This window comes from Panicum virgatum, chromosome 2K (genome assembly GCF_016808335.1).
Source record: "Panicum virgatum strain AP13 chromosome 2K, P.virgatum_v5, whole genome shotgun sequence".
Taxonomy (NCBI): domain Eukaryota; kingdom Viridiplantae; phylum Streptophyta; class Magnoliopsida; order Poales; family Poaceae; genus Panicum; species Panicum virgatum.
Genome location: NC_053137.1, coordinates 47705367 through 47774598, shown reverse-complemented (window position 1 = coordinate 47774598; position 69232 = coordinate 47705367). Strand labels below are relative to the sequence as shown.

The following is a 69232-nucleotide window of genomic DNA, read 5'->3' as shown; positions in this document are numbered from 1 at the left end:
GGTTGCCCACTTCATTCCAGTGAACACTACTTACTCCGGTGCTAGACTTGCAGAGTTGTACATCTCTCGGATTGTCTGCTTGCATGGTGTGCCCAAGAAGATCATATCTGACAGAGGGTCTCAGTTCACTTCTCGATTCTGGGAGCAGCTTCATGATTCGCTGGATACGAAGCTGCGTTTCAGTACGGCTTATCACCCTCAGACAGATGGGCAGACAGAGAGAACCAACCAAGTGTTGGAGGATATGCTGAGAGCATGTGCCATTCAGTACGGTACTAGTTGGGATAAGTGCCTGTCTTATGCTGAGTTCTCATATAACAACAGCTATCAGGCCAGTCTGAAGAAGTCCCCCTTCGAGGCATTGTATGGCAGAAAATGCAGGACTCCTCTCTATTGGGATCAGATTGGTGAGAAGCAGCTCTTTGGCCCTGAGATCATAGATGATGCAGAGCAGATGGTTCAGGCTGTGCGAGAAAATCTGAGGATTGCACAGAGCAGGCAAAAGAGCTATGCAGATGGCAAACGGAGAGACCCGACTTTCAGTGTTGGTGATCATGTATACCTGAAGGTGTCTCCGATGAGGGGAATCCGCAGATTTAATGTCAAGGGGAAGTTAGCACCTCGGTATGTTGGTCCATTCAAGGTGCTAGAGAGGAAAGGCGAAGTTGCTTATCGCCTGGAGTTGCCCACCAGCCTCTCAGGAGTTCATGATGTCTTCCATATATCTCAGCTGAAAAGGTGTTTGCGAGTACCCTAGGAGCAGGCACCACTGGATGGAGTGGTTGTGCAGGAAGATCTGACTTATACTGAGCATCCGGTGAGGATTCTGGAGGCATCAGAAAGGGTTACTCGGAACAAGCGCATCAAGATGTGCAGGGTTCAGTGGAGTCATCACAGTGAAGCTGAGGCTACATGGGAGCGAGAAGATGAGCTAAAGAAGACATATCCAGATCTCTTTGCTAGCCAGCCCAGCTAAATCTCGGGGACGAGATTTCTTTAAGGGGGTAGGGTCTGTAACACCTTAATTTAAATTCCAGCATTTAATAATAAATTTAATTGGCTTTATTTAATTTTCTAAGGTTTATTGTGTTAGACTTGCATTTAATCTAAAATTTTGTTCCTTAAGTAATTAAAATTTTATCATAGGTTTAAATTTTGGTGTTGCATTCATGCTGGTGCATAGTTTTAATTATTTGAGTGTGGTTCGAATTCAAATTTGTATTTGAATTCAAACTTTGTTTGAATTAGAAATAGAAAAGAGGAAAGAAATAGAATAGAAAAGGAAGACCAGACCCAGCCCAAAACCAAACTCCACTAACCCAACCCAGTGACCAGCTGCACCCAGCGGCCCAGCCTTCGCTCGGCCCAGCAAACCCCGCGCCGGCCTAGTCCGCTCAGCCCGAGCGCCCGCGCAGCGCTCCCCTCCGCTCGGCCCGCTCACCCCTCCGCTCTCCTCAGCTCGCGCGCGCTTCCTGCCACCTGGGCCCAAGGCGTCAGCGCCCACCTGCCAGCCTGCCCAACGCCCGCGTCCCTCCCATCCCGCTGCCAGCACGGCCCGACGCGTCAGGGTTGTCCCCTTCCTCGCACAACGGCCGCGCCCGGCACGCCGAGATTCCCGGCGGGCTTTCCTTCCCGGGCACGCACGCCTAGGCCTTAGCCGCCCTATAAACGGGATCCCCGGCCTCTCCCGTACCCCATCCTCCACGCCCTAGCCACCCAAACCCTAGCACGCCGCGCGGCACCCTGCTCCGCCGCACCGGGCCTCTGCGCCTCCGTGAAGCCGCCGCCCTGCCGCTCCCTAGCCCCCGAGATCCACCGCACGAGCTCCGCCCGGAGGCCAGGAACACCTCCGAGCCCACCGTCGCCCGGCCCCGACTCTGTGCACAAGGATTTGCCCCGTGCAGCGCCGCCGAAATTCTCCCTCCTCAGTGAGCCCTGGACCTCCCTAATCTCTGGCTCACCTTCGCAGCACCTCCCGGAGTCAGCCCGTGGGTCCAGGATGCAGGAAACAACACGTTTTCGACCGCGCCACCACCTCCGACCGGCCGTCTCCGCTCGACCTCGCCGGCGATCCCCTTCCGCGACACGCCCCGCCCGTTCCAAGACTCGTTGAGGACATCCTCCGCCCGCGCTCCCTTTTTGGCGTGTTAGCGTAGTCCGTAGCCCACTCTCGCGGCCCGAACACCTTGCGCCGGCGAGTCTCCGGTGTCCCGAGCCGCCGCCGCCGTTGCATCCCCCATCCTGAGCCACCACGAGTCCAGCTAATGCCACCAGTGAACCACGCATGACGTGTGCGCCAGTCCGGGCCAAGATTCAAGTCGAATCAGGCCCCGGGACACCGTTAGCGGTGTTCTCCGGCCGAGCGCCGCCGCGGGAGCTCTGCTCCGGCGAGCCGCGCTGCCGCCCGCACGCCCCTTCGCCCGTGGCCGCCAGATCTAGAAATAGCGGCCCAGATTAGAACGTGGTCCGATCCAATCTAATCCGCCAGATCGTGATCCAATGGCCCACATCCGGAGATACCGGTTCGGCCTGGTCTTTTTGCTAAAGAGTCCTCAGTCTTTTGCTGAATCAACCCGCCGTCCAGTCACATTCAAAAATATTTCCAGATAGGTCCGGTTTTTAACGAATAGAACCCTGAGCTTTTCCCTATTGGAACCCGCAGTCCAGTTAAGGTTGTTTTGCGCGTTAGCCCCTGGATCTAACCTTTATTTACGTTTTAGTCCTCGGTTTTTGCAGAAAACCCCTGGAACCTTAGTTTTTATCGCAAATAAGCCCCTAGAACTTGTTTTTGGCCTAGAATATGCGTTTTAGCTCCGTTTTAGGTGTTCTTTATATCCACGCGATCGTTGTAACGCGTAGAATAGTTTTAGACTAGTTTAGTGTGCTGTTTTTATGTATTGGTGTTTTGTTTCTTAGTTTTTGTTAGTGTTTGCTTGTATGCTTATTATTGTGCATTGTTTTGGCCATGTGTTCGTGAGTAGACGTTGAGTTACCGGAGGAGCCCTAGTACCAGTACCCGGAGCAGCCGTCTTCCGAGCACTTTGAGCAGTAGCAGGAGCAGTACGAGGAAGGCAAGTATAACATGAACAACCTATCACTTTTAATTACAATTTCATACTGCATTTTAATACTGTATGCCTATAAGGACTTTTCTAGCCACTTTATAGTCTTTATATATATCCCTTGGGTTGCATTTTGGTTAGTTGTGCTAGGTGCCGCGCTATAACACATAATGGTCCTTGTTAATTAATTTGATTAATGGTATATGCAACTTAATTCTGAGAGTGACCCTCTGTGTGGCTTGAGTGGCTCACGTCTTGTTAAAATTGGTTTTTTGTTAGAAACATGGTTTAGGGGGCCAGCACGGTGCTTACTGCTGGGTTGGCCACTCTCCATAAGGACCGGTTCATAGAGCGACAACCTGGGACAACAGCGCTACCACAAGACTGGAATGGGACGGTCTTGGCGTAATAATTAGGTCTTTTTGGTTTGGAGTAACTTACCTGCGGGGCAAGGGTGGTAAGCTTCTATGTCCCTCGTACTGAGTGGCCTCGTCTGTGGTATTCTTGACGCCCACTAGACCTGCTCCATAGTCGCCGATCCAACCCTCGCGGTTATTCCTTACCAACGAGATTCTTTGTAAAGGCCTCGTAGTGAGTCGCTAGCCATCTCACCTAAGGAAGTGTGATGAACAACTGGCGTAGCTCACGACTTGTGGGTAAAGATGTGCAACCTCTGCAGAGTGTAAAACTGATATACTAGCCGTGCTCACGGTTATGAGCGGCCCAGATCCTCCTTTTGATTAGTGGGGTTGTCTCCTTCCGACGAGGGAGGTGCCTCTCGGGGTTACCTTGGTGGTTTCGGTTTGGTTCTCAGTAGTAACATGATTAATTTTGATTAATTACTATGTAACTGGGATAATGGTAATTCATCAACTTGTAGTAAATAGCTTTAATAAAATTTTGCCAAGACTTAAAAGCTAATGCAGTCAGTCAGCCAACCTAGAGCCTCATAGTTTGTGTTATACTTGTTGAGTACAAGTTGTGTACTCACTCTTGCCTCTTCTCTACTTTTTCCTCCTGGATACTCTACTGCTGCTCAGTTCCTGCCGACGCGAGGGAGTTCGCTCAGCGCTACCAGGACTACGAGGACTTCTAGGCGTTCGTCTCCCAGTCGACGTCCCTGTGGCGCCCTGCTCAGCTTCGGAGAGTTTTATCGTATTTGTACTTCGCTTCCGCTGTATCAGACATTTTTGTCATTAATGTAATAAATAACATTCGTATTCGCTTTATTATATCTTTTTATGTGATATGTGCTATGATATACTGTTCATTCTGTTGTATATACGTGTGACTTGATCCTGGAACGTATATGATTGCTCGGTTTATGACCTTTTGTAAACCGGGTGTTACACGTCACCACGCTTTTCTCCCTGGCCGACAAGTGTGACAGGGCCACTGAGGGCCGTGCATGGCACTCAGCCCCCAAGACGGAGACGCCAAAGCTGGTGGCTCCGGTGCTACCGCTCAGGGCGGTGGCAAGAAGAAGACGAACAAGAACCGGAGTCGCGAAGAGCCGCAACCCGGCGGTCCAGCCATTGCAGCAGTGGCACCAGCTGCTGCGGCAGCAACAGAGGGCCAGAACGCGCATGGCAAACGCCCACGCCTGCAAGGTGGCGGCGGAGGTTCATGCCCCGTGCATCCCACCGCTCGCCACAGCGCCGCTGTCTGCCGCGAGATCCAGAAGCTCGCGAAGCGGGTCAGTGGGTGACGCGAGCAGTCCTCCAAGGACGGTTCGCCCCCTCCTCGCATGCGACCTAGCAAGGAGAAAGCCTCCGACAGCAGGCCCGCTGCTGGGGAGAAGGAGCTGGGGTACCAATCCCCCGCTCGCGAGCTGAAGGGCGTGTACCATGACGACAACTCCGAATCCGACAACGACGACCGCCGCAAGAAGCTGTACGTAATGTACGGCAGAAGCTAGGAGCTTGTCTCCCGGCGGGACGTGAAGACCCTTCGCCAAGAGGTCCTTTCGGTGAAGCCGGGGGTCCCGAAGGCGGCGCCGCACCAAAGGTGGATGAACACCACCATCTCATTCGGGCCATCCGACTGCCCGGAGAACATGGCTGGGGCTGGTGTACTACCTTTAGTCACCGCCCCCGTCATATCCAACGTCAAGCTCTATCACGTACTGATAGATGGTGGGGCTGGCCTCAACGTCATCAGCTATGCAGCATTCAAGCAGCTGCAGATCCCGGAGTCCAAGCTAACTCCCTCTCGCCCATTCTCTGGAGTGGGCCCACATCCGGTGTTCCCTCTGGGGAGCATCACCCTGCCGGTCACGTTCGGGACCGAGGGGAACTTCCGCACAGAGAGCGTCCAGTTCGATGTTGCGGAAGTAAACCTCTCGTTCAATGCCATCATTGGCCGACCGGCTCTCTACCGCTTCATGGCCATTGCCCATTACGGGTATTTGGTCCTGAAGATGCCTTCCCCTGCCGGTGTCCTCACCGTGCAGGGAGACCGCACCGCTGCCGTCGCCGCAGTTGAGAGGCAGCATGCTCTGGCGGCAGAGGCTGCGCATTCCGAGGAGGACCCATCCACCTCGCAACCCAGGGCGCCTGCAAAGGCTCCCAGGGTTCAGCCGTCCGATCCAGATGATGTTCCCGTGAAGACGGTGCAGATCGGGGCGGACTCCTCCAGGACCACCCGCATCGCGGGGAACCTGGAGAGGAAATAGGAAGACGCGCTCATTACTTTCCTCCGGGCAAATGTGGATGTGTTCGCCTGGGAACCGTCACAAATGCCCGGGATCCCCAGGGAAGTGATCGAGCACAATCTGAGGATCTACCCTGACGCCACGCTGGTGCGCTAGAAGCCCCGGAAGCAGTCCGTGGAGCGGCAGAACTTCATTCGTGAAGAAGTCCGCAAGCTCCTACACGCTGGCTTCATCGAGGAGGTCCACCACCCCGAGTGGTTGGCCAATCCGGTCGTCGTCCCAAAGGCCAACGGGAAGCTTCGGATGTGTATCGACTACACCAGCCTCAACAAGGCATGTCCTAGAGACCCCTATCCTCTTCCACGTATCGATCAGATCGTGGACTCCACCTCCGGGTGTGACCTTTTGTCTTTCCTAGATGCATACTCTGGTTTCCACCAGATTCAGATGTCTAGAGAGGATAGGAAGCATACTGCTTTTGTAACAGTAGATGGGCTTTATTGCTACATTGTCATGCCGTATGGTCTGAGGAATGCCTTACCCACATTTGTACGAGCTATGAACAAAACTTTCTGTAATCTAATTAGAGATATTGTTGAGGTGGATGTCGATGACATTGTGGTCAAGACTAAGGTAGGGACAACACTAGTGGAGGACCTGTCCCTTGTCTTCGACCGTCTGCGCGCCACGCGCACGAAGCTGAATCCCGAGAAATGCATCTTCGGCGTCTCGGCAGGGAAGCTGCTGGGTTTCCTGGTCTCACATCGAGGCATTGAGGCAAACCCAGCCAAGATCAAGGCAATCCAAGCGATGAGGCCTCCTGTCCGCATCAAGGACGTCCAGAAGCTTACTGGATCTCTCGCCGCTCTCAGCCACTTCATATCGAGGCTGGCTGAGAGGGCCCTCCCCTTCTTCAAGCTATCGAGGAGGTCCTCTCCATTCTCTTGGACCAAAGAGGCTGAACAAGCCTTCCAGGAGCTGAAGCAGCATCTCACCTCATTGCCAGTATTGGAGGCTCCAGAGCCTGGTGAGACGTTGTTTCTGTATCTTGATGCGTCTGCAGAGGCGGTTAGCATGGTGCTGGTCGCCGAAAGGACGGAGCAAGCTCGCCAGGGGGACGCCGGGGTCTCCCCGGCCAAGGATGGTGAGCCGGACCCCGGACACGGGGGCCCGTCAGCCTCACCTCTACCTGAAGGTCTGGACCCCGGACAAGGGGGTCCGGAGGAGCCTCGTCCCAGTGGGAACTCAGAACCGCTGGGAGCCCAAGGACCTGACATGGAGGATAAGGGTGAGCCGGACCCGGTCACCAGGGCCCGGACCACCCAGAAGCCAGTCTACTACGTCAGTGAAGTCCTCCACGAGGCAAAGGCCAGGTATCTTGAGACGCATAAGCTTATCTATGCAATACTTATTGCGTCCAAGAAACTGCGCCACTACTTTCAGGCTCACCGAGTTGTCGTAGTGACCTCTTACCCACTAAGAGCGATCCTACACAACTAAAACGCCACGGGCAATATCGCCAAGTGGGCAGCAGAATTGGCTGAGTTCCAACTGGACTTCCAGCCTCGCCATGTAGTCAAGAGCCAGATCCTGGTTGATTTTATAGTGGAGTGGACTCCTACAAGCAATTCTGGGGGTCCGGACTTCAACGCCGGACCCCCGGGGCCGGAAATCAGGACACGAGTCTTCACCGAGATCCACTGGACACTCTTCTTCGATGGGTCCGTCCGCAAGAAGTGGGCTGGAGCTGGTGTGGTCCTCATCGACCCAAACGGAGATCAGCTGAAGTACATGGTGCACCTTGAGTTCAAGGCCACCAACAACATGGCGGAGTACGAAGCTCTGATCTTTGGCCTGACACAAGCCCTGTCCCTGGGGGTCCGGCAGCTTCTGGTGAAGGGGGACTCTCAGCTAATCATCAAGCAGGTCCGAGGAGATTGCAGCTGCAACAATCCCCAGCTCGCGGCATACCTCATCCACGTGAGGAAGCTCGAGAAGGACTTCGACGCCTTGGAACTGCAACATGTTCCCCGCGAACTCAACTCAGCAGCAGATGATCTCTCCACGAGAGCATCTACCTGGGCATCCGTGCCCGAGGGCATCTTCGAAAGACGGTTGCTGAGACCTACCGCCCAGCCTGCCGAACTGGGTGAAGGGGATCAAGTTAGCACCTCGAAGCTAGCGGTCCCGGCGGCATACCACCTGTGGTGCCCGCTCTGGGTTTTGAGCTCTGTCGAGGATCCTGGAGACCTCATGGAGTCACTCCCACCTGCTCAGGGAAGCCCCAATGCATGGATCTCCGAGATCCGAGGCTACCTGAAAGACAACATCCTCCCTGATGACGATGTGTCCGTTGAGCGCATAGTCCGATTGGCTAAACGCTACGCGGTGGTAGAAGGGGATCTCTACCGCCGCGGTGCCAATGGTATCCTCATGCGGTGCATTTCCCAGGGAGAGGGCCGCGAGTTGCTCGCGGAGATCCATGGAGGCGAGTGCGGAAGTCATTCCTCATCTCGCACGCTTGTTGGCAAGGCCTTTCGGCATGGCTTCTACTGGCCGACAGCACTCCAGGATGCGGCTGAGCTGGTGAAGTCCTGCAAAGCATGCCAGTTCCATGCAAAGCAAATACACACACCGGCTCAAGCTCTACAAATGATTCCGCCCTCATGGCCATTCGCTATGTGGGGCGTGGATATCCTGGGGCCATTCCCCCGGGCCGTCGGCGGGTACCGGTTCCTCTACGTCGCCATTGACAAGTTCACAAAATGGCCAGAAGTTACCCCTGTGGTGAATATCACTAAAAAGTCAGCAGTCGCATTCCTCAAGTCCATTGTGTGTAGATTTGGCGTCCCAAACAGTATCATTGCGGACAACGGGACCCAATTCAAAAGCAGACTCTTCCAAGAGTACTGCGAGGACATCGGCATCCAGCTATGCTTTGCGTCCGTGGCACATCCCCGCAGCAATGGACAGGTTGAGAGAGCGAATGCAGAGATCCTCAGGGGACTCAAGACCCGCACCTACAACTGCTTGAAGAAGCATGGTGCCAAATGGGTTGATGAGCTTCCGTGCGTGCTATGGGGCAACCGGACTACACCCAGCCGAGCCACCGGGGAGACTCCATTCTTCCTGGTCTATGGGGTTGAAGCATGCCTTCCCCCAGAAATTCACCTGGGCTCACCACGGGTCCAGGCTTTTGACGAGTCCATGCAGGAACAGCTGCGGCGTGACGATGTGGACTTCGTTGACGAACGAAGGTGACGAGCAGCTATCCGAAATGCACGCTACAACCAGGCGCTCCGGCGCTATCATCAACGGTTCGTGCACAGTAGGGAGCTCCAGGCTGGCGACCTCGTCTTGAGATGGATCCTGAACCGAGTAGAGCTCCACAAACTCTCCCCCAGCTGGGAGGGGCCCTTCAAGGTTACAGAGGTATGCCGGCCCGGATGCGTTCGCCTTGCCACAGAAGATGGAATGCCGCTACCCAACCCATGGAACATAGAGCATCTGCGTAAGTTTTACACTTAGGCAGAGCAGGGAAATGAATTTTTCCTTTGTAATAAGATAAAATCAGTGTGTGGCCCAGAGCGGTTGGGGTCCGTCCTCGTAAACCCGACCTCTGGCATCCATCGCACCTTCGGCTAGCATTAACGCGCGGCACAGAGCGGTAGAGGTCCGCCCTCGTAAACCCGGCCTCTAGCATTCATCGCGCAAGCCATGTGTATTGAGTTGCAAAGGAAAGATTTGTTCCCAGTTCTATCTTTGTGTCAAATTTTTATTTTGCATTTCGATCCTCGAGATTTTACTTTTCTAACCCCCGCGCGGACTTCCATTCTTGTCGCTACAACTAAGATCTGTATTGAGTTGCTGGACTGCTGTACAGATCCGGACCCTCTTGCTGCTGGGAGAGGGGTCCGGACCCCTAGGGACCTGCTCTGGAGAGGGGGTGCTTGTTTCCTGGGGCGGTCCGGAGTCCTGTGTAGCCGCTTAGCCGGTTCCGTACCCAAAGCCTACACACTCCACCACCCTGTAACGAGTGCTCTAGTACCCGGAGCCGGGTAATTAGGGGCCCGGACCTCGTTCTAGCTCAAGAGTTGGCTTCCTAAGTCCTACACGGCATGTCCAGCTCCATATCTCAAAGGATAGAGTACGACAAAATGACCTCACCTACTGCTAGGAAGGGTCTGGAGCGTCGGAGCCAGGTCCGGAAAAGTCGTGTTGTTTCCTGAAGTGGTCCGGAGCCCTGTGTGGAGCCTTAGCCTGGTTCCGCACCCTAAGCCTACACACTCCACCACTCTGTAACAAGCACTGAACTGCCTGGACCTATGCATCTGGAGCTCTGGATCTTGTACTAGCCTGGGAGCCAGTCCAGAATACGTCCCGCGGGCCTGCAACTAAGCTGTAACTTTGAAGTGGTACACAGGTTAAGCCTTGGCTGGTGGTACCTAGCCTCAAACCAATGAGCCTACCTAACAGGGGGTCTCGGCATCCGCTTCAAAGGTTTCATGCAGATCAAGGTCCAGTCTCGGTGGTAGACAGATTCAAAACAACTAAGTCTATCTCCCAGGGGGCCCGGAGCATGCGCTTTGACCCAGACATCATGGATCGATTCTGCATGCGTCAAGCAGCTAAGTTCCAGTATCATTACTACCACATAAGCGAGATTGATTCTCTTCTCTGTAGTTCTTTCCGCTACACAGGGAATAAGACTCTCGCTCGACTTGCAGTTTATGCTACACCTATGCCCAAGGATGCTTGCTCAACCTCATACGGGGGTCCGGAGTGTCTCCTGCGGCTCGGATGGCAGATAGGTCATAATAACTGAACCTATCCGCCAGGGGGCCAGGGCGCCGGGGTGCTGTGTACCGCAAACCAGAACAATTGACAAATAGCTAAGTTGAAATTTTCTTCTATTAAGTTTCAGCAAGTACAATGTTTTGTTACATAACACAAAAAACAAAGCAAAAGTACACTGTCCAGCTCAGGGATCGGCAGGCTCCCGCTTGAAGTAGGCGGCGACGAAGTCGACGACGTCCTGCACACCCTCTCGTGCAGAAGCCTCCGTCTCCACCACAGGACCATCGAGCACGGGGGCTAGCGAGATGGCCGGGTCGTGGCTCCGGAGGCAGGTCAGGATGTGCTCCGCCACCATCCGGATTAGCTCGCGGCCCTCGACTTCTAGCTGGCCAGCAAGGACCGGCTCCAGACGCCGGAGCCTATTCGAAGCAGAGCTCAGCACTGGAAGAGCATCAGCAATCGTAGCTGGCGGCTCCGCCACTTGGATTGGGCTCATTCCAAGTGGCACCAGTGCTAAGCTCGCTTCGCTCGCCCAGTCAGCGATTCGCTGGGCCCCCTGGCACTGGTCCTCCTACAGCTTCCGGACTGCCTCCTGGACCGCCTCCTGCACTCGAGAGTCCAGAGCTGCCTTGGCCGCTTCCACCTCGCGGAACCTCTCCTCGAGCTCAGCCTTCCTCTTCTCCACCGACTCCTTCCACTTCTTGAGGGAGTCGCGCTGGCGTTCGAGCTGTTTCTCCATATTGGCGGTGAGGGACTCCCGCCTATCAAGGGACTTCCTATCGTCCTCCAGCTCCGACTCAGCAATTGCCAGCTTGCTGGCCCTCTCCTCCAGCTGCTTCTGCCATCCAGCCAGGGTCCCAGAGAGCTCATCCAGCTCCTGCTTGCGGATCTCGAGACCCTGGCTGCGGGTCTCAAGCTCGGACCGCTGAGCCATGAGGCGAGTCTCAAGATCGGACCATTGAACTGCGAAGCTTACCACCTCCAGGGCAAGGGTCTCCTCCCGCTGCGCCAGGGCTTTCTCCCGGCTCGATACTGCGAACTCTCGGTCGAACACCTTCCGAAGATTGGCTCGGTAGGCCTCTTGGTCGGCTTTGAGTTTGGACCGAGCTTCCACAGTATGGGAGGCTTCAGCCTTCGTGTGCGCTTCCAGGCGGGTGTGCCAGTCGGAGAGGCACTGGCGTTCGCTCTCCAGGGCAGCCCACTCCCGCCGGAAGGCCGCCTCGGCGGCAGGGACGGCTTGGCCCTCCAGGAGATACAGTCGGTGGTGGGTCCCTCAGTCGGCAAGGCGAGGCGCTCGTTGCCTTCGGTGGTGGCGATTACCCAATCCTTGCGCCACTCCCACTTCTCGCCGGTAAGACCGGGAATGTAAGGCGTCGGCAGGTCGCTCCTTGTCTGGAAGTAATACGCCCCCACCTCATCCTTCGCCCTCCCGGACTTCACCAGTATGAAGAAGTGGCGGAAGAGGATGACGCAGGGCCGCACTCCCATGAACATCTCGCATAGATGGACGAAGATGGATGTCAGGAGGAGGGAGTGGGGCGTAAGGTGCTGAAGTTGGAGGCCGAAGTCTTCCAGCAGCAACATCAGGAACGAAGAGATCGGCAGTCCCACGCCGGTGGAAATGTGCGAGGTGAATAGCACAAATTCCCAGGCATGGAGGTTGCCGAGAGGAACCGAGCCAGCTCGGACCCCCCATCCAGTCTCCTGCGGGCTCCACCCTAGCAAGCGGCGCATCGTGCTCAGCTCCTCCTCGGTCTGGAAACGACGGGGGTGGCCGAGGGATGCCATCGCGCTATGGGGTGTAGAACAATCTATGCAGATGAGCAAGGTGGGAGAAGGCTCGAAGGCAAAGGGGCGCAAAGGTTGGAAGGAAGAAGGCGAATGCGGGAAAGAAACCGCGGTATGCGGTTCGCCCCCTTTATGAAGCCTGACCCAAACAGCGCGCCCCAGAACCGTCGCTCGAACCCAAGCGACGCGCGCACCTAGTGTTAACCATCCAGTCCATGACAAGGGGGCCCAGGCCCGCCTGTCAGGGAGAGCGGGTAACAAACAAAGGTGTGAAAAGGCGGGATCTGAACCGTCGCCCGCGCGCGAAGCGAGGCGGAAGCTGAGCTGACGTGCGTGTATTAGGCGCTGGCATGACCAAGCTTTTCGGGAACTGCGCCGGTAGTAAATATCCCGTTTACTCTGGCCGCAACAATGCCGAGCGTCGTGCGCGACTAGGTGAACCACTGTGCGTGGGGGCCATAAGTCAGTAAGCCGTTGCGATGTGATGAGGCAGCAAACAACCCGATGGATGGTCAAAGCCTGTGAAGAACCCTGCAGTAAGAGGCTTCAAGTTATACAGAGCCAAATCTCAGTAGTGGCCCCACCTGCGGGTTCGTACCTCCCCCAAGGTGGGCCCGGGGGCCACTGTCGGTACCCTGTAGCAGGGGTACCCACTTCTACTGCAACAAGGCAAGGCTTATGTTGTAATCCATAACTACGTGGTAAAGGGCGGAGCAGCCGGGCCCCACGGGTCAGGCCCTTACCTCAATGGGCCAACGGTCCCGGACCCGCTCCCCACTTAGGGAAGGGTCCGGAGACGCCACGTGTCCCTGAGGAAGGGAGGCTCCGAGCCAGCCACCGAGATCGCGGACCCCCCATAGGGGTCCGGGACCTCCCCGCACCCATCCGGACCTCCCTCGCGCTTGGATCTAACATACCACCGGGGGGGTCCGAAGCCGCCACGTGTTCTGTGGCGCAGGCGCGGGCGCGAGTCCTCCACTGGAAGACTCGCCCACCCACCGCATTCAATGCGGTGGATGAGGCGTGCTCTGCCGCCACGGCACGCGGGGCAGCCTTTGTCAGGCCTCACTGTAGACCGCATGTTACCAAGGTACACAGTGAGCCGCCTGCACCGCTCCCGCGCAGAGCCGTCTACTGCATTAATAGGATATGACGGCACGGCACTTTTCTATCATGCCGCCTACGCCGCAAGCTACACGGCCCGTTCAGCTACGTGGCAGGCGACGCCTCTAGCTACGCCTGGCGCCGTTTCGACAAGACAGCGCCTGGTCATGCTGAATGGGGGATTCAAGGAGCAGGCAAGGAAATCCAGGGCGAGATCTTCTCCGCCTGTAACGCCATAATGTATGAACAGTTCGTTACTTTATGCTACATCGTTGGGCCCACCTGTCGGGGACCCAACGGCCATGTACGCGCCCCCTTTGAGATATAAAAGGGAGGCGCTCGCTGTACACTGCAGATGGACTGGAGGCAATCCAGAGCTCACGCGGACGCTGGACTTGAGCTCCAACACTTCACACTCAAGCTATACAACACACAGTGGACGTAGGGTATTACTCTCCGGCAGCCCGAACCACTCTAAATCGCTGTGTTCATCGTGTTCTTGAGCGAGATCGAACTAGGACTAGCTAACCCCCGAGTACTCACCCTTTGGGCTTAGGCGGGTGCATTCCGCCACCCGGCTGTGGTCGGTCACACCACGACAAAAATTGTCATTGGTATGTTTAAAATGGACCTCACAAACGCTGATATAATAGCTACAAGAGTCTTTCCAAGTTCAGTTAAGTCTGAGGAGATGTCCGCAGCTGCATCAAAATGGTGACTGCATCAATCAATGCAAAGAAATTATAGCTTTTCCAAAACCATCAATATAACTAATATGCTTGATCGAGTCCATAGGTTGATGTAGTTGATAGTGCATTCTTCGTGATGTGCTTAGGAAATAAGAAAAGAAGAGTTTGTAACTTGCATTTTCATATTTTAAATACATAAATATACATATGAAAAGAAAAAAACCATCAACATCCTAAATGAACTAGAGCGGTTGAAAGATTAGATCATACATCCACATGTTCTATATCACTTCTAGTAGTCTTCTGAAATTGTCTTCCAGTGATAGCCAACTTCTTTAATTGTTCACCGCTAAGGCCTATTATCATATATGCAAACAGTGTCAAAGATAAATGTAAAACTAATTGCAATAGTATAGTAGGAGGGCTTTGAGTTAGAAATTTGGACAGTATGTAGATGGGTATTTTGTTACGAAGTCTAGGATAATAATATATTAATATGATGCAACTAAGTGCAAGCTTGTATGGTGTTGAGGAGTCCGGAAATAAATAAAGAGGACGCAAAGGCGAGAACTGACCGATGTGTGGTAGTCCATCTAAGATGGCTGTGGTGGCAGGGATAGCCCCATTGTCCCTGATGACGGCCTCCACCTCCAGGGCGGTCTGGAGATTCTTGAGGGCAGCATACTTGGAAAACATGGCATCGCCTACGCAAATCGAATCGAAAGCAAGCAGTGGCGGATGTAGAGAAAAATGGAAGGGGGCAAATCCCCCTTTCTCCATCTCTCTATATTTTTCTTCAATCTTGGAGCTCTTCATTGAAAAATCATATTGTCTAATTTTTTTTGGGAGGGGGGGCTTGAGCTCCCTAGCCCCCTGTAGATCCACCCCTGAAGGCAAGTGAGAAGCGGAGTGCGAGGGTGTCCACGACCTTGGGCGCTACTGCGATTGACATGTGCGGCAGCGGGTCTGTTGAGAACCAGGAATAGGAATGAGTGGAAGGAAGCTGACCATGGAAGATGATGGTTGACTCGAGGGCAACGACAGCACCGCCGAGAGCGAGGTTGTCCGCGACCTCGGGCGCCACCGCGATCGACATCTGTGGCAGCAGGTCTGTCTTATGCTGAGAGTTAGACTGCAGGAAGCCACCGCCGGAGTGGGGGAAGAGGAGGATGTGGGTCCCTCCCTCTCGGCTCAGCCACCCCCCACCACCAGGGGGACGCCTATTCTTAACACGCGCAATTGGATTTCATCCAATCGCAGAGGCCGAGCGCCCCCACCGTCGACCCCCTTCCCCGGCTCCGGCGGCCTCCGCCGCCGCCGCCGCTAACCGAGGTCGCATCCCCGCCCTCCCCGGCGCCACGCCCCCGCCCGGGACCTGGCCCGGCCGCCGGCGCCCACCGCCCCGGTCGGCGGCGCTCCGCCGCGCCGCCTCGCCGCCCGCCCACACACCCCCGCCCACCGCCGGTCGAGTCCCCCCCCACCTTCTCTTCTAGGTCCGGTGGCCATGGAGCCGCCCCAATCCCAGCAACCCCGGATCCTAAGGCCGCCGCCGCCCTCCACCACCCCCGCCGCCAGCGACCTCGCCGGCGGCCGTTCCCCCCCACCAACCACCCTTGACGGCCAACCCCTCCCCCTCCCCCCTCCCCTAGCTCGCCGGCGCGCGCTCCCCCCTCCCCGGCTGGAGGTAGAAGATGAACAGGGCGGCCACGCCCCCTTCTGCGATAGCTCCTCACGCAGTAGTGCGCGCAATGAATAGCTTTGCCCACCACCAGAGGGGGCCTGGGCTGGGCCTCTACACCACCCAAACTTGGATCGACTTGGGCTGGGCCTCCACACGAGACGAAAAAGGAGGCCCAACTTGTCTCTTTTTTTTACTAGCAAACATGCCCACATATTGCTATGGGCTTAGAAAAAAATAAATTGGCAACCCTTATAGATTAATTTGTTATATTTCTATTAAAAGCAAGATGACCTCATCTCTATGATGGCATTTGGGAAGTGGAAAATAGGGGTTGGGATAAGGTAAGGGAAATAATTAGATGGCTGAAATTTAATGATGAAGAGAAATGAATGGCTAAGATTTTCCCTGAACTACCACACCTTACTACCAAAATGGTGGACTTCTCCTAGTGTTTTTAAGTACTAATAAAACACTTACAATGCTAGAACACTAGGGGAATCCCGCTAGGAGTAATTTATTAGGGAACGTTTATATTAGGAGAAGTTTCAAATTCTGGTTGTACCTCTTTTCCCACCATCCAAACGTCCCGTAATTCTAAAATCTAATCTAGGTTTACATAGATTAAGTATCCGAAACATAGGGAGGCAAGGACGGATCTCTACGTATGTGATTCTTCCAAGATCATCAATTGAATCGGCTGGCTACATTTGAGAATTATTGTCATATTGCCTATGCATTGATCATGCGGGAGATTGGGAGAAGCGAGTGGGTCTAGGCTGCCGGGAACTTCAGATGTAGGAAGGACTGTTGAAATGAATCTTCTCGCATAGATGGACCGCTCAGCCAACAAATTTGATGAGATCTGCTTGAAAAAAAAACTCTGCAGAAACAGACCCAACCGGCACATCAGGTGGCTATGCTTTTCGGCCCTGAGCGAATCTCGTTCATCGCCGCATTTAGCTCATGAGCCAGTCCAATGACCTAATAAATAAGAAATACAATAAGAGAAATGTTACAATGATTGAAAAAAATAGAAGCCGTCCATCTGTCCATCTGATAAAATCATATGATGATGAAGGTAGGAAGTACCCCAAAGTACCTATGTTAAAGTTAGGGCTGGGCATTCGGTTCTAACCGAACCGATCAGTTCGGTTCTTCGGTTTTCAGAGAAGTTCGGTTCCTCAAAAATAGGGACCGATCGGTTCTTTCTAGGATCAAGAACCGAGCAATTTCGGTTTCGGTTAGTTCGGTTCGGTTCCGGTCCTAACCGAACTAACCGAAGCAATCTCAAAATAGTCAAGAACACACGATGAGAAGGAGAAGAAAGAGGAAAAAAATTCTAGATCTGCAGTGCCGGTGACCACCACCGCCGCGCGCCTAGCCTGGCAGTCCCGCCGCCGCCGCCGAGCCTGCAGAGGAGAGCCTCGCCGCCGCCGGACGCCGGGAGCTGGGCGCGGCCGCTGAGGGTGGAGAGGGGCAGCCATGGCCACCTCGTCTCCCATCCTCCCCTCGCCTGCGGCTGGCCATGGCGAACGACGGCTCGCCTCTCGGGCGCGGCGACAGGGGGCGCGTCGACCTCCTGGCCCTCCTCCTCACTGCGGCGCTCTGCTCCGCGTCCTATTGCCTGGGGTTAAGGCACAAAAGCCATGGCCGGCCGCGGTGGGGGTCGGGGGCAGCGATGGGGCCCCGGGGCGGCCGGAGCTGGCGAGCTAGCCGGCGGTGAGGGGGAGGGGCGCGCGCCGCGTGGGGTGGAGAGGGGCAGCCGGGCGGCGGGGTGGGTAGCCAGGGAGGGGGCCAGGCAGCGCGGTGGGGAATGGGAAGGGGGCGGCCGGGCGCTGAGACTGGGAGGGGAGAGAGGCAGAGAGCTGCGTGGGTGGGGTGGCTGGGTAGGGAGGGGAGATGGGCTAGGGTTACAATGGGCCGTCAATTTGGGCTTCGTGGATTAATTTGCATATGGGCTCGGTTCTTCGGTTAACCGAGTCTAAGAACCGAACCAAAAATTTTGGTTCCTGAGAATCAGGAACCGAACATGGAACCGAAATTCTCGGTTCCGGTTCTTTCGGTTTCGGTTCTCGATTAGTTCGGTTCGGTCCTCGGTTCTCGGTTATATTTGCCCAGCCCGAGTTAAAGTACCTAGTACTATCAAAATGTGGGACCAAGTACCAAAAAGTGGAACCAAATACTAATTTAATTTTTATAAATACTCCCTCCATTCACTTTTGATAGCTATATTTCAAAAATTTAAATGTTAAAAAATAATAGCTATATTTACTATTGGCATGGATTGTGGCAATAAATAGCACTGGCTATAAGGAGTTCCCAGTTAAAATATTAGGGCAGTCCCAATGCAGACTCCACTCGTAGAGTCTTAAGCCTCAAAGACTCCATCACAAGAAACTATAATTCCCAATGCAAAGTGTGTAATAGTAGTTTCTATACATAAAATAATTTATTGTTTTTCTTTCATCACAAGATCCATGGACTCCACGCCCCCTCCACAACCCAAGTCTCCCTAGTTTCTTGGGCATTGAAGGGCGCGTAGACTTGAGGTCTTATCTAGAAATCAAGTCTTGTTTTTTTTCCTTCTCTCTTCAATAATTAGGGGTGCCACATCAGGAAAAAAACTATAAATAGAGAACTATAAATATACTTAGACTCCATGATAGAGTTTGGTTTGGGACTGCCCTTAGAGGACAAAAAAAAAGTCTGGCCATTTATTAGATTAATAAGCACACTTGTGGTGCCCTTGGTCATTGTGCCATATAAAAATGTATCAATCAAAACTGAATGGAGGGAGTACTTTTCAAAGATCAACGGCTAAAAAAAATTTAAGGTAAAAGTACTTGAAAGTACTCTTTGTTACTTTTTTTTAAATAATACCCATTGATACTTTACATTCGTTGTAAATAGCTGGTAAAATAAAATAAAGCATGTGTCTAGTCAGTCCTATTTCACCGTGAGAATTAGAGCCTAACCTAACAAGCAACAAGCTCCAACCACTAAAACATATAAACTATTCTTCGTCATTTGGACCATTTTGGATGGTTTATAAAGGTAGATTTTTGCTGGCCTGCTGGGTCAAATTTTAGCCGGCTAAAAATCCATGCATAACACAACACACGCCATATGTCTCGGCCCTTCTCTTTCCGTTGTCTCTTCTCCAAATCAGCAGCAATGGCATCGCACGCAATCCCTTTGTTCTTTGATATTTTTCCTAGATCCTTCCTTTTCGGATGCGTAATATTCCCCTATTTTTTTTTCTTTTCCTGTTGATTTCGCCACCCTCTGCTCTCTGCATCCAGGCTACTTTGCTTTCCCTGCATGCCAATTGCCTACCGGGGTGATCCGATAGGCATGTTGACTGGCTATGAGCAAGCGTATCTGGGATTCCAACGGCGATATGGTACTATACCTGATATCTTGTACTGTGAACGCCATGTATTTGTTCATACTTTTGGCCATCCTGGACCTAAACCATTGGGATTATGTGGGCTGGTAAAGCTCGGACGGGATTTTCTTCTTGTTTAATCCGTGATGGATTGGCGGGTCTTGATTTCGAGCTGAATTAGAGTCATGCGCTGCCGTGTCCCCCTCGGCATCGGACTCCGCGCGAGGAGGCTTCTGCGAATTGCGCTGGCGCGAGGGTGGAGCAGGGTTAACCATTTCGTTTTCCGGTCAAATCTCGGTGTTTAGCGGAAACGGAATTCCGTTCCGAAATTTCGGTAAATTTCGGCGAATTTCGTTGAATTTCGGTCGAAATTTGTTGAATTTTGAATTTGAAAACGAAAAATACCGAAATTTCGAATCCCGGTAACTAGCGGAAACGAAAAATTTTCTGAAATTTCGGCGAAATTTCGCCGAAATTGTTAACCATGGGGTGGAGTCGGAGGCAGGGAGGGAGGGGCACGTCACAACGGGAAAGCGCATCTGACTGGTGGGCCCATAAAAGATAGGCACAAACTTTACCTGCTTTAGAAATATACCGGCATAGGCGCACGTGCGACACGTACATAATTTAAAATTTTAATTAGTTTTTAATTAAAAAATACATTAAATTATATATTAATTCAATTAATATTAAATTAAATCTTAAAAACATATACTATAATAGACGTCTCCGCTATCTCATAGCTTCTGTCGATACAAACCTAGAATGGAGCTAAAAAACTTAAACGTTCAAAGTTTAAAGATATAAGAATAGGAGTTCAAACGTTATTAACTCTATACTTCATAGGTTAGCAAGAGGTTTATCTTTGGACCCAAACATGGCAGGTTTGAGCAGCGACTGAAACTCTCAATTTCAGATTAATATGACATGTTCAAAGCGACTTTTGGTCAAGTTAGAAGCAGATTTTGAAGGTTTGCCTGAAACAAAAGTGGTAGACATTTGTCAGAGCTACGACTTTTCTTTTGGGAGATTTCATTGTTTGATAATGAAATCTGGAGAATCAAGGGCTGCAAGTTTCGGTTTTAGTGTAAATGCAGATTTAGTAAATTCAGAACGCTATAGTACATGGCATCTTTATCTTCTTCCTCGAGAAACCAGGTGAATTCGCGAGCAAATTCAAGGTACTCCACACGTGGATTTCGCAACTCGTCCACGTCCAAGCAAGCAGCCTCAAGGTGGCTCAGGGATGGCGCTAAGAATTTGAATAAGACCCCTTGGATCAATCCGTTCACTTTCCTGTCAGTTGATCCCCATGCGCAAGTTTATCTTGGCACCAAAAATTTTCATCCTCGCTTAATCCCTCTTCGATTCCTCGCGCACACAGCCTCACCACATCACCAACAATCCGTTTGAGCCCTTCTCGGAGCGAGCCGCCCACCACCACCGCCAGTCGCTGTCGCCCGCTACACCTTCTGTCCACCGCCGTGCCGCGCCATGCGCAGGAGGCTCTCCCAGCGTCGGATTGCTGCATTAGGCGTTCTGGGATTAGGGGTAGCGTGCGTGGATGGCTATATAACCCCGATACTTCAACATGACCCGTATCACGTATCCGATATGTATCCGCGTATCCGTATCCGATACTCCGATACATCTTTGTGCCTTTAACTTTTGCAGAAATTTGACGTATCCACATATCCGTATCCTTCCGATACCAATACACGTATCCATATCCGTGCTGCATAGGTGGATGGTGACCGGCCAGAGATCACAGCACCTGCATTGATGCAATGAGGCACATACGGGCAGCAGGAAGAGGCAGAGGTATGGGAGGGACCAGCCCGCCGAGGCTCAGAAGCACATCGGGCCCACGGCCGCTGGTAGAGTCAAACGGATTCCATGCTCGAAGACAACGTCGCCTACACGGGAGTTGGACATGCGGATGCCGAGGGGATAGATGCAGCTCACGATGAGGAGATGCAGCCTGCGAGGAGGTGAGCGGACATGGTGCGAAACGTGGAGAGTCTGATCTCTTCCATGAGCGCGAACGAGTAGAGTCTGAGAGAGAACGGGCGGGTAGGCGAGTATCAGGTGAGAAAAAAATTAAGTTTTTAGCAGAAACTTGCTCCAACTCGCAGTTTCTACGAGTCTTTCCTTCCTCCCACTCCTCTCGGTCCCGATCCGTGGGTCCAGCATGAGGGGTACGGTAGATCCAATGTGGGTGAAAAAAAAATTCAATTGTTTTCGATCTTTATAGTACAGACTAGCAAAAATATTTTTGCACTACCACAGCGAAGTCCATATGTGGCTAATTTGGACTCATGCATCTTGACCATCAATGGCCTTGTTTAGTTCCCAAAAAAATTTTTACAGTACACATCACATTGAATATTCGGACATATGCATGGAGCATTAAATGCAGTTAAAAAATTAACTAATTACACAGTCTAACTGATTAGCACGAGATAAATCTTTTAAGCCTAATTAGTCTATAATTGGATATTATTTGTCAATTAACAATAAAATGGGCTATAGTACCAAAACTAACAATTTTTCACCTACTAAACAGTACTATAGTAGCAGTCAAATTGTTGTTGTCAGAACTAAAATCCAAGTTCGTAGACATGCCGAACCGAGCTGCCTCCACCCACACCCAGGTGAATATAATAGTATATCCACCGGTGTAGTTTCCACCCGCGTGAGGATAAAAGTTGGAGAGAGTGTTTTATTTGCTGCCGGGACTCACGATTCGATGTTGACAATGGAGACACTGAACAAAACCTTTGTTCAACTTACGTACCAGTCGCGGTTAGAACCAGCACCGGAGCTGGCCTAAGATTGATGTACCAGCGGTGAAAGCAGACATCGTCATTCGGTCTATGATTTTTTTGATAGATAGTCTAGTGTGTGAGCTGAAGATTTTAGATCATATAAGCTTTAGAGGCATCGAAATCATGTAGTACTAGTTGAATTCCCTGCGTGTTGCTGCAGAAATTTGAAGCTATAGTTTAGATGACGGTTTGAGGTTATTGTTTAGGTAACATATTTGGAGATCAATAGGAAAAATATGAATAAGATATACCAATGGATATATGAAGGCAACAAATTAATTTATTAATGATGAATGGAGAAAAATGTGAATAAGATATTCTCAAGGATATATGGAGAAAAATGTGAATAGGGTCCCCGCGCGTGCGCGTCCTGGACATTGGCATAGAGTTGCAGGCCCGAGTAGCCACAGCTGCGCCGAACGGGCAATCGAAGGGCGCGTGCGCGCTGGCCTCCCCGTGCCCATGCTTCTTGGTGTACAGGAGGGCCTCGTCGCAACCGTATTTCGTGAACCGGCAGGGGGTCACCATGACACCATCGCCGCCATGAAGCTCTCTAGTTGGCCGTTGCGGAGGTCGCCAATGGGCTCGCTGCAGCACCAACACTTCCAGTTTGATGCGGCGTCGTTGTTCTCGCCTTCTTGGCAGCTGCGTCGGTGCTACAACCCATGACCTTCTTTCCGCTCCTCTTCTGCATCTATTTGTTCTAGTCTGGCCCACGCCATGATGGTACCACCGGTGAGCCAGTATATAGGCGGGCCGAAGGAAGCCGAGCAGTCTATAGAATGGAACCCGTAGAGCAACGGATCACTCCCTCCATGCCATTTTATTGGGCGCCACGAGGCTAAACACATATACCAGAAAGAAGTGGAACGTTAATATGCATACATGCATATGTGATTTTATTAGATGCTGGCCAGATTCTTAGTTACCAAGGTAAGTGTAACATGTGAGAGTTAATGTGTATGCATGCAAATTCTCTCCTTGGCCAATGCACCTTAATGGCAACATAAAAACTGCTTGGGAAAGTAAACAAAAGAACGCATGCAATGGACCAATTTTTATGAGGTGAGCACTAAAGAACTCAGTAATTGGACGTGCTAATAATTTTAGTGCCTCCACATTAATGATTCTCACATAAACCATTTCTTTGCTGAGAGATAGTGCAATGTTTCAATTAATGACTGTTAGTGGGATAGAGGATGATGAATCACAGCGTATGGCCAAGATTTAGCTATCTACTGAAGATCTAACGGTTCAAACAAAAAGAATGATGTGGCTTAACGTAGTTGACGGTTGAAACAAAAAGAATGATGTGGCTTAACGTAGTTGTAGAGAAATCAAAGTAAATGAATCTTAGTGGGGACCAACTATATAGGTTTTATAGATGGGAACATATCGTGCAAACCACAGCCTTCGTGAAAACTCGTGCAAACTACGGCAAAAGAATCATCTAAATTCACCAAAAAAATCACACATGTAGATGATATGATGATACACAGCCTTGTAAAATATCTTGTCCAAATTCAACTTCGTTTGTGAGATATAAAAATAACAAATTTCTAACAAATCATTTGGACGACTTTCTGGTTTGAAATTTGTTATTTTTATATCTCACAAACGAAGTCGAGTTTGGACAAGATATTTTACAAGATTATATATCATCATATCATCTATATGTGTGGTTTTTTTGGTGAATTTTGATGCCTTTTTTGTCGTGGTTTGCACGGGTTTTCACGAAGTTGTGGTTTTCACCAGATAAGATACGCACCAACATAACACAATAAATTTGCACATGCTTAGCTGCTTTGGGTGTTGAGTGCAAATAGGAGTTGAATTTGCTCTTTGGGATGAGCTCACTACTTTTATTCGTAATTTAGTTGTCACCTATTGTGTGTCACGACAGTAATGAAATGTGATGTTACTTTTAGAAAAGTTATTTTTTTTGGTGCAAACAATATACATATCTCAAAATTCCTATAATCCATGTTCAAGCTCCCAACTATAATCCATGTTCAAGCTCAAAATTCCTATAATACTGGTAGTACTTCTTGGTACTTTATCTTAAAATTTTGCAAGCGACGCGGATGGCAGAGCTGACGTTTCCGTTATGCTACACACCTGCGCCACCATCACCATACATGCATGAAGAACATGAAGCCAAGATCGAAGACAACGATCACAGCAACTTAATCGGAGGCGCTCTAGCAAACAGGCTATGGAGTCAGATCTGAACACCACATAGCTTAAGTCAGATCTGTCGGACAACAGGCTATGGAGTGCATACGTGTAAGGGAACTATGTATTTGGGAAGGAGAGATAAGATGAGCTGATAGCCCGGTGGTGTGGTCGCCCGGCTGGGAACCCACCCGCCCGCGTTCGAATCCCATCGGGATCGACCGGGTGCTGCGCCGGGGTTTATCCCCAGTGGAGACTGAGCAGTGTGTGTGTGTTTAGGTGGGTTAAGGAGTGAGTTGCGTGTTTAGGTGGGTTAAGGAGTGAGTTGCTCAGTAGGCGCGTTCCAGACAGCTGGACAGCCTCACCTGCGTTCGAGCGTGCGGTCGGTGTGGGTGCTCATTGTCGAGTCTTATATGATGGGCCAGTGCTCCTGGCATAGTTCAAAAAAAAAAAGATGAAGTGGGGTCCACAATTTTTTAATAGACGTTATAGATCATTTTTTGGATGGCTAGTCTATTTTGCTCACTATAGCTGATGTGGCCACCACTGTAGAGAGCAAAACTATCCGTACCTTTGTGGGTGCCCTGATGGTCCAGATTCCCCCGGGCTCGCTCGCGCCGCACCGTAGCGAGATGGACGCCGCACGGCGTGTCGCGTTCCCACCGCCGACCCGGCACGACGCCCGCGGCCCAACTGCTCCGTTGCGCGGACCGGCTGGAGGCGGCGGGGGCGAATCTCATGCCGCTCAACTCGCAGGCAGGCGGAATCTCGCACGGCGCACGCCACTATATCGGACGATGGTGCGAAAATCGCTTTGATCCTTGATCGGGTGCGTCGTCAAGGCACGCGTACGGGGGTCTTGATCGGGCACCGTGCCCAAGCGCGCTGACACGGCTACGGGGTCTTGATCCGGCCCCGTTCTTCCATAGTTCCATCCCGCCGCGCAGAACGCAAACCGTGGCCTGGCGCGCGGCGGCGGCGGTGCTCCGTCGATCAGATCTCTCAATGATTTGACCCCGCAAGCAGGAGCCACACACCTCCGGGACCGCCGCGACGCGGGCGCCTCCGCCGTCGAATCGTGCCAACTTGCGAGGAACGGCAGCGTCGCGTGGCACCCGGGACGCCGAGTTTACGCTGGCTGGTCCTACCAGCGCCCGCGGCAGCTGCCGCCGCGCAACGCCAACGCGACGGGGGTGTGCGAGGCCCGGTCGGTTGCCATCCCCTGGCGTCTTTGGGGAAACCCCTCTTGTTTCACTCATTGATTTCGGTGCCGCTCCCAGAGAGAGAAGTGGCCGTCCGTTCCGTGCCCGGCCTTTCCCGCGGTATCGGCTCCTGGTTGCTTGCCGATGCGGCGCGGGGTGCCCCCTTGCCGTTTCCGAGGGTGCCTTGACTGTCCGGCCAGCGCGGCGGCCTGGGGGTATGCTACTACTCTACTTGACATTGAATTGGCTTGCTCCGCCGAGCCCATGCGTTCTTGGTACTCCGTTGGTACCCGGTTTACAGTTGCAGTAAACTCTGCCCGCCGGCCGGGGAAGCTGTCGGTGCTAACCTCCCCTCTCTCTCGCCTTTCAACCGCGACCGCCATCAAGCTCGCGAGACGAATTGTCCTAAGCCCAGATTCACCGCAAAGCATTTGGCCGTGAGAAAGAGAGAACGCAGCAGCAGAGAGCGCTCGAGAGACGAATTTGACGGCCTGCTACGCGCGTACGCCCCGCGGCCGGCCGGTTTGACGGTCGAGCTGAACCAGTGCTTGATTAGGGCCGGCATGGATGCAGGTGAGTAAGCAAGCGGCGGGCGAAACGTAAAAGCGGATCAGTCGCCTACTGGAGTACTAGATGTATACGTACGCGCCATCAGCATTCAGCAGGAGCTAACCCCTGGTGCCTGGCGTGCGACGGGAAACGGGAGCCCCGTCCAGCTAGCGGCCCGTCCCCATATGACCCCATCGCCTTGGGCACCGTTTGGGCAAGCCGATGTGGCCTCGCCACCCGACTGCTCACCGGACGGCGACGCTTTCTCGGACAGCGACGTAGGGGGGGTTCCGGAATCGCCCGGTCCTAGGCCAGAAAAACAACGTCACCATACGATGATCTATCGCCAGCGCGACGCGAGGGACGCTCCTTCCCTTTCCTTTTTTTTTCATCCAGCGCGGGGCGCTCCTTCCCTTTCTTGGTGCACGATGCGCTCTGCTGAGGCAGAGGCTAGTTTGAGTCCATAATAAGTGATGCACAGTGATAGGCACGTGTATTAATTATGATTTCTTTTTCTTTTCCCTTTCTAAGTTTGAGTTCTATTAACTCAAGTGTTATATTTTTCCCCCTTTTCAATATTTTTGCCTTCTATCTATGTTGTCTCCTAGGAAGTTTTGTTTGATAATTTGTTTCATCGAAGTTATACTAAAAAATATTTCTCGAAAAGTTGGATAGTGAACTTATGCGTAGACGTTGCGTAAGAAGTTTTTCAGATAATATTTCCCGGGAAGTTGGATAGTAAACTTATGCATAAAAGTTGCACAAGAACTTATCATGGGAGTTATGCTAATAAAATCTTCCGATAAATTTTAGTTACGCATGTAAGTTGTATGTTGTGAAAAGTTATGCTAAAAAATATTGTTTAAAAATCTGATTGAAAGAAGTTATTCATAAAATTTCCTATGCTGCAAAAAATATTCGCTAGGAAGTTAAATATGGAAAGAAAAATTATACGTAAAATTTATGTGCATAAATTATAAATTTCCTAAACTAGAAAACTAGGGATGGGAAAAGTTTTCTAAAAAGGAAACGCGTGCTGTGTCGGAGATCGAACGATAGCTGTATAGCTGTCTTTCTGGGCCTCCTGGCGCCTGTCACAACTCACGACTCGATCTTAAACTCATTCCTTGTTTCTGATTGCATCGAGCCAAGTGGTTAACAAGAATAGTCTCTAGTGCATCATCCTCTGCGTCAAAACGATCGACAGCCTAATAGAAGAACTAAATCCACTGAACGGGGGATCCGTTTCTGTGAGAATACGTACGTTTCAAGATGGTATGGCGGTAGTACCAGATTGCTCTGGTTTTGACCAGCAGCGTTGACAGGTGTGCTAAGCTTTCATAGCCGGTTCCACGTCAGCAAATCGTACCCCCCATGACCAGGAGGCACTTGACCAGCAAGAATCAGGTTCGAGCTTCCCCATTGATCGATGCTGCTACGCATGACCTGTCTCCGAGTCACCAGCCTAGGGAATCCTGCCACTAATTAATTCTTCATGATCTCCTACCCCAAATCTAATGCCGTTTATCCGTCGCACGTTTACATTTGCGGCGAATAAGAGCATTAGATTTGGAGGCAGGAGCCTGGAGCTCTCCCTCTCCCCGTGGGGTCCTCGCCCCGCCTATAAATGCCCACCCGCCCCTCGCCTCCTCCGTTCGCCTCTCTGAACTCGCAGATCTTCGACCTCAGAGCGCTCACGAGCACTTCCGTTCTTCCTCCTCCCCTTGATTATTCACTTTGGCATAGGCCTTCCCCTTCCGTGAGACCTTTTGTGTGGAGGCAGGTAGCCTGTGATCTTGCGAGGCGAGAGGTCGTGGTGTGTTTCTGGTTGGGCTGTCGCAATGGCCGGCGGCGTGGTGGTGAACTCCGGAGGGGGCAAGGACTACCCCGGCAAGCTCACCATGTTCGTGCTCCTCGCCTGCATCGTCGCAGCCACCGGCGGCCTCGTCTTCGGATATGACATCGGCATCTCCGGTACGCCACGCGTCCCTCAGCTCGTGTTCTTCTTGTTCATGATCCCTTTTTCATCAGGTTTTCTTGGCCGTGATGAGAGAGAGAGAGAGAGAGAGAGAGAGAGAGAGAGAGAGAGAGAGAGAGAGAGAGAGAGAGAGAGAGAGAGAGTCTTTCTTTGCATCTCGCATGCGGCTCTGTTCTTGCGAATCGGGTATTTTCTCGGCCGCAGTGTGCTGTCGGGAGACCCGACGCATGATTTTACGCATACAAACAAAACTGCGATATTCCCGCTCGTCTTCTTTTTTCCCTTCCACAGATTCTCTTGCTGAAGCATGCATCACCTAACCTTCTTGCAATTGATCAATTTTATTTTTTTTGAAAAAAACAATTTTATTTAGTGAAAAATATACTACCTCAAATCATTCCTTCAGAAAAGCTACAATAGTCTTAGAAGCAAAATCAGCGACAACGAAAGAAAGAAAAAAAAACTGACGTTCCGCAATGGTGATCAGGTGGCGTGACGTCGATGAACCCGTTCCTGATGAAGTTCTTCCCGTCGGTGTACCGCAAGGAGCAGGAGGCAGAGCGGAACCAGAGCAACCAGTACTGCAAGTTCGACAGCCAGCTGCTCACCATGTTCACCTCCTCGCTCTACGTCGCCGCGCCCGTGGCCTCCTTCTGCGCCGCCACGGTGACGCGCGTGGCCGGCCGCAAGTGGTCCATGTTCGGCGGCGGCGTGACGTTCTTCATCGGCGCGGCGCTCAACGGCGCCTCCAAGGACGTGGTCATGCTCATCGTCAGCCGCGTCCTGCTCGGCATCGGCGTCGGCTTCACCAACCAGTCCGTGCCGGTCTACCTGTCGGAGATGGCCCCCGCTCGCCTCCGCGGGATGCTCAACATCGGCTTCCAGCTCATGATCACCATCGGCATCCTGTGCGCCAACCTCATCAACTACGGCACCGCCAAGATCAAGGGCTGGTGGGGCTGGCGCGTGAGCCTCGCGCTCGCCGCCGTGCCGGCGGCCATCATTGCCGTGGGCGCCCTGTTCCTGCCCGACACCCCCAACTCCCTCATCGACCGCGGCCACGCCGACGCCGCCAAGCGGATGCTCAAGCGCGTGCGCGGCACGGAGGACGTGGACGAGGAGTACAACGATCTGGTGGCCGCCAGCGAGGAGTCCAAGCTGGTGGCGCACCCGTGGCGCAACATCCTGCAGCCGCGCTACCGCCCGCAGCTCGTCATGGCCATCGCCATCCCCATGTTCCTGCAGCTCACGGGCATCAACGTCATCATGTTCTACGCGCCGGTGCTCTTCAAGACGCTGGGCTTCGCCGACGACGCCTCGCTCATGTCCGCCGTCATCACTGGCCTCGTCAACGTCTTCGCCACCTTCGTCTCCATTGTCACCGTGGACCGCCTTGGCCGCCGCAAGCTGCTCCTGCAGGGCGGCACCCAGATGCTCGCCTGCCAGCTCGTCGTCGGCAGCCTGATCGGCGCCAAGTTCGGCTTCTCCGGCGTGGCCGAGATCCCCAAAGCCTACGCCGCCATCGTGGTTCTCTTCATCTGCGCCTACGTCGCCGGGTTCGCCTGGTCGTGGGGCCCCCTCGGGTGGCTGGTACCCAGCGAGATCTTCCCGCTGGAGATCCGGTCGGCGGGGCAGAGCATCAACGTGTCCGTGAACATGCTCTGCGCCCTCATCATCGCGCAGGCGTCCCTCCCCATGCTCTGCCGCTTCAAGTTCATCCTCTTCTTCTTCTTCGGCGCCTGGCTGGTGGTCATGACCATCTTCGTCGCGCTGTTCCTGCCGGAGACCAAGAACGTGCCCATCGAGGAGATGGTGCTCGTGTGGAAGTCGCACTGGTACTGGCGCCGCTTCATCCGCGACGAGGACGTGCACGTCGGCGCCGACCTCGAGATGCGCGTCGCCAACGGCAACGGCAAGCTAGGCGGCATGCAGTATCAGTGTGACCGTGACGCCGCGACGTCGATGCTGATGGTGTCGGGCAATAATTTACGCATACAAGATTATTGTTCTTCGAATTTAGCGGGCAATTTTAAAAGTTTTAAGGATTCACTGGATGATGACGAACAGTCAATTGGTCTTCGTCTCAAGTAGCTGCAGGCCGAGGAGCTCGAGCAGCTGCAGGCCGAGGAGCTGAGCAGCTCCAAGCCGAGAAGGTCGAGCAGCTCCAGGCCATGGGGCTCGAGCTGCTGTAGGGTGAACAAGTTAGAGAAATAAAGAGCACTGTTCATGTTTTTTTTATTCTTGTCTGTGTTGCTATTGTGGCATTGCTATTGTGGCAGGGATGTCTAGCAAATGATGTAATGAGCCCAAATTGTATGCTGATGTCTAGTTGTATTGGATAAAAAACCATTCGGGTGGATGTTCTTTTGTGTTTCAGAGGATGTTCTGTTGTGATATACTGTGGAACATACAAGGCTTGTCCACCATCAGCTTAGGGCACCGGCCAAGGAGTGCCACAGCCGCCCCAATCGCTGCCGCCGACGCGCACATCGCCTGCGTATTTACACCTGTGCTTTGGAATGGGACGAGTGAGGGATTTTTTTTAATGTGCAAATAAACTACGCCAATTCAATTTTGTAAGTTATCTTCTGGGAAACGTACAGGTTACGGTTCTGGGCGCAGCTGCAGCGTGAGGAGCATGCTAAGAACACACTATCCGTGATGAGCAGAAACATAGAGATCATTGCTATGGAGCTAGTCAAAGGAGGGTGGAAGCATAATTATCGTTTGCTTTAGTTTTTTGTCTGGTTTACAGACTGGCGGTGCTTTTCTCCCTTTGTAAATGTTGTAATAATTGGCTGTGTACGTACACGGACGTAGAGGCCGGATTTATAATCTTTTTTCTAAAAATAAACTACGCCAACCCTGACCAACAAATTCACCCTGGCCGGGGATCGAACCTGGGCCGGCGGGTGCCAGGCGCATGACAGACCAGCTGGTCTATCGTTCGCTGGCATAGCTCTGAAGACTTGCTAGATGTCTACATAAATGCCCCATAATGGAAGATTTGTCATCCAAATTTGCATCAAAAACTAGAATAGTTGAAATCTACGCATTGAACTAGCTAGCTCATGCCGCAAGACATTATTTTCAGCCTGGAGCAGTTCTCTTTTTAGATTAATCTTTTGACACAGCAACCTTTTCCAAAATGAAAATTTGATATTTGATCGGGGCCATGTTACAACTTACAATATGATATATTTCACATAATTCTATATGAGTACATTTACATTAGAGCACAAATTTAGTGCCATCAAATGACCATACGAGGGCTAGTTAAGTGCAGCCCAAACAAGTTGCATCCAATACGATTTATCAACTTTATTATGACTTGTAACTTCTAACTTTCCTGTTCTGCGCTCATAACAGACAGTAGTAACTATTATGTTCAAAATAACAATCCTGTGGGGGAAAATTGTTACAATCACCAATGCAATATGGTACCAATGAAAGAAGTACATTTCCTGTTGAAGTTTTGGACCTTCAAGCAGAGGCTTTCAGCTCTGCCAGCCCTTCCGTTGGGACAGTAGTAGGAGCAGGCGCTCCACCTGTCGTTGGCCTGCAAAATTTTACCAGTTGTTACAGCAGTCTTGACAGGGCTGGTTAGCCTATAAAAAAAATCGTAGTCACAAACAGGATCAGATATCTACTTACAGTCCAATCATAACTTTGAAGGAATCATAGATCATCCACTGGGCTGCAGTCAGGGTACCGACCATCAGAATGCGAAGAGGAAGGCCGCGCGTGAAAAGGCCCACGAGGCCGAGGTTCTTGACAGCCTGACGAATCGAGATGAACAACACAAAAAGTGATCATCACATCACATGTAGCCCGCAGAAGAGCAATTACGGTGGGTGGAGTGCATCTGCGTTCTGCAATGCGGGCTTACGTCTCCGACGGTGGCTCCCTTGGCGTTGTTCAGGAAGGAGACCAAGTTGTCGGCGGGGTGCGAGACGGCGGCGCAGAAGACTCCGGCGACGTAGCCGCTCCCGAAGCTGACTCCGAGCTGGAGCGGTTCGCTGCACTGGTCCTTCGGCGTGGGGATGAGGTGCTTGTAGGTCATCTCCACGATGTTCTCGTATGTCGCGAACTTCATCATGGTGTCTGTGCAGTGTGCACGGAGGATGGAGAAGCTCAGTTCGGAAAGATCATATGCAGAGTATGGATGGATGTTGTCTGAAACTGAAAATGCATGTACTTACATGGAATCTGTCGCCCCCAAAGAGGAACAAGTCCTCTGAACAGCCTGAAAGTTCACAAACAGCATCGATCAGTTTCTCAGCCACTCTTTCAATCAAAGCTCAAAACAACAAAACAGGCAGCCTGAGCCGTGGTGTCCTACTCATACGTACCCGCCTGCGTACCCCTCGGACCTGACGATCTTCGGGAAGCCGTCGCGGAGCCCCCTGGCGTACCCGGGCTGCGTCTGCACCCTGACCTTGACGGCCTCCATGGGGCAGAGCGCGACGTCGGCGAACACCTCGGCGGTGGCCGAGCCGGCGAGGTAGATGAGGGTCTTGTACTTGGCGGCGTACTCCGGGCCGGCGAGGTCCGAGTACTTCTTCTTGAAGAGCTCGTAGAGGCCGTACTTGAACGCGCCCTGCGCGCTGTACCCCAGGAACGTGGGCGCCCATCCCCTGAAGAAGCCGCGGAGGCCCTGCTCCCTCATCACCACGCCGAACGCCGACGAGGTGCTCTTGTACTTGGCCGGGTCGATCTGCGAGCGACACCATGTTGCTTCAGGATCTTCAAGCAGCCCGGGCAAACAAACCAATACGATACATTTCGTTTCGGCCGTGTTCAGCTGGGCCAACTAATGCAAGCAAATTGTACAAGATGCCAATCAAGGCCCAGAAACCTCGGTCCAGCGATAATAAATACTCTTTCCGTTTCCAATTATAATTGGTTTGATCTTTTTATCTCAAATTTGATCACTCATTTTATTTAAAAATTTATGAAAAATATTATTTTTTATTATGACTTGATTTATTAATAAAAGTTTTTAAAAATAATTTAAATTTAATTATGTTTATATTTTTTTTGAATAAGTCGAGTGATTAAATTCGAGATTAAAAAAACTAAACGAATCTATTATCTCATTATTTGGCCAACAAACGGAGCCTCCACGTTCGCTCTCAAGGCCTAAAAATTCTCACGTTAATCGAAAAAAAATAGAAAAAATAAAAATTACTCACCACTGCCATTACGATAAAAATTAGCCTAAAATACTCCTGTGTCTAATTAAAAATTACCCACCAATGCTTTTATAAAAAATTAAATATAAAATGTCATTTAGCTATGTATCAGTTACAAATATATATTATTAATAAAAATTAAAGCTAACAACAATCAATCAAAATAAAATGAAAATAAGAATAATTATCTGCATAATATTATTAAAGCTTAACAAATCAAATTGTTATTATAGGTAGATCATAGTTGAATTGTTTTAATCAACAATAAGACATAATTTACGATAATAAACAGGATGATTGTATGGTAAAAAATAGTATAATCTTTAAGTAATAATACAATGACATTCGAAGTTTTGAATTTTCAATACTAATCGCGCAAATGTGCGGGCTATACGTCTAGTTATTAATTGAAACGGAGGGAGGAGTAGTCTCCTCCAAACGGGAAAAGTTTCGCGCACGCACTGACGTCAACTCCTCTAAGATGAGAGGTCCAAGTAAAAACCGTGCAGAGCACAACAAAAACCTGGAAGTCAGACGGTCAAAGAGAGCGACGTTTCCCCGCAACGCGCAGCTACTACAGTACGCACCTGGATGTTGCACTTGATGACGTCGAGCGGCGTCACGGCGGCGTGCGTGAACCCGCAGGCCGCGGCCCCGCCGAGGGCGCCCGCCGCGTAGTAGGCCGGCGAGAACATCTCGATCTTCCCGAACGGAGGCTCGCTGGGCGCCCCCGCCACCACCGCCGGCGCGGGCGGAGCCTCCCTGCCGCCGGTCGCGCCGGGCGGCGGCGCGTAGAGGAAGCTCGGGAGCAGCGGCTGCTGCTGCTGCTGGCGCGGCGCCATGACCGTGAGGGATGGTGTTGTTGGAGGCGGCTTGGGCGGAGCTCGAGGCCGCGATTTCACGGATGACTCGTCGTGGGTCTCTGTCTCTCCCGGGCAGTTGGAGCGGGCGCCTGCCTGCGCGCGCGCAGCTGCCATTTATACGGGGAAGAGCTCGGTGCGCGACGACGCGACGTGCGTCTTGGGGTTTGACCCGCACGACGGCTTGGAAAGCAAGGCGGCCGGGCCGGTGGCGAGGCGTGTGGGGATATGGGGCGGCTTGCTGGGTTCTTTCCTCTCTCTCTCTCTCTCCGGTTTTTTTCCCCTTTCGCGAAATGCTGGGTTCTTTCCTGGAACTGGCCACATGTACCTACTCCACTGGCCGGGTGCGCACTTGGTTGCATGTTTCAAGTTGTAAACTCTCTACAATACTTTAGTTTGAGACGGAAAATAGAATCCGGTAATACCTATTCCTAATGCCAGGTTTGTTTTGTCTTTTGTCACGTGTGCCTTTGATTCTTCTCGTTGCAAAGCGACCCAAAATACCTTCGAACCATCTATGTTATGATGGTCTGCAAGCTAAAGGTAGAAACCCCCGGCATATTGGACTCTGTCCAGCTATTTCGAAGCTGCACGTCTCAATGTTCTATTCCTTTTTTAAAAAAAATCTGTTCTATCCGGTCAGCCCGATCATGTTCTCATGTACAAGATCGACCCAATTGGTTGGGTCACGTAAAAGAAGATGTGAGGTGCGCCGGACTCAGAAAAACAACAGCTTGTTCGCTAGAACGGCTGGAATCACGGAAGTACGCCAGGGCCAAGGGCAGCAGCGACTTGAGAGAATTTCAGGAGCATTTCTCAATCGTTGGAGATAGAATGGCTGCTCCTGTCTTTTTTCTAGAGTAAGCAGAACATATAGCTTTGTTATGTTTTCTACTACTCATTAATTCATCACTCTGTATTTACTACAATGTTACTCTTGAAGGAGTTACGCTACCTTATATCTGGTGCTGGAATACAGTTGATCCGAACTATATCTTGATTTATTGAACTCCAAGAAATGGATAGTGCAGAATAATTAACAACTGTGCAGTGTAAAATGAAAGACTTGGGTTGTAAAAACTAACAAATGTACTTTTTATTATAGTTAACATGCAAATATACTTCCACGGCAAAATTGAAAATCGTGTGACAGCATGGTGGCAAAACGTCTGCACCTTCAGTGAGCAAACGCTAAGGTCAACAGGACTGGTCAAAAAGGGGTTTATGGAATGAACTGACAAGTGATAATCAGTTAATCACATTGGCATTCACCATACAAGCAGTAAAATGTTGTGCAGATTAATCAGCTCCAGAGCAAAGTATCTCAGTTCTCTGATGCATAGATCTAAATCAACATATCTTCAACAAAGGTTGGTGAACAGTAACAACATTGATATTCATGCTTGAAAATGTTCATAACATGATGAAATGTTTGCTAAGGCAATAGAGCCGATTACAACAATGGTTTGCAAGCTCAACACTCAATCGAAATTGTTTCAACACCACCCTCTAGTACTCATTTTGTGGGCTAGATGAAAACAAACAAACAAAAACACAACTTAATAAATTACTTAGGAGGGTTGAAAATGCATCCTCCATCAATACTGACAAAAAAATTATTCTGGAATACAAGAAAAAAAAATCAAGTCCTCAATCAAATTACCTTGGGAATCAAAACAGCTTCTCCATTTATTCAATTCGCACTTTCTTGTAGTTCATGTACTTGAACTTACATATCTCCTCAAAGAAATCATCAGCAGCTTCATGGCAATTCTTCATCTGCGAGATCCTGATGACCATTGTCCGCAGCTTCGCACTGCACTTCACAAGCGACTCGAGAGTGTTCAGCTTCTGTTCAGCATTGAGTGGCGAGCGCACAGTGATCAGAACCTCTTCCAAGCAAGGGATGATGAATCTTGAATCCAACTGCATGCACAATTCAAACAAATTAGCCATATGCGACATATGTATGACATACCAATCAAATTAGGAACAAGCCATGACAGTGTTTACTCACGTTTTTCAGGCTATTTTTCTGGCACATGGCGGCGAACATGGCACCATGAATCTCAAACTTGCGCAGCTTGGGGTGGCTGTTGAAGAAGTCGACCAAATCAACCTCCGGGAACGGCTGGAGCGCGTCCAAGTCGCCGCAGAACTCAATCTTCATCACCAAGTGCTTCACCTCGCTCGCGCACTGCAGGACCGAGCTCACAGCGGCCCAGTTCCACTGAACGCCGCGCAGGGAGAGGTGATCCAGATCTGGGAGCCTCCCAGTGTCCACCTGGTGGACCCTCCCTGCAACATTTCATCGCAAAATTGCTCATCCAGCCCGTCAAAATCGAGCTGAATACTAAGTAATTAAGGATTCGCGATGCGTGGCTCACCGGTGCTCTTGGCAATTGAGAGGCGACGGAGGCTGTGCCCCCGCAGAGTGATCCAGGTGAAGCCCTGGACCTCGAGCGACTCGAGGCGAGGTGCGGTAAGCAGGAGGGAGCAGTTGCCGGCGCCGAGGATGTCGAGCCTGCAGCGCTCCAGAAGTTGGAGATCCACAGCCACCGTGCCGGAGCAGTCGCAGCCAAGCATGGACAGGTCGGTGAGGTTGGGGCAAGCTGCGACGGCGTCCCTCACGGCGCTGTCCCGCAGCGGCGCGCCGACGACCTCCAGCACGCGGAGGCGCTCCATCCGGCCCCACGCCGGCGCGGCCGTGAGCGAGACGCCCCAGAGCCTGAGCTCCTCGAGGTTGGCCGCCAGGCCGATGCAGTCGAGGTGGCCGTCCGCCTTGTCGGCGGCGGCGGCGTCCATCCGCAGCTCGAGAACCCGCAGCGTGGCGCTCCGCGCGCCGAGCCAGGCGGGGAGGCGCGCCATGGAGAAGGGGCAGTAGATGACGAGCTCCCTGAGGCGCGCGGCGGAGGCGACCATCCGGCCGATGGCGTCGTCCGCGGCGCCCCTGGCCGCGGCGGCCGCGTCGAAGGCGTTCCGCGGGAAGAAGAGCGCGGGCAGGTAGGGGACGCAGTCGCGCCAGCGGCGGCAGACGCAGGCGCAGGCGGCCACGTCGCGGACGTTGCTGAGCATCGACAGGATGTGCTGCACGACGCCGTCGGGGACGGCGTTCATGCCGGTCTCGCCGCCGCCCCATTCCATCCGCTTCTTCGGACAGGCGAGAGAGAGGGGCGGCGGCTGATGCGGCGGACGGGATGGGTAGCTAGATCGGCACGCCTCGAGAGTGGAAATAGGGGGGGGGGAGTGGGAGTGGGGTGTTTTGAAATTCGAAACGGGGGAGGATCCCGCTCGTTGTGATGGGGGATTTTGAAATTTCGGCGACCGTTCGCCGAGATTCGGCGAGTTTGAAATGAGGAGGGAGGCGGCCAGGGTTTCCTTTGCTCCGCCGCTCCGCGTTGGCGGCGGCGCAGCGCAGCAGCAATGATGCGGGGCAAGCAGGGGGGGGGGGGGGGGGGGATCGTGGAGCTGGGCCGTGGGCCTGGCCGCCTGGAGTGGTTGTCGCTTGTCGTTGGTATATGTCAGGTCTACTATTTTCAGAATATTTCTGCTTGATATTATTTATGTGTTTTTTCTGTACTTCAGAATTGTGCAAATTAGACAGATTACGGATGCAATTTAGGTAGAGGCTCGCCGATCAGCACCCGCAATGCAGTAAACCCTGGATTTTCAGGTCTTGCTGGTGTTCAAACATGCCATTAATGCAGTAGATTGTTTTTTTAAAAAAACAACGCCGGCAGAACTGCCGGACCATATATTAATTTCTGTACTTCAGAATTGTGCAAATTAGACAGATTACGGATGCAATTTAGGTAGAGGCTCGCCGATCAGCACCCGCAATGCAGTAAACCCTGGATTTTCAGGTCTTGCTGGTGTTCAAACATGCCATTAATGCAGTAGATTGTTTTTTTTAAAAAAACAACGCCGGCAGAACTGCCGGACCATATATTAATTTCTGTACTTCAGAATTGTGCAAATTAGACAGATTACGGATGCAATTTAGGTAGAGGCTCGCCGATCAGCACCCGCAATGCAGTAAACCCTGGATTTTCAGGTCTTGCTGGTGTTCAAACATGCCATTAATGCAGTAGATTGTTTTTAAAAAAAACAACGCCGGCAGAACTGCCGGACCATATATTAATAGAGGGAGTAAGTACAGAAATAGAAGAAATATAACCCAACCACCACAACAACCAGTGTAGATTGTGAGGCTCGTTAGAATGGTCAATTCAAAATATAGTGAATTGTCAATTCACTATAATCTAATTTACCTACCAGAGAAATACAGTGAATTGTTTGTTTGAATTTTCCAACTCTGCACAATGGTTACACAAAATATATCAAGCTATTATATGTGAATGTGAATGTGAATGCTAGAGTTGGACAATTCAAACAAACAGGTAAGATCTCTGGTGATATATAGTGATGGCGACATTTAATAGCTAATACACAACAATCTTTTCTTAATAGATGGTCAATTCTCATATGATGATGCTGCTTCTTTTAAGAATTCACGGCCCCCCTTCTTCGGTTCTTCCCTTCAGTTCTCAAACTCTCTACACCCTTCTTCATATTGGTGATGTATTTTTCTCTAGCAAAAGCCTAAGTACGGCCAAGATACGTGTATGGGTGTTGGTGGACTTGTTTAGAGCATCTCCAATAGATTACTCATATCATATACTCAAAACATACTCTCTCTTCATTGTCAACAACTAGTTTTGTATTTTTGGTAATGGTTACTCCAATAGACTACTGAAATCCAATCACCAGGAATAGGGTAGAGGGAAAATCCCCATCACTTAGTTAAGAGAAAGCTAGGCGTGTTTTGGTGATTACCACAAACTTTTAGGGCCCATTTGGATACATAGGGATAATGCTTATCCCTCACCTTTTAGCCCTAAATTATCTCTCATGCATCCGAACATGTGGGATAATTTTGGGCTAAAGTGGATTATCCCTCCCAAAATTCTTAGCCCCTCCAAGAGGTGATAATGAGACTAATTTTGTATGATTCCCACGAAAATGTGAGTATGCACACACATCTAGACATGAGAATGGAAGAGAGAGTGTGGACATTAACCCATGGATCCAAACAATCTACATTGGGCTAATTCTTAGCCTACCAATTCAAGACTAAATATTAGCTCTCAAAATTAGCCTTGGGCTAATGTTCCAAACAAGACCTAGGTAATTGGAATTAGACCGGTAATCTACTAGAGCACCTCCAACCACCAAAACATCAATTTCTGGTATTGGAGAAAGGGAAAAATAATCTGTTGGAGATACTTAGAAGATAACAATAACAAATGGCGTTTCAATACACGTAATATTGCCATTAACCTCCAACGTACTTATTGTTACAAACAATTATGCAGCAGAAACTGTCGAAGAGAAACATCAAATGTTGGCAAAACCTTTTTGGTTCTTTAATTTGCATTTGTTGATGATCTCACATCAAGTATTGCTATTTTACCAACGTATGACTAAAACAATTAATTTTTGTTCTTATAAACAAGAAACTAGTTTTCACCATCAATTTCATGGACTACGTACTGCTATTCCATTGGTTACTCAGAGACATATTTTGTTATATTGTGTACTACGGATGCTTTAAGTTTTAAATCTTTTTACATGTAAGTCTAACCAGCCCTCTACAAAAAAATGTTAAATTGTCTCTTCTTATCAACATAACTTATGTACAGTGCAACACAAAGCAAGTCCCTTAGAAGCCGTTCGGATCCTCTCATTTCGAAGGAATTAAAATCTACTTAATAAACCACCCCATCCGTTCCAAATTATAATTCATTTGATTTTTTTGACATCAAATTTAACCACTCGTCTTATTCAAAAAATTGTGCAAAATATCATTTCTTTTGTTGCTTACTTTATTAATAAAAGTTTTTTTCAAAAATGACTTAAATTTGAGTATATTTGCATATTTTTTGTGAATAAGATGAGTGGTCAAACTTGGGATTAAAAAATTATGGTTGACTTTGATAACTAACCATATATTTTTCGTTCCTAATGCGTACTACGCGCCAAAGTTGATCATGCCCCTTTCTCTCCCTCCCACGCCCCCGTATCACTCATTTTACAAACTACCTAAAAAAAACTATATGTTGGCGCCATTTGTTTACTATCAAACACTTCAAAATAAGCATGCACCTCAAAGATTGGTCCCCTCTAACATTTTCCAAACTCCATCACTGATAGAATAATGTTCGCAGTTTAGCAATAGACGTGGATGTAAGATGTGTGTGTGTGTGTGTGTGTGTTGTGGAGGACGGCTAATGAAAAGTTAAATTATGTTCCATCTAAATATTTAGGCATGCTCTGCCACTCATGCTCATATCTTTGGCTAATTAATCTTGGTAATTGTGCAACGATACTGTACACCAAAATTGGCCTTAAGACATTTAAAATATAATCTGCGTGCTATGTTTTGAAAAAGAAAATTGTAAAGCTTTTTAACGCTTCCCCAGCTCCTACAACCACGTTCTAACTAACTGAATGAACCAGGGCACCAGGCAAACCAACCTAGGCCACATACTGTAAGTGACATGGACCTTGACCAACAAAACAGAACCCACTGAAAGCTAATCAGGCTTGACAGAGAGCACCAGCCTGAGCCAGGTGCACCAACCGGCGCAGTGTAACGGGCACGAGCCGTCCCAGTTGACAACTAACCCATTTTAGTTTCCAAATAAATTTTTTTGGCTGTCACGTCAATGGTTTGACCAGATGTCGGAATGACTTTTCGGACACTAATTAAAAAAACTAATTTCAGAACTCACTTGGAAACCGCGAGACGAATCTTTTGAGGCCTTTGACCGCATCATTAGCACATGTGGGTTACTGTAACACTTATGGCTAATCATGCACTAGTTAGGCTTAAAAGATTCATCTCGTCGTGTACATCCAAACTGTATAATTAGTTTTGTTATTTAATTACATTTAGTGCTCCATATATATATGTCCAAAGAGAAAGTCACAAATTTCGAGGTGAAAATTTTTGGGAACTAAACGCGCCGTATCGAAATGACAAACAAAATGAAATTGGCAGGCGCCCTCGCAGGCCACATGTCCTCACATGCGCGGCGGGCTGGCACGGAGTGGTGGGATTTCCCTTGGTGGTTGGTCCGAATGGTTGGGACGAAAGGAAGGCTCCGCCTATAGATGGCCAAATGGGCGGCACGGCACAACCCGGCCCAGGCATGCCTAGGCACGGCACGACTAGGCACGGCACGCCTGGGCACGAAAAGACTTTCGTGCCGTGCCGTGCCGCCCAGCGTGCCAGACTTGAGGCCCAGGCACGACACTAAACACTTTCGGGCCGGGCCGTGCCGCCCGCCGGGCTCGTGCCGCCCAAGTGCCCAGGCACGAGGCTAGGCACTAAAATCGCAACATGGCTCATTCAACAGATCGATTCATCTTGAGTAACAAAAAATGACAGAAATCAACAAAATATCAAGGATGAGCTGTTTTGTGCAATGGCGGCATCATTAAAAACCTATCTAGGTAAAAACTCACACCTCGTGAGAAAACCCTAGATAGGAAAAAAGAGTACAGCCCAGCTCATTAAGTTCAAGTTCCAGTGTTAAGTTAACCTCATAGTCATACAGTGCAAATAAACTATCCTATTACACAGCAGCTTGTGCTGGAGTTTCATCAAGGTACTGATCTTCATAAGCTGCCTCCAGGTCTCCATCCTCCACCATGTGCTGAGCTCTTTCATCTGCAGCCTCCCAGTCTTTGATGCATGTGAGCATTTCTACCATCTCTGGCTTCAACTGACGCCTCCTCTCCTCTATGATCCTGCCAGTTAGACTAAAGGTAGATTCTGAAGAGATGGTAGAAACAGACACAGTTAAAACATCCTTAGCTAAGATAGAAAGTACTGGATAAGACTGTTTGTGCTCATGCCACCAGGTCAAGATGTTGAAATCATCATCAAACTGGTTGACAGTGTCACTATCTAGGTACGCAGTAAGTTCAGAAGAAATACCATATGTACCACCAGTGCTTGCTGCTTGCAGCAAAGCACTTGCAGATGTTCTTCTACCAAGAGGAACAGTAAAAGAGCCACCAGTACCAACACTGCCAAGACCAGACCCAGGAGAAGTAGTAGAAGTAGAACCATCACCAAAGATCTTACCCCATTGAGCTTTTTTCTTACCAGTAGAAGGTTTATGTGTAGGCCTTGCCAATCTAATTGAACCAAACTTGCTTTCATACTTGTCAAACATGTCATACAGAGCAGCTCTCACAGAGGTAAAAATAAGCAGAATAGTCAGTACCAGTTAAACTAGAGAGCAGCCTGAGAGCATTGCTAAAACCTTTTATTTTAGCTCTAGGATCCATGATGAATGCAATGGAATAAAGCAGAGGTATGTCATTTCAGTACTTAAGGTATTTAGATTTCATAGGAATTACTACCTCTCTAAGCATTCTGTCATTTTCATAAATTTTAAGTTGTCCAGCAATTTCAATGAGATTATGCAATATAAGTGGAGCAGTGGGATAGTAAACACCAGATAAGACAACAGTAGAATCATAAAATAGTTCAAGGAACTCTAGAATTTTTTCAGCAACATACCAATGTCCATCAGTTAAGAGATAAGGAGTACCTTCTGCTCTGGGGTACTGGGTTTGGATGAACACACCAAATGTTTGCTTGTGAGGAACAAGATGCTTAAGCATGAGATAGGTGGAGTTCCACCTCACATCCATGTCTAATTGAAATTTCCTAGGTCTCACACCCACAGCAATACAGTAGGACTTATAAGCAGCAATGCGCTGGTTAGAAGAGTTCACAAATGAAATAGCAGTCCTAAATGCTTCCAAGTAAGGTTTAAGCCTTTTCAAGCCAGACTTAACAATCAAATTAATTATATGGCATGCACATCTCTGATGCAAGTATTCATCACTAATATAACATCTAATTAAAGGTGTCAGTGCTTCCATAGCAGAGGCATTAGTAGAAGCATTATCTAGAGTGATAGAGAACACCTTATTAGTCAAGCCAAAGTCTGAGATCACAGTGTGCACACGCTCAGCAATGTTGTCACCACTGTGACTGACATCAATAAGGCTGAGACCCAACACTCTCTTTTCTAGTTGCCAATCAGAATTAACATAATGACAAACCACATTAAGGTAATCTTCCTTAGCATTACCAAACCATATATCAGAGGTAAGACCAACAGAGCTAACATAATTAGAGCTTAAGTACTTCACAAGATCATCACGGCGTTCACTAAAGTACTTGGCAATATCTCTAGTAGTGGTCTGCCTACTAACAGGAGTAAATATAGGGTTATGAGCAATCTGAATGTACTCTTTAAAATCATTTGTTTCACCAAACCCTAGAGGCAGATCAAGCTTTGCAATCAAACGACACAATTGAGTACGAGCCACATCAGGACTGTACTCCCAGGAAACCACACTACCGTCAGCATCAAAACTAAGAATTGACTGAGCACCAGACTTTTTTTTCTTACTACGGCAAGTTAGAAGATGCCGACTAAGATGGCCAGTGCCGCTACTGAAAAAGCCAGAAAGGACGGATTTGCAGTGAAGGCACTTGGCTCCATACATGACGGTCTTACCATTGATCTGCTTGAAGAGCTTGTCGTACTCGTCCCACACCTTGGAGGTGCAGGGGGAACGCTTCTCGCCGGCGTGGCTGACAGAGTGGCCCTTGTCGTCGTCCATGGCCTGGAGGGCAGGCCGCAGGCCAGGTGTAACGACCCAAAAAATTCACCAAATAAATCACACGCTAATTTTTTTTCAAAACTCTTTTTCGTCGTTGAGCTCAAAAACCTGAACCTTGACTCTAACTCCCGAAAATATTTTCTCTGTCCCGAATACCCGATTCCCAACTCCCGATTCTATTCGTCGATGCCACATTTTCTTTTTCGCCGACCATACCTCGCTCTCTCCCTCTTTTTCCTCGCCACCGTCTCATCGCGCGACCGCCGGCCGCGATTAGCGTCGGCCGCACGCGCATACCTCCCCTGGCCCGCGCACCCGGCCGCGCACGCCTCCCCTGGCCCGCGCACCCGGCCGCGCACGCCTCCCCTGGCCCGCGCACCCCGCGATCGCCGCCGGCGCGCACTCACTCCCCTCTCCCCCTTCTTTTTTCCCCCATTTTATTCCCCTTTTTCCCCTTTTTCCTATTTTCTTCTCTTTTCTCCATTCATTTTTCCCTTTTTCCTTTTCTTTTCTCCTTTTTTCCTTTTTCTCTTTTCCCTCTTTTCTTTCCCTCTCCTTCCTTCCCTCCCGCTCTCCTCCCCCGAGCGCGACGCTCAGCCCGGTCTGCCCCGCTCCCGCGTGCCCACCTCCCTTGCTCCGCACGACCGGCCCGGCCCGGCCCAACTCCCCTTCGATTCCCGCGAGCAAGCCGCACGCTGCACCGCTCGCGCACACCCCCTGCTCGCCTGCCCCGCTCCCGCGTGCCCACCTCCCCTGCTCCGCACGACCGGCCCGGCCCAACTCCCCTTCGCCTCCCGCGAGCAAGCCGCACGCTGCACCGCTCGCGCGCACCCCCTGCTCGCCTGCCCCGCTCCCACTCGCGCGCACACACACGCCGCGACGTCACGGCCTCCCTCTGCTCGCGCTCAAGCCGCGCCGCCCAGTCCCGCTCGCCCCACGTGCACCGCCGCGCCGCTCGCCGCTACCCCCTCTGCTCGAGCCGCTGCGCGCGCCCGCGCTCACGCCAAGCCGTGCGCGCCACGCCGGCCCCGCCCCTCGCACAGACACGTGCACACTCACACCCACGTGCCCACGTGCACGAACGCTTGCACCGCCGCTGTCCCCTTCGCTCACGCCGCACAAGCCGCTGCCGCGCACGCGAACGCGTCGTTCCGCTCGGCGCCGCCCACGCGCACGCGTCCGCGCCGCTCGCCGCCGGCCTGCCCACGCGCGTGCTCCTGTCCGCGCCACGCGCGGGGCCGCCGCCGAGCCGCTGCACTGCGAACTCACCCCGCGTCGAGCCGCGCCGCGACAGGCCCCGCGTGCACGCGTGCCGCGTTGGCCGTCGCTGCGCACGGACACAGTGCTGCCACGCCCCGCCTCCGCGTGCCCGCGCCGTCCGCCGAGCCGTACCCGCGCCGCTCGCCGTGCCCCGCCCTCGCCGCACGCGCCGTCAACCACAGTGACGCTGGCCGACGCGTCCCATCCCACCTCGCCACCCGCGCCGCCACGTCACGACACGGGCGAGCAGCCGGAGCGCCATTAAGCCACCCCGCACTGCTCGCCGGCCGCCACCGCCGCGTTCCACCAACCCCGCACCGCCTCACCGCCTCGCCGCGCCTAAAAGGCACCTCAGGCTGCTCTCCGCCACCATCCCAAGCTCGCCGAACCACCTAACCACGCCGCTCGTCTTCCTCCTCGCTCTAATTCCGTCTCCTCTGTTTTTCCCCAAAAGCAGACCACTCTCGTCGATCTCCTCCGCGAGGCCATCGCAGCTCGATTGCTTCGACGGTGAGCACCCCCATACCCTCCTCTGCCTCACCCTATCCGCGCCTAACCCTCTCGTTGCCCGAGCAGAGCTCTCCACGAGCTCGCAGGCCGCCATCCATGGCTGCCCGTGGCACCCTCCTTCTTCAGCAGCAACCCCCATCGGGAAGCCCCAAGATTGAACCCCCTTGCCCTCCTCTCTCTCACCATACCCTTGGCTTCGAGAATGGAGGCCGGTAGCGCCGTTCCCGTGGAGCTCAGAGAGCTCGGGCATGCTGCCATGGCGGCACTGGGAAAACGGGGACGAAGTCCCTGTTCGTTCCCGTGACCCTCTCTCCCACCCTGTTTTGTTTAGACTAGCAAGCCTATTAAATAAATTAGGTACCAGCCCACTAAACACGAAGCCCAAACCAGCAGCCCATGCGCCAGTTCGAGAGGCACAAGCAAAACCAAAACCCACCCCGGCCAATCCCGTGGAAGCTAGGCTCCAAATCATTTTCGGAATTAAATAATAGCTACACACTATACAGCCATATCTCACACATATAAACTCCGATTCCATTGATTCTTTCCCCTAAATTCCTATAAAATCATATACTACCCGCTCATCCTATTTTAGACTCTCCCTAACCACGGTTCAGCCCTTAAACGCCTCCTTAACCTATCATTTCATGCATCAAAAATCTTCCGAGTGCCTCCAAATCCGACCACGCCATTTCTAATAAAGTTTTGGCCATGCCATTATGAAACCGCCCGAAAATATTACTCCGAGCTCCCTATCTTAATTATTTCCGATTCAAGCTCAACGATAAAACTTTTATTTCTTTTTCTTGATTGTGTGTTTGTTTGTACGTGTCGTAGACCACGGTGTGAACGAAGGAGAGCCCGTTGACGAGCAATACTGCGAGCCCGTGAACGAGGACCAGTTCCGCGACCCCGAGCCCGAAGGACAGTGCTTCGACCAGGACCTCCCCGAAGGCTTCGAAGACGGCAGTATAGCACGGCCCTTGGATATTCTTCATCGCTCGAGCTTGATTCATCATCACTATCTTCCTCATCCTTTTCTTCTTCTTCTTCTTCTTCACTTGAGCTTGATGAGTCTTGTCGCCTTGGTTGATGTTTGCATAAGTGCTTGGCGGCGAGACTCTTTTTGCTTGAAGAAGAGGTGGACTCTTGCTCTTTCTTCTTTGTCATCCCTATACTATATTCATGGGCAATGATTTGATTGATGACTTGGTTGGGTGTAAGCTTGACCAAGTCTTCCTTTTGCAAGAGTGTGTTGATGATGTCATAATCGGGCTTGCGAAGGCTTCGGAGAATCTTGCGGTTAATTTCCTCATCTTTCACTTGATTGAGACCTAAGACATTGATTTCATTGACAAGAGTATTTAATTGTGAGTACATGTCATGAGTATTTTTATTTAGAAGTAGCTTAAAGCTACTAAGCTCATCGCCGAGAATATGATATTTTTGATTTGCAACATCCTTTGTGCCCTCATGATTCTCGACAATTTGCTTCCATAGCTTATGAGCATTTTCATTAGCAAAAACACGATTAAACACACTATCACATAGAGAAGATAATAGAATTGATTTTGCAATGGCATCATATTGTCTCTCGGCCTTATTCTCATTTTTCATACCTACTTCGGTGACACGCCAAACATCAAGCCCACGGGCTTGGAGATGTGCTTGCATAAGCACTTTCCAACGTGGAAAACCCGTGCCATCGAAAAACGGAGCCCTATCGGTATTCATTCCTTCTCCGGACATTATACTCACTCGGCGGTGAAGTCGACGGGTCTCTTACGAGCTTTCTCACAAATTTACCAATAGAATTGGCTAGTCCTCGTAAGAGGTGTGAGACCAAGCTCTGATACCAATTGTAAGGATCACCGGGGTGTCCGACCCTAGAGGGGGAGGGGGTGAATAGGGTCGCTAATCTCTTTTTAACCTAGGGCTCAAAATACTTGCATAAGATAAACCTAACACGTCCTATACATGCTAGTTATGACTAAGGTTTATCTATGCTACTCTCTACTTACCCCTAAAAGACTTGCAACCTAGCCAATCCTAATCAAACCAACTAGGAAAGTAAATGTACGCAAGATAGAGTAAATGTGGAAACGTAATACGGTAAGTAAAGAGGTAAGTGCAAGAGGGATGCAAACTCTCGAGTAGACACGGTCATGTAACGTGGTTCGGCACAAACGCCTACGTCCACGGGACACCGAGGCTCTTCCGATCACGTCTTGCACTACGTCACCAAGGCGATGCCGGCAAGCAAAGGCGATGCCGGCAAGCAAAGGCAAGTGCCCACAAGACACTAAGTCTCGTGCACCGCCACCGTCTCTCTCGGTCACCCGGCCGAAATCCACTACGGAGCTTCTCCACCAAGGAGGGGGCCTCCTCTTCCCCCGCACAAAGTGTCGTTGCCACTCCACACCAAGACGGAGGGTCACACGACGGATCACAAGTTGCTTGCCGCAGCAAGGCTTCTCTCAAGGGAGCTCTCGCAAGAACTAATCCCTATTACAAGCACTAAGCACTCTCACAAGTGTGCTTAAGCCTATATGATGTATAATGAAGCTCTAGAATGGTTGGAGAAGATCTTTTACTCTTGTATGCTTGTATGGTCTCCAGCAACCTCAATTGACCCGGCCTTGGGGGTATATATAGGCAGCCCAAGCAAACATAGCCGTTGGAGAAAAGCTGCCAGAAAAACACTTAACGCCGGTTAATCCGACGTACCTCCAAAGACATCACCGGTTCAACCGGTGTATGTAAACTGCCCACTTGAAAACTAGCCGTTTGCAATCAACCGGTGTATCGTCGGTTTAACCGATGTATCGTCGGTTTAACCGGTGAGTGTAACTTCTTAACATTCCATGAAAAATCACCTCTCTGGACAACTGAACCGATGAGATTGACCGGTGCATCATCGGTTCAACCGGTGTATGTATTTTCCTCGGTCTTCATCTGTCAATGCACCGACGTATGCAATTTCTTTAGCGTCGGTTTATCCGGTGTAAAACCCTAGCCCGCAGACCTTCTCTGTGATTGCACCAGTGAGTTCATTTTGCCCTACGTCGGTTTAACCGATGATAGCAAAATGCCTCAATCCTTGTCCCTTGGACCGAAGAGCTTTCAGGGCGCTGCCCTGAGACCCGCGAGGGGCGGCTCCCCCTCGACCCCCGTCCGCTAACCGGGGGCGGAACCCTCGTAGGGGCGGCCCTTCGGGCCTAGCTATGCCTGTCTTCTCTTTGTCATCACTTGAACCTAAAAGCCTGAAAATGTTCATCTTAACAATCATATTAGTCCAAGTGTTGTGTGTGTCATCAATTGCCAAAATAATTATATTGAAACAGTGGTGGCTAGTCAGGTCTAGCTAAGGTGGGTAATGGCTTTGTTGGGATCTGCACCGACACTAAGGTGATCGTGTTGTGGTACCCCACTTGTGGGTAAAGTTGCACACCTCTGCAGAGTTAAAACCTATTCGAATAGTCCGTGCCCACGGTACTGGGTGAGTTACGGTGTGGTCTCACAACTAGTGTTTATTCTGGGATGGGATGGCGTGAGTTGTTTTGGAAATGTATCCGGCAGTTGTGCCGGGTGCTACGGCGGATGAGAAGTCTGGTAGCAGCCTAAAACTTGGATCCTGTGAGGATCAACCCTTTGTGATACTCGATACAAGAAAACTGGTTTTGAAAATGCTTTCTTTCTACTGAACTCCTGCATAAAATCTAGCTTTTCGCAAAAAGAATCTTAACCTTATCCTTGACTTACCCTATGCATTATATTCTGTTTATACCCCCTCCGTGGGTGTGGTTGGACTTGCTGAGTACGTTTGTGCTCACCCCATTCTTTATTTTTACAGAAGAAGATCCATATTTTGTACCTGACGACGTTGAGTAGGGGTACCGCCCTGCACCCAGTCTTGCCTGTGGATTAGGGTCACCCGCAGGAGATACCGCATGGCGCAAGACTCTGATGACTTTCTTTTTATATTTAATATCGTTGCGTGTGTGTGGGTTGTAATCCTCGCAATAGTGGCGCTTCTCTGCTCACTACCGCGTAGAGTTGTACGGTAATGAACCATCTGATGTAATAAATGTGTCATCAGCCTCCTGGGACTAATGTTTGTAACACATTTAAGTCTTCTCTTATGAGGGGACGCTTCACCAGGCCTTCGACGCGTCACGGCTTCGCGTCGGCCGGCAAAACCGAGGGAACCGAGCTGCCGGTTAGGGTCCAAAGACCCCAGATCCAGCCCCCTCAGGTACCCCCAACGGCTTTGCATCGGCCGAGCAACTGCGCAGAGATGTCAAAAAGATCAGAACAGGAGAAAGAAATAAAAAAACTGAAAAAAAACACGTTAGGGTTTAGGGACTTACCAGATCCAGAGCACCAAGGACGCCGGCAAGATCGAGGACGGCCGGATCTACGAGTTTTATAGAGGGATGACCGGGTTTGGGGACGGATTTGAGTTGAGGAAGCGAGTCGACCGGGGAAGATGCAAAAGTAGGGAGGAAAACAAAGAGAAGAGGGTAGAGTGGACGGCCAACGGCGGCGAGCCGGCGACCGGAGTTGGAGAAGACGGTCAGATCGAGACGGAGACGGGAGGGGAGCGGAGAGGCTCGATCTAGGATTAGGGTTAGGCGAGGCCGCGAGGGGAGCGGAGATGACGAGAGGGTCGGGCCGTGCTTGGACGTGTCCATGGGCCAGGATTGAGGCCCAGGTACGGCCCGGCTATCGTGCCCGTGCCGGCCCCCGAGCCCAATAACATTCGGGCCCGTGCTCGGGTCGGGCTAATATGGGCCGGACTTCGATCCCCATGGGTATTGGGCCAAATAGCCATCTATAGCTCCGCCCCTTAGCCCGACGCACGAACCAGACGCGCAAGAATATTTCCTGCGGAAATGCCGCCTGGATTACGCGCTAAGCAACCGGAAAAGACGCCGAGGGGGAAATGAGAAAAATCCCCCAGGCGCGCGCACTTCTGGCCGAGACTGACAGCACGGGCCCGCGCCCGCCTCAGTCGAGCAGCAGCGCAGAGCTATGCTTTTCTTTCCTTTTTTTTTAAAAGAGAGGTGAATAAACCAAAACGCGAGGAGCGTCCCCGACTCAACCGACAGTTGTTGGTCAGTCTCGCCGGCCCGGGGGGAGCAGAAGGAGCAGAAGCGGAGGCTCGACTCGAGCGAGGGACCCGGGCACGCACCACCGCCGCCGTCGCGAGATCGTGGGCGCGGGCCCGGCGGTGGCGAGGAGGCTCAGGAGGGAGCGGGCGCCGCGGTGAGCGAGCCAGTCAGATGCGCTCGGAATGGGGAAGCCCGTCGATGTGGAGCTCGGCGGCGCGGAGGGGCTCGAGGTCGCGGGCGGCGGCGGCGGCGGCGGACGGTGCGCGGGATCCTGCGGCGCGATCGGGCGGGCGGTCTCGTTCCGGTGCGTCTTCGTGCTCCTGCTCGCGGCGGGGGTGCTCGTCCCGGCGCTGTTCCTGCTTGTGCCCTCGCGCCACGAGGGGTACACCTCCGACGACCCCGACGTGCTCGCCGGTGAGTTCTCGGGCACTTGCGATATGAGTTCTGGTCGCGGCTGGTTCGGAGATTTGGGGAGGATTTCGTGGGTTTAGTTGAGGCAGCTAGGAAGTTGGGAGTTCGGTATTAGGTCTAGTGAGGAGGCGGATCGATGGGACGGGTTCATAAATGGAGGCATCTACGGAGAGAGCCCTCTCCCTTTTAGGCTTAGTTTGGAAGTTAATGGCTAATATCCCAGGGAACGTAACCCGTCAGGGGGATTATTGTGGTTAGTTGCTTCCCTGGGTGCCGCACCCCACCTCCCCCGTTGTTGTTTGGCAGCATTCCACACACTTCAACTCCTCGGCCTCCTCTGTTGTTGTTTTGCAGCGTTCAGACACCATTTGCTATATAATATTCTCTAGCATATGCTATCTACTCATATAATTGCAGCACAGACACATTTGCAGCTCACTTTTTTCTAAACAATTCCATGTGTAGGAACATTAGAGAGATTCAGAAAATTAAGAAAAATTCAAGGGATAACAGAGCAACAAGAAAATCATATGGCCTTCAGAATAGTAGGATATACTGCCCAACCAAGATGAATGGATATATGGTCATGTCTATGCACATACGCAGATAGATAATACAAAATAAAATGAGACATGAGCTATTTATTTAACAATTTTCGAACTGGAACAAAATTAAGACAGTAGGAAGAACTCAAGCACTAATATCTGTGATTACAAAGTAACGAGCAACACAATAATAAACTTTCACCAATCTGCATTTGCTCCACTATTGGCACAAAATAACTTCTACCTTCTATGCACCATTTCCAGCAAACCCTCTGCAAAGTAACACAAAGAAAGTTTACTTTAATTACAAAAGCACTGGTGAAGAACTAATGACACCTTCAAACCACCAATATGCATACCAATATTACTTCTCTAAACACAAAATCTAATGGTTATGTATTCAACTAATTAAAACGGCACCAAACATTAAAAGCATGAACCGTTGCTGCTATATCATTCATGCTAAACATGGAGACAAGAACCAATAGAAGCTGCTCTAAACTGCGACTGTATTGTTATCAAAAGAAGAATAAAAATGAGATTGAATTGAATATGTATAAAGAAGCTTTATCACTACAACCGAACTGAATGTGTATAAAGAACCTTTACCATGGAGATAAATGAACAAGTACATATAAATACTAACAGGCTCTAAGCTAGCTAGTAACAGATTTCATTTATCATACAACTACCATGGTTTTTACGGCGGTAAGGCGAGGCGAGGCGAGGCGACTCACCCCCTTCCAGATGCCTAGGCGAGTATGGCGCGCGGCGAGGCGACGCCATACACATACCTTAACCTAGATGGAGTGATAGAAACATATACCTTGTTGCTGCAAGTTTTGGCTATAAAGAAAGCACAAAGCAGAACAGAGCAGTGCTATGGCTATATAGGAAGGAGAACAGAGCAGTGAAGGAAGAGCAAAGAAGGGGGCAGAACTGGACAAGACATACCTCCGAGGCTCTGAGCTGACGTGAAGGAAAGGAAGGGATGAGGGCACTCAGGCAAGGAGGCGGAGCAGAGGAAGCAAGCAAGCAGCCACGAAATCGATGGAGGGCAGGGCTTCATAGGTCAGAGGCGCCGATCTGCAGGTCTCCAATCGGCGGACGAGCAGAGCGCAAGCTCCAATTGGTGGACCGACAGACTCGAATCGGCGGACGGGCGGAGCGCAGGTGGAGGCCGTGGAGGCGTGGTCGCATGGAGCAGCAGCAGCAAACTCAAATCGGCTGGCCTGCAGCACGCCCTCTTCTCTTCCCCCTCCCCTCTCTTTCCTCTTGCGCGCTGCAGGCCTGCAGTGATGGGGCACGCCTGCGCGGGAGTATAGGCGTGATTTCCCGCGCGCGCAGCTCCCTTCTCTCGCGCCCTACCTCTCCCTTCCCGCGCGCGCAGATCCCTCACCCTTCCCGCGCGCAAGATGCCTGCTTTTTCCCCTGCGCGCGCTAAGGGGCCTGCTGCGCGCTTGCTTTTTTCCCCCGCGCGGACCCGCCTTGGACTTGGGAGGTCGCCTTGGCGTCCACCCGACGCCTTGGCGACGCCTTTCCGCGCAAGGCGACGCCATACGCAGGAACGGCGTGGCGGGCAGGACGCCTCCATTGGGAAGTCGCCTGGACGCCTTGGCGTCGCCTAGGCGACGCCGTGAAAACCATGACAATTACGCCAAGCACCCAATCACGGGATCAGAATCACACTCTAGATCATACCTTTCACGAAAGAAAAGGATCAGTGATCAATGGATCAAATAAAATAGATACCTAAAAATGACAGGTATTGATTGAACAGGCATGCAAATACCATGGTCACCCTTTTGATCTTGTCAACCAAATAAGGCAAAATTTGTTTGGCTTCTCAAATGATTATGATATGTCAATCATGAACAAGATTGGTCCAAATTGCTACACATGGATCACATCACATCCTACCGTGCATCAGAGCAATATGCACCAGCTCTGAAACTATTTTATTTCTAATCAGTATCTATATAGACTAATATTTAATTAAAAGATTGCACTGGCTAGCTAACTATCACCGGTAGCAGTCCCTATTTTTTCGTGAAATGAGATGAAAAAAGAAGCAAGATTACGAAATGCAGCTTAAGCCAAACCACCACCGATTAGTAATTTAGTGCCTGATTCAATGGATTGAGACAATGCAAACAAACAAAGGTGAACAAGCACTAGCATACTACATGATATCGTCCTTGCATGTTCTACTCTGATGAACAAGCACCACTAGCAACATCGATCTTAACAAACAAACAAAGAGAATCATACGAGCAGAGAGCCCACCTTGCGGATCTTGACGACCCGCCGCTGAAGTAATAGAGCCGGATAAGATCCTTAATCAGAGAGCCCACCTGCGTCAGATCATCCTCCATTAGTGGCTGCAGCTCCTCTTTCCCATTATCTAAAAAAAGGTATAAGATGAGGAGGAGAAACCTTGTAGGTCAGGGAGATGCGGCGCAGATGTGGACTCACCTGATGCGGCGCGCGGAAGTGGAGGACGAGGAGAGTACGACGGAGGTGACGTGCGAAGGCAACACGCCACGGCGGCGGAGGAGGAGGAGAGCGCAGCGGAGGCGACATGCGGCGGCGGCGGAGGAGGAGGAGAGCGCAACGACAAGCAGGGGCGAGACGCAGGGAGAGTCGTGTCGAGACGGGGAACACTGCCCGGTGTCTGGAGGTCGGGCTTGTTTCCGTGTGGAAAATCGATGAAACCGAGCCGGAGGTCCTCGCCCAAGATGGCTTCCAAAGGTGTCCGTGGAGTGGCCCGTGGAAATTTTACGCGTGGCCTGCCTCCACGGGGAAAAGGCCGGGAACCCGACGGGGAAATGAGTTTCCAAACGAGCCCTTAAGCATCCAGCGAGAGCCCCCATCCCCTTATCCATTCGACCCCGCCCTCCTATCGTTAAAAAAAAATCAGCCGTCTTCCTCGCCCAACCATCCTGCGTGCTGCCGTCCACTTCTCTGCTCCATCCGCCCGCCACCTCCCTCTGCCCCCGCCGCCGACCTCCCCCTCGCCCCCTCCGCTCCAACCCGGCCCGCCACCACCGCCCGCCGCCGACCCCGCCCACCGGATGTCTTCCACCACCCGGCCGGCGGCGCCGTCGCCGCCGGCCTCGCCGCCCACAACCCGCCTCCTCCGCCAGGCCGGCCGCTTCCCACGGCCATCCCTCTAAAGCCGGCGGTCATGGAGCCCTCCCCACAACCCCAACCCCAGAACCCTAACCCCACCGGCCTCCACCACCACCCGCGGCCGGCGGCGACCACGCCGCCAACCGCCCCGCCCACCTACCGCCCGCCCGTCACCGGAGAAGAAGGTCAACACTGGTTTTGTTACTTTCTTCTCACCCCCGGCTACTTTCTCGTGTGTGGAGATTGATGTAAGTTGGAGGGCTCTCGATTTAATCTTAAATCGAGAGGGCTCTCGGTGTAGGATTCTCGTTCATAAATTACTGCTTCGAGACCGCGGCCTCGATACTCGACTCTTCGATTCCGCTTTTGCTGAGCTATTCGCACAATTCCCTAGTCAATTTCGTCGTTCGTACTCCTCGCTGCGGTTGTAAGGGGCTGCCTGGTTAGTTCTGCGCTCATCCATATTGAAGCTTTTATGTTCTGAATTATGCTAAGACATGGGATCACAAGGTTAATTTACTTGTAAGTTCTGATTCGAAGTTGATGTGGATACTCGGAAACTTCATTAAAGCAGACAGACTTGTTTGGATAGAAGTTGGCTTTATTAAATCCTTAGAATTTTGATCTAGGTCCCAAAATTCCAGAAACTCTCATATCTGAATACCGCTCTGCCTGATGATGTTAGATCAAGGTCACGCAGTACATAAGATGACCATCTTCCCATCTCTTTTTATAGTGTGTGTATATATTTTTTTTCATCCATTTTCTGGTGCTGCAGCATGAGGATTTTGAGGCTAGTGTTTGTAGCTTTAGATATGTGACGTCTGTTATAACAGGAGTCTTGGATTTAGGAATTATACAGCTGCTAGCTACTTTGTAAGATGCAGGTTTTAATTTAATTCATTTAGTTGTATCCCTTTAGGGCTCTAGATTCAATTGCTCACGATGTATTATTTTTAATGTGTTATTTTGATACTTCGTCATATGATTTTTAAGCTGGATGGATCTTAACAAACATGTCGCTGCTTCATCTCAACATATGTTTGGATATTTTCAACCAATTTGAAGAGACTTGAATAACCTAAGTCCCAATTCTTACCCTATCATACATTTCATAGAAGATCTGAGAAGCACGATATCAAGCTCACATATAATTAAACCCACACTGCCGCAGCCAGCATTTTTGGGAGCCTAAATTCTAGAGATTTTAGAGAACACAATTAAAGTACCACATTCACATGTTTGCAGGTGAATCTATAATGTTATAGTGCATTTAAGTTTCTTTGTCTAATGTTTGATGTTGAGGAACCTTATCACATGCAAATTGGTTCGCACTATTTACAATTTTCTATTTCCACTAAGGTCAATATTTCCTCCCTTAATATTTAATAAAAGAGCCGCTTTTGGTTTATACCTTTGCATCATACTAGGTACTACTAGTAATTGTTTGAACTACGGATCCAGTCCTTTCTACTTGTTGGCACTGTTATTTTACTTATCATGGCTCTTATAGCCTGTTTATGTCCTCATCAGCAGAAGTCCATAGTGATTTTGAGAGAAAGCTCATTAGTGCTCAAACCATGTTCATTTGCTACGGAGTACTCGTCCTGTTTTTGTTGCCTGGATGTTTGTTTACTTTCTAATTCCCTGTTTCAGTAGATAACTTAATCACAATGTTCATTTATCTTCGCTGATTTTCCACTGTTTAACTATTAATTAACTTGACACCCTTTCTTTTCTTTTTTGCAAAAAACATTATTATATATATTCCTCTAATTTTATGGCATTACACTAGCAGCCACATGTTGATGAGGCACCATGATGGATTTGTTGATGATGAATATCTTTTCTGTTTCAGCTGAAATCAAAGTTGGTTTCACTTTGGAAAAGCCAGTGTCATTCCTTACTTCTCACATAGACAAACTAGGGAATGAAATATTTGAAGAGATTGGTGTGCCTAATAGCAAGGTGCCTGATGCCTATTCTCTCATCTTTTTTTCTCGAGTTTCTTTTGCTGTCAGTGATGGTTAATTCAGATATGTTCTCGTGCAGGTTTCCATTGTCTCACTGCAACCCTTTACTTCTAAATACTCCACAAATGTTGTTTTCGGTGTTCTTCCTGATCCAAAAGATGCTTCAATAAGTTTGCCAGCCCTAAGTGTGCTGAGATCATCCTTAATAGAGATGATGCTCCAGCATGTGAATCTATCATTAACGCCATCACTTTTTGGGCATCCATCTTCCTTTGAACTCATGAGGTTCCCTGGAGGAATTACTGTCATACCTTCACAACCTGGTTCTCCGTGGGCGAACACATACCCCCTATTCAACTTTGTGTTGAACAACTCCATTTATCAGATACTGGGTAATCTTACGGAGCTAAAAGATCAGCTGAAACTTGGATTAAACTTGAGGTCATATGAGGTATTATTGATTTAGTTGTAGAGACTGCAGTGTCATATTTAGCTTTGTTTCTCCAAAATTATGCTTACTTTTTGTCAAATCTTGCAGAAAATATATCTGCAGTTCAGGAATGAGAATGGCTCTTCAGTTGAAGCTCCGGCAACTGTTGATGCATCTGTGTTAGATGGAAGCAGTAATCTTTTACCAGATAGATTAAAACAGCTAGCTCAGCTGATCACAGAACCTGATGCGAGGAACCTGGGGCTTAATCACTCTGTATTTGGTAAAGTAAAGGGTGTTCAGCTGTCATCATACCTACAACACAAGATCTCTGATTTATCTCCTAGTCCATCTCCTTCTCCGTCTCCATCACCATCACAATCACCTTCTCCAAGTATGCCACCATCCTTGTTACCTTTTGGGAGCATCCCCTACCTTGCGCCTCCGGCATATATGAACCCGAGCCGCCCTCCTCAGGCTTTTCCCCCCTTCATGGAACAGACACCCTTGCTTTACATGTTTTAGATGTAATCACTTTCCTCCAGCTGATAGTCCAATGGTAAAACCTCCATGCATGGGTAGAGACCCTAAGCTCCCCCCATTTATGCATTCACCAAAGCCATCTGTTGTTCCTTCCCCTCCAAAAAACCTTTCTCCAGTGATTCCACCAGTTCCTGCACACTTAGATCCTCCACGTCCCTTACCGAACCGCAATCGTTTTCCAAAAACAGTCCATGGATCCTCTTCTCAAATGATGCCAATACCTTCACCCTCACGACCAGTGTTTCAACATTCGGTGCCTCCAAGGAAAAAGCGGAATAGCAAAGTATCTAATTTCCCTTCAATTGCTCCTTCCCCATATGGTAAATTTTCTTAATACTTCATCTCTGTAGCTTTCCTTATTGTTAAAATTCTATTTAAGTGGTGCAGACTTTGGTTGGCTGGAAATGTTAAGTTGGTTGCAGCAATTTATTTTAGCATTTAACACTCTGATTTTAAATATATGATATTTAAAACAAGCTAACTAGTTCACAAAGGACTAATTAGCTTGTCATAGACGTCATATATTTAAAAACAGAGGTAGTAGGCGAGTCGTAAACGTCATATACTTTAAAAGAGGTAGTAGGCGTGGGGATAAACAATTTCTATTGCATCCTTGTTACCAGGCTACTGGTACTATTAACATGTGGATCGATCTATAATCATGATTGGATGTTTAGTTTCATTTTCCTCTACTTGTGTTCCTTTCATTGAGACAACTCAAATTTTCAAAAGTCAAAACCAACCATTAGTGCTAGTTGAATGATCAATTATTTTTCCCTCTTATCTCTGCTGCTTCAGTTTGCTTTCAGTAATCTTTCTTATGTGGATTCTTTAATAAATAGATCTTGTGTCTCAACATGCAGCTCTCCTTCATACCTGAAGTTATGCTTAATTGGATGCCTGAGTTGCTTCAACTGCTGGTCATGCATCATCAGGAAAATCTAGCCTGAAGACAAGCTTACATTGGTTGGAATTTTGCTGCTTCAAGTATAACCATGAGTTGCAATCATGGGCTATGATGCAAAAGATTGAGCTCTGTTTATCGGCAACTGAACTATACATATGAAGAATTGTAAAGCTTCTGAGGTCAGATTAACTGTAGATATAGGTTCACATCATGCTAATTAACCATGGTATTGTGCCACGAAGGTGGCTGCCCCACGCCTCTGCCAAGTTTTAAGTTCTCACCGAAGGGTTGGGAGCTTATGGTAGAGGAGAATGTGAAGGACACCAAGTTTTGAGTTCTCACGAAGGGTTGGGAGCTTATCGTAGAGGAGAATGTAAGGACTCCTGTTACTGGTGCCCACGCTCTGCAATATAACTCTTGTATCATATTGAGCATAATACAAAATCCATTATCACTGCAAGATTTCTTATGTTCAGTACTTCAGTTGTGTCGAGCTTTTAATCATGCGGGTATCAAGTTTTTGTTGTTTGGACACCGAGAAAAAGAGAAGAGAAGAAAGCGTTATTCATTCTGCCTGTGGAGTTTTTGTTCTCGTGCTTTGTCAAGTGAATTACGTGTTGGTGCGCCCAGTAAAGTCGTCCACAAATGCTCTGCAAAACTTAATTTTTACTAATCCTGAAATTTAGCTGTGCTAAGATTTATGTTCTTTCATTTTTGTCAGGACAAGTCTCCGATTGACTATTACTCTACCATTATGCATTTATATGATACTGAAGTATAGCCTAGGTATTAATAGAGTATATGAAACTAGTAACCTCAAATTTGTGTCACAAGCATCATGTATGAATAGGGTAATTGTTGGTCAAAACTGGTGCTAACGAAATAAAATAAGCCTTAAAATTTCAAACAGATGATGTATCTTAGCGGATCACTGAGAGCATTTTTACAGATTTCACCTTATCTTTTGAAGTACAGTAGCAGAAGAAACCTAGTGCCAGCAAGAATCAATATTATTATAGGCCGGAACTTACAGGGAACAAATATTAAACATGAATTCATGTACACAATGTGTGTTCATCGGGCGCTGGCGGTAACACCTGATAAAATGTTAATACAATTGACTAACCATAAATTGTCACAGCCCTGAATATTAACAATTTAATGATCCAAACATGGCAACAAGCTCCTTGTGTATGTTTCCTAAGGAATTAGCTCTGCAACGAAATGTTTCAACATCCAAACTAGTTAAAACTCAACTGTTTTCCACCACTTCATCAGTCCCTCTGCTTGGTTTTCTCTTCCATATGTTTCTCCACGACTACATTTGTAAATACAAAATAAAAGAAGCTACCCCTTTATTAGGCGGAGGACTGGAGCCCTGTCTTTGAAAACCACTCTACCATCCTTTGCCGCATGTTGATATTGCCAGGCTGGACCAAGGAACCATGCCACAGCAACTCCTCCAAGCAAGCCTCCCAGCTGTGATCATTCAAGTGAAATCAATGAGCTACATTGAGTCATTCTCATTGTAGAATCAATTGAGCAGAAAAATCAGGAGACTTACATGACCCCAGTTATCAATTCCCCTTGAAAGGAGACCCATACCCTATCAAACGAAAGTTGCAGATGGAATAAGGCAAGTAGTAGCAGAAACACAAGCAAAATACGCAAATCAATTAGTTTGTGGTTTCAGTGTAATATGGTTTATAGAAAAGAAGGGAAACATTGCAAAAAGAATAGTGGGGACAAAAGCGGAGCAGTACCATATTCAAGACAACCACACGCCCGATATGCTCCAAACTTTCCCTTGCATTCCCAAAATAACTTCTATGCCTCCACATATAAACTGCATAGGCGCCAACCTGATCATGCAGAAGAAGTAGCACGATGAAGTGAAAACACTGTCATGTTAAGAAGTTGTATCAAAGGGATTCTTTGGCTCACAAAATGTAAATGTGGTAATCATAAGAAAGAAAAGTCTAAAATGCAGAAGTACAAGCTACAAAACCAATCATGTTTCAGGCCTGCCAGTCAAGATGTACAATTCGGAGTACCTACAAAGAAATGCTATACCAACCATTTACAAGCAAACAATTAGTTTGTGGTTTCATATTGCTAGTGAATCATGCCACACTAAACGGTTAAATATGATTTTGGCACTGGGAAATGGGCACAAGTACTCAAAATATTTATGTGACCATATTTAGCAGAAAAGTGAACATACCAATCCAAAAATGGCGCCTGACGCACCAACAGCAGGTGACTCACAGCAGCGGTAACTCATCAGTGAACCTATTTAAGTTCCAAGAATGGGTCATGAACAGTAATAACTGAGACCAGGGCTCTACCATATTGATCATCCAAAACAGTTAAGAACAAACACCTGCCAGCGCTGAACTGAAATAAACAGCAATAAATCTTCTAGGGCCGGTTAGCATTTCAACCATCGGCCCAATTGAGTTCAAAGAGAAACAATTGAACTGCATCATTGTGATAACAGGTAGGAAATTAACATTAACATTTTTTTCCATAAAATATGAACTCAACTGCAATGAAAACATACAGTGAGGTGAGTGACATTTGCGTGAAGGAGAGATGATGTTGCCAAACGCCAAAATTGTCCTCTATCAATCAAACTATTGATCTTTCATCACACAACATATGGTCATAGCTGTATTAGATAAAAAAATCAACACCATGTAACTGAAATAGAAAGTCTAAAGAGGACACAAACCTTTGCTCCCCACATAAGAAGCTTTCCTTGTGATGCTACCTGAGCGACATAAGCCCTTGAATGAGAGCAAAGGGTGTTAAGCACCAAATATGTGAATGGAGCTCATATCAACCAGAAGATAAACACACAAACTTAAATTGAACATTGACTTACAGGACATTAATAGCAAGAAGAACATTAGTCCAAAACCTCTTCTTCGAATCAATTCTGCGAGGTCGTCTCGACAGCACCTTCCCTTTGCCGATGTATGTCCCACTCCCACCTGATCCGTTCCCGTTAAATACAGCGAAGCTGCAAACATATGACGCAGGGAACAGATTCCCCAACAAGCCAAGGATTGAGTGTGTCGCAAATGAGTGTGACCCTCCAAAGCAAACGTCATCCATTTTCGGCAAGGCTTCGAGATGTCGCACCTCCTGGATGCACAATTCGCTTCAGTCTAATCTATTTGATCAAGCAAGATTATTCCCTCAACCAATCAATAAAGGACTCGAGGAGCTCCAAGCAACAACGCGCGAAGCAAAGGCTATCCGAACGAACGCGGTTCATGTTCCCTCTTTGGCTCGCAGTGGCTACGAAGAGGAACGGAATGGAAGTCAAGGCGAAAGCAGGAAGCAGCACCGGTGAGCAGAGGAGGCCGGCGAAGCGGCGGCGGAGGGCGCTGCCGACCTGCGCGCCGGCGAAGGCCGCGACGACGTTCGGCCTCCAGTCGCCGCCGTCTCCGCCCCCACCCCCGCCGCCGCGGCCGCCGGAGGAGGAGCCCGGCGGTGGCGGGGGAGGAAGCCAGGGGAAGGAGGGGAGGGGGTGCAGCAGCCACGACGCCATGGGCACCACCACCGTCCACCGCCTGCGTGCGTGGACCCACCCACCCCCGCCGATGACGATGGCTTACAGCTTTTGAGCTTCCGTCTCGCTTCGCTTTGCTTGGGGAGGCGGCATCGGAGCTGGGCCGCAGGTGGGGCTGTCGGATGGGCCCCACTGGTGGATCCTTCGGATTTGTCAGATCAGCTTGGGGCTTCGAAATAATTTGTGGGTCTGCAGTTTGGGCCTACGCCTACGCCAAGTATTTGGCCCATCTCCCGTTAAAAAAGATAGAAAACACAATCGAATCACAGAGGTTCCGTCGCCTAGGCAGCCAGTCAGTCACGCAGAGTTCATATAAAATCTCCAGAAAAAATCCTATTGTTACGACAACTGTATTATTCTAGTTGCACAGAGTTCGTTCATGCAGTGAAATCATGTAGGCAAAAAAGAGAGCAGGAAAAAATGAAACTAAAGAATGGACGAATCGATACCCAAAAAAAAAATTGCAGCCGGACTGAACATCATTTTTTTATTTTTAATATACTGCAGGTAAAAAGAAGCGTCTGGACCGGAGGCAGCACAGGACTCCTCCCTATGGGCCAACACAAACAAAATGTAACAGTGTACCTCGCCGGCAACCGCCTTTCCCTGGCATTTCCCTGGTAGGCAGATGGCCCAAGCCGTACAGCATCATAGTGCGTTCTTGTCTGCGCAATTGCGGAGGACAGGGTACAGATCCACGACCCCATGCCGAGCAGTGATCCTGTCGAGGCGGCGCACTTCGAAATGGGATGGAATCGCACACTCGCTCGACCAGTCAAACTCAGCAGGGTCACTCACGTTCGAGATTCACTTTAGTATTACGTGAAAAAAAAAGGTAGCTACAGTCTAGCAACTTTGCTGAAAGCCTTGGACGGAGGTAAAGAAACCATTTTCTCGCGATGAAAGTTCGTCCAGCGACCGATGGGTGGTCATCTATCCGAATCAAGCCTGTAACGTTTTTGTTTTACCGAGTCGGGACAGACAAGCAAGCAGTCATCATCAGAATGTCTGGGTAAAAAACCCAGGGAGAAACTGCTGGACGGACGGATCGAAGCGAAGCGAAAAGCCGGCAGCTGGAACCAGCGTCCGGCCGGAGCGGATCCAACTTCCCCCCTAGAGGACAAGCAAAACGTGACGGTGTACTCTGCAGGCCCTGCACTCGCAACTACCTCTCCCTGACAGAATCGTTCAGAGAGACGCGCACAGATCCAGGATCGCTCGAGCCCAACAGTCAGCGTGTGATCCTGCCGTCCCGGCGTCGTACTGTCGTAGAGGTAGAGATGCCGAGATGGACATGGACCCGCCAGCTGCGAGCGCATCGCATGTGAGGGAGAGGGGATCGCACAGGCAAAGCAAAGCAAGCTCGCCCGTCTCGTCAATTCAGCATCTGCAGAGGCTCGCGGGATCGAGCTTCGCTTGATCGCTCTCGCTGAACAGTAGGGCATAACGACTGTGCTGAAAGTTCATCCTGCGGCTGACGAGGCGTTGCATTCGATGCCCATTCGAATCCAGCACGCGCCAACGAAAACCGTCTCCCTAACCGATTTCAGAGTTCAGAGTTGTGAGTTGTGACCCGTGACCTTTCTTCTCCTGGCGGACGCCGGCTGGCGAGAGGTCACCGCCGGTCGCTCTTGCATCAGTGCCGACGCATCGCACTACTAGGTGATGACCGATGAGCAATGAGTAAAGGCCTCCGCTCCTCTGAAAGGCCGTGCTGCCGACGGCGCCGGCGTGCCTTTTCCGGGGAGGTTCGAGCTTCCCGTCCCGGCTCCGGCGTGCTGCGTTACTAGTCAAAAATTCCTCTGCGCTTTTGATGAGGGCGCGGAGACTTGGATCCGGGTCAGGGCTCCATCATCATTGTGCCGAGGAAAGGAATGAGCGAGAGACGCTTCGATCTCCTCCACCTACTGCTGCCAATAATTCGTGGCGTATCTCCGGAATCACTGGCGCCCAGTCAGTACGCCAGGCTGCCAGATTGGGGTTCGGTCGGTTTGGTTGGGTTTCGTTTCGCCCACAGCTATGCGGCTTCACTCGGGCACGCGTCGCTGATATTTTTCGGTGTCTTTGTTCTTGTTCTTATCGGAGAGCTAGCCAAGGAACTTCAGGGTGAAGGCTATGCAGTCAGGCTGTTCTTGGACGGTGTCATGTCATCAGATTAAAAAAGAAGCATTGACCAGACAATTGAATTACTATACGTTTACCTCTTTCATAAGAATGTTCCGATGCTAACAATGTGTTGCTTCAAGCTGGAACAGAGAACACCAGTCGACGAATAGACATGTTTGGTACAATTTCTTCATTACTTTGGTACAAGTTTCACCGAATCCTAGGTTCTCTGCATTGGAGAAATCATTAGGCTTGCTTTGGCGTAAAGGAACAATTGAGAAATTTCACACGGTTTGAATCCTATATGTGGAAAAAAAAATCCTGTGGAGTCCTTTTTTAAAAACAAATTATTCAACGTCTAGAATCCAACCGAATTCCTGTAGAATGACTGTTCCATAAGAACTTTGTAGCATTTCCATGATGAGATCCAACTGTTGGATTTGTTAGTTTGACCTCGGTCAACCCTTATCCAACGCAAATCAGAGGGGATATCTATTCCCTAAATCTCGGACTCGGGAAACAAATCCCGTGTCCAGTTTTGCCGTGATCGGGAGGCAAAACCCTAAGCCCATTGGGCTCGGCCCCGGGCCTACAGCGTGACTATAAATAGAGGGTCAATCCCATGGGGTTTGATCATCCCAAAAACTCTCGTGATTCTCACGCCATCCACCCTAACCGATCGCTAAGCACGCTGGAAGGCTCGGAAGCACGAGCACCACGTCCAGGGCAGTGCCGCTGGCGCCCTGAAGGACGCCGCTACCCCGAGAAATCCCTCAAGGAGCGTCTGCGCTTCATCCCCGACGCCGTCAACACCGTCGACGTCGTCACGTCTACACCAACCTCCAGCACTGCCATGGACACCACCACTGCTGGTATAAGACTAAATCTAATCTATTCCGCATTAGTTAATGTACTAGAGATGATCTCCTTTGGATTAGTGATCCTGGTTAAGTCAGTGCTAAGTTTTGTTAGATTCATTAACTAACAATTGGTATCAGTCGCCTCTGCTAATCCTGGTTAGATCTCCTAGACAAACTCTAAGTTTTAGGTTCGGTTTACATGGTGTAGATCTATCTGTGCATGTTCCTTTTCAAGTTTTCATCTACTCAGTTAAGATTCATGTCATGCACACATGTTTTAGTTAGATTTTACTTAAGTCAGTGCCTAAAACCCTAGATCAGTCACGATACTAAGGGGTTTTTCATGTTTTAGTTCACGAAATTAAGTTTTTCTGTTAAGTCAGTGGCCTAAACCATCTCGGTTTTGGGTCAAATTTCGTGCATAAGTCGGCACGAAGTGAGATTAGAAGGAGGGGATGCAATTTTCAGATCGAATCAAAGATTAATCCCGCAAATCCCCATTCGAAACCCTAACCCTACACCAGATTAAGAAGGGGGGGCTTACCTCAGTGTCGGCGGCCGCGCGTGGCATCAGTTGCCGCTGCGCGTGGTTGCCGGCAAGCCTCCGGGAGCCGTTGCCCCGCGCCGACCGGCTCGGCGTGGCCGTGCTGGCCCCTTGCGCATTTGTGCGCGTCCTGCGCGGCACATCAGTAGCGCCGCCTCCGTGCCTTCAACTTGAGCCCTCGCTGGCCATCAGTAGCTCCCATCGCCGGCCATGGAGCTCCGGCGGAGCCCCTCGGCGGTGCGCGCGCGAGACGCACGCGCGCCGCAGAGAGGGCCCGCGGTGCTCCGGCCCTTAGATCCCGTCAGAGAGGGTGCGCGGGGAGAGCTCTGAGGAGGGGCGGACCTAAGCCGCGCGTCGGCCGGCGGCCGGCGGCGCCGTCGCCGCCGCTCTGAGCAGCAGAGCGCGCGGGGAGAGGAAAGGGTGAGAATGAGTTAGGGTTAGGGTTTCCCCGATTTTTCGGCTATTTAAGCCTCGCCCGAATCACTGTCAGCCGTCGGATGGGTATCAACGGCGCAGATCGATTCCGCGGGTGGGGACGGCGCGCGGCGGCACGGGCCGAATTGCCGGCCCGCTCGTCCGCTGTCGGGCCGTTTTGCTGCTGGGCCGCCTAAGCCGCACACCCCTGAGCCATTTTCCCGCCGCGCTAAGCCGAGCCGACGCGCCTGAGCCGTGCGCTCGCTGCGCCGAGCCGCGCGGGAGCCAGCCGAGCCGCGCGCATGAGCCGCCCCTGTGCGCAGCGATGGGCCGCGCATGAGGGGAAGGGCGCTGTGCGTTAGCGGGCCGCGCTAGGTCAATTTGAGTTTCGGGCCAATTTAAGTTTTTCCTTTTGTTCAGTTTTTAGTTCATTTTCAGTATTAAGCTCAGTTTTAATTTCTGCATCATTTTCAGTTTAGCTATCACATGAGTAAATTTAAGTAGTTGGTGTTGTATTTTAAATCCACCATTATACTTTGAGATGCCTCTAAATAAATGGAACCAACGAGAAGTTTGTTTAGAGTAAACTTGTGATTATTTCTGACCAACGTTGTTTTAATCATGAGTATTAAGATTAATTTCGATTGCTTTCCCCAACGGTGATGCATTTTGAAATTTAATTGCATGCTTTTAATCAGACCAACGTAGGGTTACTGTCATGCTTTTATTTGCATTTCATTGTATATGCTTACTAAGTTAAGTTTAATTGATCTTATTTTCAGCTACTAATGTCAATGCTGTGGCCTCCTATCTGAACAACATTGAGCCGCTCAACGGTGCAAACTTTCATGAGTGGAAGGGCAAGGTCATCACATGCTTGGCTTGGAATGATCTTGATGTTGCTCTGAGGGAGGATAAGCCTGCTGCGCCTGCTGCTGGGGCTAGTACAGCTCCAAATGAGAAGTGGGACAGATCTGATCGCATGGCTCTCATGGTTATGATGCAGACCATCAGTGCTGGCATCAAGGGTGCCATCCCCACTAAGAATGCTCAGGGCATTGATCTGAATGCTAAGGAGTACCTGGCCAAGATTGAGGAGAATTTTAAGAGCTCATCTAAGACTTATGCTAGTACACTCATCATGAAGTTGGTGGGTTCTCAGTATAATGGTCAGTCTGGCATAAGGGAGCACATCCTCAATATGTGCGACATGGCTAACAGGCTTAAGGAAATGCAGATGGAGATCTCTGAGGGCTTTCTTGTGCATTTCATCATGACATCACTGCCTCAACAGTATGCTGCCTTTAAGATTAATTACAACACCAACAAGACTGTTTGGTCTATCAGTGAGTTGATCAGCTACTGTGTTGAAGAAGAAGAAAGGCTTAAGACTGAAAAGATGAAGGATGTTGTGAACATGGTTGGCAACCTCAGCATTTCAGGCACTCCTAAGAATCAACATGAGTCAGGTAGCAGCAAGCAAGGCCAAAGGAAGTATAAGAAGACTGGGAACAAGAACTTTGGACCCAAGAACAACAACAACAAGTTCAAGCGCCATCAGACCAAGGGCGGCAAGATGTTGTGCTCTTTCTATGACTCGCCCAAGCATCTTCAGAAAGCCTGTCCTGGTTTCAAGGAATGGCTGAAAGAACCAGGTAAGTGTGATGTTGTTTCGTTCATTGATGAGTTATTCTTAGCGGATTTTTCCCCTAATACTTGGTGGATTGACTCAGGTGCTACTGTGCACATCTCTAATTCATTACAGGTATTCCGTACGATTCGAACTATAAGAAAGGGGGAGCGAAGTCTAAGAGTGGCTGATGGGACTCCAGTTGAAGTTGAAGGTGTTGGAAGCTTCCACTTAGAGTTGCCGGGCGGCTTCCAACTTAATTTAGATGATGTCCTTTATGCTCCTAGTTTAAAGAGAAACTTAATTTCTGTTTCAGCATTAGATGATTCGGGTCATTTTGTGAGTTTGGAAACAATCAGTGTGTGATAAAGTTTAATTCAATAAATGTGGGTCTTGCTGTCAGGCAAGGCAAACTTTATATGCTCTCTCTTGATGATGATTCTGTAATGAATGTCAGTAATGTTTTGAATAAGCGTAAGCGATTTAATGAGACATCTTCGAAATTGTGGCATTGTCGTTTAGGCCACATTTCGAGGGGGAGAATGGAACGTCTCATTAAAGATGAAATACTTGATAAGTTAGACTTCTCCGATTCAGACCGCTGCATTGACTGCATTAAGGGAAAATACGCTAAGACTATTAAGAAAGGCGCTACTAGAAGTTCGGGCGTGTTAGAATTAATTCACACAGATATCTGTGGTCCGCTCTCAGTGACATCAGTAGATGGCTATGATTCTTTTATAACGTTTACTGATGATTATTCTCGCTATGGACATATCTACCCCATTCGTAAGCGTTCAGATGTGCTAGAAATTTTTAAAGTCTATAAACAAGAAGTTGAGAAACAGCACAACACTTCCATTAAAATTGTAAGATCAGATAGGGGTGGAGAATATTATGGTAAACTTGGACAATATGGTCAGATTAAGGGACCATTCGCTAAGTACTTAGAAGAAAACGGCATAAGAGCACAATACTCCATGCCGGGAGAACCACAGCAAAATGGAGTTGCTGAACGTCGCAACCGTACGCTAATGGATATGGTACGGAGCATGCTCAGTTATTCTAGCTTGCCTGTGGAGCTGTGGATGGAAGCATTAAAAACAGCAGCTCATATACTTAACCGGGTTCCATCTAAGTCAGTTCCCAAGACGCCATTTGAATTATGGACCGGGAGGAAACCGTCTCTAAATTATTTAAAAGTATGGGGCTGTCCTGCTGAGGCTAAGCTATTTGATCCACATCATAAGAAATTAGATTCTAAGACTGTGAGCTGTCACTTTATTGGTTATCCTGATAAGTCTAAAGGGTATCGATTCTACTGTCCTGGTCGCTCCACTAAGTTCGTTGAGACCAGACAGGCTGAATTCTTAGAAGATTTGGGAATTAATGAAGAATTTCCAAAGAGGGATATCAGTCTCGAAGAACTACGGATTGAGCTTCCCGATCCAATAGTTCCAGAGCCTACGATGGTATATCAGTTTGTACCACTAGTTATTCCTCAAATGAGTAGCACAGTGACAGCAACGGGGGAGCAGGCGCCACCTCCTCCAGAGGCACAGGCGCCACCTCTAGAGACACAGGCGCCAGTCGCACCAGTAGTGCAGCCT

The 69232-nt window shown here is 49.8% G+C and overlaps 5 protein-coding genes, 1 long non-coding RNA gene and 1 pseudogene across 7 annotated transcripts; 2 read left to right on the top strand and 5 right to left on the bottom strand.

The window, feature by feature from the left end:
• The first annotated feature begins 27569 nt into the window (after positions 1–27569).
• On the top strand, positions 27570–30210 carry LOC120680961 (sugar transport protein MST6-like). Its single transcript, XM_039962527.1, has 2 exons — positions 27570–27890; positions 28382–30210. Exons 1-2 carry the CDS (start codon positions 27758–27760, stop codon positions 29983–29985), a joined length of 1737 nt encoding a protein of 578 aa, XP_039818461.1. The 5' UTR covers positions 27570–27757; the 3' UTR covers positions 29986–30210.
• An 860-nt stretch (positions 30211–31070) lies between these two features.
• Positions 31071–34204, bottom strand: LOC120680982 (mitochondrial phosphate carrier protein 3, mitochondrial-like). Its single transcript, XM_039962548.1, has 6 exons — positions 33677–34204; positions 32247–32611; positions 32097–32140; positions 31784–31998; positions 31549–31673; positions 31071–31453 (listed from the first exon to the last, which is right to left on the bottom strand). The coding sequence occupies exons 1-6, from the start codon at positions 34064–34066 to the stop codon at positions 31378–31380; spliced, it is 1215 nt and encodes a 404-aa protein (XP_039818482.1). The 5' UTR covers positions 34067–34204; the 3' UTR covers positions 31071–31377.
• Positions 34205–35320: 1116 nt separating this feature from the next.
• On the bottom strand, positions 35321–37358 carry LOC120680969 (F-box protein At1g10780-like). Of its 2 annotated transcripts, XM_039962540.1 has the most exons (4): positions 36337–37358; positions 35967–36247; positions 35613–35875; positions 35321–35477 (listed from the first exon to the last, which is right to left on the bottom strand). In XM_039962540.1, the coding sequence occupies exons 1-3, from the start codon at positions 37091–37093 to the stop codon at positions 35639–35641; spliced, it is 1275 nt and encodes a 424-aa protein (XP_039818474.1). In that variant the 5' UTR covers positions 37094–37358; the 3' UTR covers positions 35321–35477; positions 35613–35638. The 2 variants fall into 2 exon arrangements, with proteins under 2 accessions (XP_039818474.1, XP_039818468.1); XM_039962534.1 differs by having other exon boundaries at positions 35321–35875.
• A 3979-nt stretch (positions 37359–41337) lies between these two features.
• On the bottom strand, positions 41338–42376 carry LOC120680953. The gene is made up of 2 exons (XM_039962519.1): positions 41955–42376; positions 41338–41789 (listed from the first exon to the last, which is right to left on the bottom strand). Exons 1-2 carry the CDS (start codon positions 42193–42195, stop codon positions 41590–41592), a joined length of 441 nt encoding a protein of 146 aa, XP_039818453.1. The 5' UTR covers positions 42196–42376; the 3' UTR covers positions 41338–41589.
• Positions 42377–50526: 8150 nt separating this feature from the next.
• LOC120680941 lies at positions 50527–58989 on the top strand (annotated as a pseudogene).
• Positions 51488–54305, bottom strand: LOC120680949. The gene is made up of 3 exons (XR_005677830.1): positions 53979–54305; positions 53790–53907; positions 51488–51775 (listed from the first exon to the last, which is right to left on the bottom strand). It is a non-coding gene; the product is annotated as an uncharacterized LOC120680949 (long non-coding RNA).
• A 526-nt stretch (positions 58990–59515) lies between the features above and the next one.
• On the bottom strand, positions 59516–62112 carry LOC120680933 (RHOMBOID-like protein 10, chloroplastic). The gene is made up of 9 exons (XM_039962507.1): positions 61844–62112; positions 61376–61638; positions 61223–61277; positions 61052–61132; positions 60872–60968; positions 60713–60780; positions 60252–60350; positions 60053–60094; positions 59516–59967 (listed from the first exon to the last, which is right to left on the bottom strand). The coding sequence occupies exons 1-9, from the start codon at positions 62045–62047 to the stop codon at positions 59836–59838; spliced, it is 1041 nt and encodes a 346-aa protein (XP_039818441.1). The 5' UTR covers positions 62048–62112; the 3' UTR covers positions 59516–59835.
• Between the last annotated feature and the right edge of the window lie 7120 nt (positions 62113–69232).

Coding starts and splice junctions, on each gene's coding strand:
- LOC120680961 (XM_039962527.1), top strand. CDS start 27,758: ATGGCCGGCGGCGTGGTGGTGAACTCCGGAGGGGGCAAGGACTACCCC. Junction 27,891..28,381: donor ATATGACATCGGCATCTCCG/GTACGCCACGCG, acceptor AATGGTGATCAG/GTGGCGTGACGTCGATGAAC.
- LOC120680982 (XM_039962548.1), bottom strand. CDS start 34,066: ATGGCAGCTGCGCGCGCGCAGGCAGGCGCCCGCTCCAACTGCCCGGGA. Junction 32,612..33,676: donor TCATCAAGTGCAACATCCAG/GTGCGTACTGTA, acceptor TGTCGCTCGCAG/ATCGACCCGGCCAAGTACAA. Junction 31,454..31,548: donor TTCAAAGTTATGATTGGACT/GTAAGTAGATAT, acceptor AAAATTTTGCAG/GCCAACGACAGGTGGAGCGC.
- LOC120680969 (XM_039962534.1), bottom strand. CDS start 37,093: ATGGAATGGGGCGGCGGCGAGACCGGCATGAACGCCGTCCCCGACGGC. Junction 36,248..36,336: donor CTCAATTGCCAAGAGCACCG/GTGAGCCACGCA, acceptor GAAATGTTGCAG/GGAGGGTCCACCAGGTGGAC. Junction 35,876..35,966: donor AGAAAAATAGCCTGAAAAAC/GTGAGTAAACAC, acceptor TTGTGCATGCAG/TTGGATTCAAGATTCATCAT.
- LOC120680953 (XM_039962519.1), bottom strand. CDS start 42,195: ATGTTTGACAAGTATGAAAGCAAGTTTGGTTCAATTAGATTGGCAAGG. Junction 41,790..41,954: donor AAGCACTGGTGGTACATATG/GTATTTCTTCTG, acceptor CCATCTCTTCAG/AATCTACCTTTAGTCTAACT.
- LOC120680933 (XM_039962507.1), bottom strand. CDS start 62,047: ATGGCGTCGTGGCTGCTGCACCCCCTCCCCTCCTTCCCCTGGCTTCCT. Junction 60,969..61,051: donor CAAATGTCACTCACCTCACT/GTATGTTTTCAT, acceptor ACAATGATGCAG/TTCAATTGTTTCTCTTTGAA. Junction 59,968..60,052: donor GAATTGATAACTGGGGTCAT/GTAAGTCTCCTG, acceptor GAATGATCACAG/CTGGGAGGCTTGCTTGGAGG.